The sequence below is a fragment of the Saimiri boliviensis genome, chromosome 5, assembly GCF_048565385.1.
Source record: "Saimiri boliviensis isolate mSaiBol1 chromosome 5, mSaiBol1.pri, whole genome shotgun sequence".
NCBI lineage: Eukaryota > Metazoa > Chordata > Mammalia > Primates > Cebidae > Saimiri > Saimiri boliviensis.
This window is the reverse complement of record NC_133453.1, coordinates 56,469,499-56,541,587: the sequence shown is the minus strand read 5'-3', so window position 1 is coordinate 56,541,587 and position 72,089 is coordinate 56,469,499.

Genomic DNA, 72,089 nt, shown 5'->3' with positions numbered 1-72,089 from the left:
GAACTCAGTTGGATAACAATTGGAATGCCTGATTAAGTTCCCCTTGGGAAAGTTCTAAAAACCAGTGTTGAAAGTTCTTCAACCCTAGTTTTCCTTGAAAAATATGGATAAGATTCCATTATTGAATTGCTCAAGTGAATTTTTTCTTCATAGTGAGATTACATGAAGCACTACAACCTCATAGCTATTTTGTGCATATTTTCAGAATGTATCGAAGTCATATTCCATTCTGAAGAACTTGTAAGAACTTGTAATGTTACTGCTTCAAGGAGACTCTGAAGTCGCAGGCTTATTTTCCTTTTGTGTGTGGTCATGTGCCTTTAAATAAAATTTCAATAGGTTTTTGGGAACAGGTGGTTTTTGGTTACATGGATAAGTTCTTTAGTTATGGTTTCTCAGATTTTGGTGCACCTATCACCCGACCAGTGTACACAGTATGCAATATGTAGTCTTTTATCCCTCACCTCCCTCCCAGCCTTCCCACTGGGTCCCCAAAGTCCATTATATAATTCTTATGACTTTGCATCTTCATAGCTTAGCTCTCACTTATAAGTGAGAACATACGATACTTGATTTTCCGTTCCTGGGTTACTTCTCAGAATAATGGTCTCCAGCTCCACTCGAGTTGCTGCAAATAATGGCATTTGTCCCATTTTATGGCTGAATAGTATTCCATGGTGTATATATGCCATATTTTCTTAATGGAGATTCAGATTGGCTCCATATTCTTGCACTTGTGAATTGTGCTGCTTTAAACACATGTGCGCATGTGTCTTTCTTATATAATGACTTCTTTTTCTTTGGGTAGATAGGAGTGGGATTGCTGGATCAAACGGTAGATCTACTTTTAATTTTTTAAGTACTCTCCATGGTGTTTTCCATAGTGTTTGTACTATTTACATTCCCATCAGCAGTGTAAAAGTATTCCCTTTTTACCACATCCACACCAACATCTACTCTTTTTTGACTTTTTAGTTATGGCCATTCTTGAAGGAATAAGGTGGTATTTCATTGTGATTTTAATTTGTGTTTCCCTGATGATTAGTGACATTGAGCATTTTTTCATGTTTGTTGGATGTTTGTATATTTTCTTTGGAGAATTGTCTATTCATATTCTTTGCCCATTTTTGATGGGATTATTTGTTTTCTTGCTGATTTCAGTTCCTTGTAGATTCTGTGTATTAGTCTTCACTGGATGCATAGTTTTTGAATATTTTCTCTCTGCGACTTGTCTATTTACTCTGCTGATTACTACTTTTGCTGTGCAGAAGCTATTTAGTTTAATTAGGTCCCATTCATCTATTTTTGTTTTTGTGGCATTTGCTTTTGAGTGCTAGGTCATGAATTATTTGCCTGTCAATGCCTAGAAGAGTTTTTCTGATGTTATCTTCTAGAATTTTTATGGACTTAGATCTTTCATTTAAGTATTTGATCCATCTCGAGTTGATTTTTGTATGAGGTAGGAGAGGAGGATCCAGTTTGATTCTTCTATGTGTGGCTTGCCTATTATAATAGCACCATTTTTTGAATAGTGTGTCTTTCCCCCGCTTCATGTTTTTGTTGACTTTGTCAAAGATGAGTTGGCAAAGTGGAGAAAAAGGTTATTTATTTATTTATTTATTTGGGTTCTCTATTATGTTCCATTGGTCTATGTGCCCGTTTTCATACCAGTACTACGGTGTTTTCGTAACTATAGCCTTGTAGTAGAGTTGGAAGTTGGATATTGAGATACCTCAATTTGTTCTTTTTGCTTAGTCTGGCTTTGGGTAAGTGGGCTATTTTTGGGTTCCACATGAATTTTGGGATTTTTTGTAGTTCTGTGAAGAATGATGATTGTGTTTTGATGAGAACTGCACTGAATCTGTAGATTGCTTTTGACAGTATGGTCGTTTTCATAAAATTGATTCTACTCATCCATGACCTTGGGATGCGTTTCCATTTGTGTCATCTATGATTTCTTTCAGAAGTGCTTTTTAGTTTTCCTTGTAGATATCTTTCACTTACTTGGTTAAGTATACTCCTAAATACTTTATTTTTTCAGTTGCTGTGAAAGGGATTGAGTTCTTGATTTGATTCTTAACTTGTTCATTGTTGGTGCATAGCAGTGCTACTGATTTGTGTATATTAATTTTGTATCCTGAAAACTTACTGAATTCATTTGTCAGATCTAGGAGCTTTTTGAATGAGTCTTTAGGGTTTTCCAGGTGTATTATATCATTGGTGAAAGTGAAAGTTTGACTTTCTCTTTACCAATTTGGATGACCTTTCCTTCTCTTTTCTGATTGCTCTGGCTGTGACTTCAGTACTATGTTAAATAGAAGTGGTGAAAGTGGGCATCCTTGTCTTGTTCTAGTTCTCAGGGGAATGGTTTCAACATTTCCTAGTTTAGTATGGTATTGGCTGTGGGTTTGTCATAGATGGCACTTATTGCCTTGACGTATGTCCCCTTTATGCCGATTCTGCTGAGAGTTTTAATCATAAAGGGATGCTGGATTTTATCAAATGCTTTTTATGCATTTACTGAGATGGTCTTGTTTTTGTTTTTCATTCTGTTTATGTGGTGTATCACATTTATTGACTTGTCATGTTAAACCATCTCTGCATCCTTGGTATGAAACTTACTTGATCATGATGTATTATCTTTTTGATAATGCTGTTGGTTTTGGTTAGCTAGTATTTTGTTAAGGATTTGTGTGTGTGTGTTCATCTGGGATATTTGTAGGTGTGTGTGTGTGTGTGTGTGTGTGTCCTTTTCACAGGCCCATTTTTGATGCAAATTTAGTCTCTTGCTACCTCTGTGTTTCGGCAAATTAAGTTTCAGTTGTCTTCAAGGATAATAATGTTAATTTCCTAGTAACTTTGGAGGAATTAAATAAAAGTAATGTCAAAAACCACAGTTACTTTTGCATCAACCTAATATTAATATATGCAAAATACTTAGCAGTTATTTGGCTGAATGTAAGCACTCGAATTATGGTCTTACACTACGTAGAAATTATTTAGCAAATATTTTTCATGCTTCTCAGAATCATGAAACAAAGGAATTTCTTTCCTCTTTTTTTTTTTTTTTTTTTTTTTGGGAAAAGTAGCTACTTAAGAGGACTACACCAAGTTTCCTTTCCTCATGTGGGGCTTTCTTTGACCAGTACAGGGTCATTCTTATCAGAATAGTCATGTAGGTAGAAAAAAGATGTTATCTTCTTGGAAAAAAACAAAGGGTACCAGGGATAAAATGAAGGGAGATGAAAACGTTTAACCTTGATCCAAGTCTACTGAAGACTCCTTTCTCCTTCCATTAGCTAGCTAACTTTTATTGAGTACTTCCCATTCACTAGCAGTCTTCTAAGTGCTTAACCTGGCTTATTTCAGCTAATTTTTGTAACAATACTATGAGGTAACTTTTAATATAATCCTCACTTTTAGAGCTAAGAAAATTAAGGCATAGAAAGATTAAGTTGTCTGGAGTTACACATCTAAGAGGTAGTAAAGCAAGGATAAAAACTCAAGGGGTTTGATCACAGAGCCAAAACTATTTAATACCATACTCTGTTGTCTCTGATATTTGAGATCTTTCTTTACCTTGAAAGAAGAATAAGAGGAGATAGAAAGACTCAAGGAGCTTAGAAATATGGACAGAAATAATAACACCCTATCACAAATGTTCCAGGAATGATATTTCTACATAGTGTAGTAAATCACTGTTCTTGGCTGGCATGGTGGCTCACATCGCTCACACCTGAAATTCTAGTACTTTGGGAAGCTGAAGTGGGAGAATTGCTTGAGGTCAGGAGTTCAATACCAGCCTGGACAACATGAAAGACTCCCATCTCTGCATAAAATTAAATTAGCTGGGCATGGTGGTGTGTTCCTATAGTCCTAGAAACTTAGAAGACTAAGGCAGAAGGATTGCTTGAGCCCAGGAGTTCAAGGTTACAGTGAGCTATGATTATGCCACTGTGCCCTAGCCTGTGTTACAGAGCCTTTCTCTAAAAAAATACATCGTTCTCTATAGTAATATTGAATGTCTATTATGATCTTATGCTGGGCAGTTTATATTTTCACTTTCTTGACTTTGGACTTCACCATATGACTTGCTTTAGCCAATCTGATGTTAGTAGAGTAGATGTGGTACGACTCAAGACTTGAAATGTGTCTGTGTGTTGGGCTTGTTCTCTTGAATCCCTTTCGTAAGCAGAAGATGCCTTGAGTAGCCACTGTTGGAGCATACTGGTCACACCTTGATGTAGACCCAATCCGAGTTCATCCCAGCCTAATCCTAGCCTAATTCCAGTTGATACATATTTATGAAACTAATTTTCATTATTGTTGTATGCCTTTGAAATTTGGTGGGGTTTCAAAAACAGTATTATTTTCTTTTAAATTGTAATTTAGGTTCTGGAGTACATCTGCAGATCATGTAAGATTGTTGCATAGGTACATACATGGCAATATGGATTGCTGCCTCCATCCCCCATCACCTGGCATTTCTCCCCATGTTATCCCTCTCCGACCTCCCCATCCCCTCTGACTGTCCTTCCCTTAACCCCCAACAACAGACCTCAGTGTTTGATGCTCCCCTCCCTGCGTCCCTGTGTTGCCCTCCCTGCGTCCCTGTGTTGCCCTCCCTGCGTCCCTGTGTTGCCCTCCCTGCGTCCCTGTGTTGCCCTCCCTGCGTCCCTGTGTTCCCCTCCCTGCGTCCCTGTGTTGCCCTCCCTGCGTCCCTGTGTTGCCCTCCCTGCGTCCCTGTGTTGCCCTCCCTGCGTCCCTGTGTTCCCCTCCCTGCGTCCCTGTGTTGCCCTCCCTGCGTCCCTGTGTTCCCCTCCCTGCGTCCCTGTGTTCCCCTCCCTGCGTCCCTGTGTTCCCCTCCCTGCGTCCCAGTGTTCCCCTCCCTGCGTCCCTGTGTTTTCCTCCCTGCGTCCCTGTGTTCCCCTCCCTGCGTCTCTGTGTTTTCATTGTTCAACACCCGCCTATGAGTGTTTGATTTTCTGTTCTTGTGTCAGTTTGTTGAGAATGATGGTTTCCAGATTCATCCATGTCCCCACAAAGGACATGAACTCATCATTTTTTTATGGCTGCATAGTATTCCATGATGTATATGTGCCACATTTTCCTTGCCCAGTCTATTGTTGATGGGTATTTGGGTCGGTTTCGGGTCTTTGCTATTCTAAACAATGCCGCTATGAACATACGTGTGCATGTGTCTTTATAATCCTTTGGGTATATACCCAGTAATGGGATTGCTGGGTTAAATGGTATTTCTATTTCTAGGTCCTTGAGGAAGCACCACACTCTCTCTTCCACAATGGTTGAATTAACTTACACTCCTACCAAGAGTGTAAAAGTGTTCCTGTTTCTCCATATCCTCTTCAGCATCTGTTGTCTCCAGATGTTTTAATGATTGCCATTCTAACTGGCATGAGGTAGTATCTCAATGTGGTTTTGATTTGCATTTCTCTAATAATCAGTGATGATGAGCATTTTTTCATGTTAGCCTCATATATGTCTTCTTTTGAAAAGTATCTGTTCCTATTCTTCTCCCACTTTTGGATGGGTTGTTTTTTTCTTGTAAATCTGAAAAACAGTATTATTAATAGTTAAATATAATTTATAGCTATTAGTGTGATCTCATTCAGCAACAATGTTTCTCCTCAAAATTCAACATAAAAATTCATAACTTTATTGTCCCAAAGCTTCATAATAGAGCACTTATTAAGTTTAAAAACAATTATTTGTGTATATAATTGAGAAGTTCAGAATTAGTGGGAAATAGACATAATAAAAAATGGGTAATTTATGATGCTGGAGAAGGCTTAACAACTGTATAAACAATATTAAAACCACAAATGAAAATTAATGAGAACAAACAGTATGGTAGAGATAATTAAGAGGCTCAAATTGAATGGTCCAAAAATAGAAAATTGGAAATGAAGAACTTCTTAGCAGGTATTTTATTTCCTTCACTGACCATTATTCTAACTTTTGCTTCAGGAAAGTCTGCTTACTGGGGAATCTGAGTTTGTATGTCCTTTGACTTTATATAAGCAAGTGTTTATAAAGGTTTGTTTAAGGTTTCTACTGAAATTTACTTTGAGAGTTCAATTTAGAATAGTCTCATTACCATCTTGCATAATTCATTCATGAAGCAGTTATTTATGAACCTGTTTAGAAAAAAATGTCACTTAAAGTTCAAGTTGATTTTAACTTCTCTGCCTCCTTCAGGCTAGGTGTGTGTGTAGGGCAGGTAATCAGGATTTTATGGGATCCTTTATGACTTTTAATGGTGTTCCTTTAGAGACTGGTAGGGAGAAAGAAAAAAATGTAACTCAAAGATTTTGGGTGTTTATTCTGCCAAGATGGCCGAATAGGAACAGCTCTGGAGCGCAGTTCTCAGCGAGAGCCACACAGAATTCAAGTGATCTCTGCATTTCCATCCGAGGTGCCAGGTTCATCTCAATGGGACTGGTTGGACAGTGGGTTTAGCCCAAGGAGGGCAAACTGAGGCAGGGTGGGGTGCTGCCTCACCGGGAAGTGAAAGGGGCTGGAGGACCCCCCTCCTACCTAAGGGAGGCCGTCGGGGACTTTTCTGGACATTCTGGCACTCTGAATCAGATACTGCACTTTTTTCCATAGTCTTTACAGCCCACAGACCAAGAGATTCCCACTGGTGCCAACAACATCAGTGCCGGGGGTTTCCAGCACAAAACTGAACAGCTATTTTAGCTGGTGCCTGGAATGACTGAGAGACAGAACTGCCCATTCCCCTGAAATAAAAAGGGGCTGAAGGCAGGGAGCAAAGTAATCTGGCTTGGCAGGTATCACCCCCACAAAGACCAGCAAACTGAAACCCACTGGTTTGAGATTTTTGCAGCCAGCACAGCCATATGAGCTCAACCTGGGATGGTCAGGCTCAGTGTGGGGAGGGGTGTCTGCCATTACTGAGGCAGTTCTAACCTTGCCTGTGTAAATAAAATTGCAAGGAAGTTTACACATCAGCTGGGCAAAGCCTGGGGCAGCTCAGCAATGCTGCTGCTGGCAGACTAGACTCCTTCCTTGCTGGGCAGGGCATCTCTGAAAAAAGGCAGCAGCCCATCAGGGACTTATACATAAAGCCCCACCTTCCTGGGATGGAGCACCTGGGAAAAGGGGTTGTTGTGAGTTCCACTGAAGCAGACTTAAAAGTCCCTGCCCAGCAGCTCTGAAGGGAGCAATGGAGCTCCCAGCGCAGCACTTGAGCTCTGATAACGGACAGACTGCCACCTCAAGTGACTCCCTGACCCCTGTATATCCAAAGAGATGTCTCACACAGAAGAGCTCTGGCAGACATTTAGTGGGCACATTCTGGGACAAAACTACCAGAGGAAGGAACAGGAAGCAATCCTTGCTGTTCTGCAGCCCCCGTGGGTGATTCCCAGGCAGCAGGGTCTGGAGTGGACCTCCAGCAGTCCTGCAGTATAGCTAGGAATACAACTAACAAGGGATGTGAAGGACCTCTTCAAGGAGAACTACAAACCACTGCTCAAGGAAATAAGAGAGGACACTAACAGATGGAAAAACATTCCATGCTCATGGTTAGGAAGAATCAGTGTCATGATAATGGCCATACAATGGGATAACATTGAATCCAAAGTAATTTACAGATTCATTGCTATCCCCATTAAGCTACCAATGACCATCTTCACAGAACTGGAGATAAACCACCTTAAACTTCATATGGAACCAAAAAAGAGCCCACATAGCCAAGACAATCCTAAGCAAAAAGAATAAAGCTGGAGGCATCATGCTACCTGATTTCAAACTGTACAAGCCTACAGTAATCAAAACAGCATGGTACTGGTACCAAAACAGAGATATAGACCAATAGAAGAGAACAGAGGCCTCAGAAATAATGCTACACATCTACAACCATCTGATCTTTGACAAACCTGACAAAAACGAGCAATGGGGAAAGGAGTCACTCTTTAATAAGTGGTGCTGGGAAAACTGGCTAGCCATGTGCAGAAAGCTGAGACGACCCCTTTCTTATACCTTATAAAAAATTAACTCCAGATGGATTAAAGATTTAAATATAAGACCTAACACCATAAAAACTCTAGAAGAAAACCTAGGCAATACAATTCAGGATATAGGCATGGGCAAAGACTTCATGGCTAAAACACCAAAAGCAACGGCAACAAAAACCAAAATAGACAAATGGGATCTAATCTAAAGAGCTTCTACACAGCAAGAAAAACAATCATTAGAGTGAACTGGCAACCAACAGAATGGGAAAAAATTTTTTGCAAGCTACCCATCCAATAAAGGGCAAATATCCAGAATCTACAAAGAACTAAAACAAATTTATAAGAAAATAACCCCATCAAAAAGTGGGTGAATAATATGAACAGATACTTTTAAAAAGAAGACATATATGTGGCCAACAAACATATGAAAAAATGTTCATTATCACTGGTCATTAGAGAAATGCAAATCAAAACCACATTGAGATTCCATCTCATGCCAGTTAGAATGGTGATCATTAAAAAATCTGGAGACAACAGATGCTGGAGAGGATGTGGAGAAATAGGAAAGCTTTTACACTCTTGGTGGGAGTATAAGTTAGTTGAACCATTGTAAAAGTCAGTGTGGCAACTCCTCAAGGATCTAGAAATAGAAATACCATTTGACTAGGCAATCCCATTACTGGGCATATACCCAAAGGACAATAAATCATTCTTTTGTAAAGACACATGCACACATATGTTTACTGCGGTACTGTTCACAATAGCAAAGACGCGGAACCAACCCAAATCCTCTTCCATGATAGACTGGGCAGGGAAAAGTGGCACATACACACCATGGAATACTATGCAGCCTAAAAAATGAGTTCATTTCCTTTGCAGGGACATTGATGCATCTGGAAACCATCATTCTCAGCAAACTGACACAAGAACAGGAAACCAACCACCACATATTCTCATAAGTGGGTGGTGAACAATGAGAACACATGGACACAGGGAGTGGAACACCACACACTGGGGCCTTTTGTGGGTAAGGGGTGCCTAGGGGAGGGATAGAAGGGGGTGGGGATTTGGGGAGGGATAACATTAGGAGAAATACCTCATGTAGGTGATGGGGGGATGGAGGCAGCAAACCAACATGGCATGTGTATAACTATGTAACAATCCTGCATGGTCTACTCATGTACTCCAGAACTTAAAGTATAATAATCATAAAAAAAAAAGAAATAGATTTGGGGATATGTAATGTTTGCCAGTATGGAGGAGGGCTAAGTTTCCCTTTATAAAAATGTGAGTGGATCTGATAGGTAAAGGTAGCTTTAGTTAGCAATTAAAACAGGCAGATGGTAAGGTAGCCAAAAAGTTCGAGGCAGATGATGTCTAATAATAGCAGGTTTTCTTTTCTTAAATGTAAATTGCCTCCCTTGTCCGAAACGTTTAGTAAAGTCTGCAGCTCATGGAAATACCGTGTGTGTGTGTGTGTGTGTGTGTGTGTGTGTGTGTGTGTGTGTGTGGTGGGGAGTGAGGAAGGAAGTGAGAATAAAGAAAATAGGATCTGTATCTGTCAGAGAGTAGAAAGAAAATATCTGTGAGTGGTGATATGAGTGATGTTAAAAGTTCAGTGGAATCACTGCCTCCCTCAGTGGTTTTCAGTTCTGCTTGGATTCATCTGGGGAAGATTTTAAGAAAGACTGTTGCCTTGGTCTCACTCCCAGGTATGCTGATATAGTTAGTCTGGGCTGTGGGAATTGTTGAAAAACAAATTCCCCAGGTGATTTTTATTTGCAGCTAACTTTGAGTATCACTCCCTCAACATCTATAGCAAAGTTTTTCACCTTGCACTACACACTGGGGTCCGTTGGGGGGAAATGGGGGAGGGACGGGGGGTGGCGAGGTGGGAAGAGATAGTATGGGGAGAAATGACAGTTACAGGTGAGGGGACGGAAGGCAGCAAACCACACTGCCATGTGTGTACCTATGCAACAATCTTGCATGTTCTTCACATGTACCCCAAAACATAAAATGCAATAAAAAACAACAAAAAAAGTTTTTCACCTGGTGGCACATTAAAATCACCTGGGAGTAACAAATGTCAACTGTGCTTTACCCCTAGAGATTCCAACTTAATTGCTTTGGGATGGAGGCAAGACAGCATATATTTTCTAAGTTTCCCGGATGATTCTCTTGTAGAACAGGGTCAGATGAAGTCCCCAGAACATTGATATGGCTCTATCTGCTAATATTCAGAATGTCCCAAAGAGTACAGGGTGCTAGAGTGATAGAAGGTAGGGAGATAGATATGGAGCCCTTTTCGGGAAGATAAAACCTGTACACTGTTCTAGCTAGAGGATTAGAACTCAGTTTACACATCCACAAATTCATGAATGCTTATAAAGCAATGAAGAAGCGGAAACAGTCCTGATGAACTTGTCCAAATTCATGGGTGCTGTGATCTTGGAATTTCATGAAAAGAGTTTAGGATTACATTCATTTTCACATGGAGCAACTGAATATACTAATAGTAAGGGAGAGATTATGCATAAGCAATAAACCTCAAGTGTCTTGACCTACAATTTAACTTAAATTTCCGTTTGGAAGTTTCCCTGTTTCATGTCACAGTGTCAACACGAGAGGACCAAACACAAACACATGTTGAAAATAATTGTGAATTAATCTCATTTCATTTTTCAAATCAATGATTGTCTTTTCCCTGAATACACATTTCTTTAAGTTGTAGAAAAAGTCTTTGGTATTTTTAAAAAGATAGAATACAACCCTTATTCTTAGCTCAATTTAATAATAGTTAAGCTTTTATTGCTTTTTAATATTTTAATAAGACTTATCATCTCAATTGTGTGGAAATCCATAGCTTAAATAAAGGCATGCAATTAGTGAACATAACAGATACTCTTTAAATAGAGAAGGTTAACATGTTGACGATTTAGTCCTGAATGTTCAACAACAACAACAACAACCCCCCCCCCCAAAACTACTGCAAAATTAGTACTTCACAATTCTTACAAGAATTACAAAATTTTAAGAGAAAATTTTAAATTCAAACATTTAGCCTCCTATGTAATGGTGACACTGAAATGATTCACTTTAGAACGTGAGATTAGTATAGACAAAAGATTAATATATGACAATATTCATTAATGATACTGAAGACTACATGATGAGAAAACATTACTTAATCCATAGGAAGTCATTTAGCTTTTTGATATCTTCACACAGGTATGCTTTTTATTTAGACATTTCAATAGTTCAGTTGAAAATATGAATGCCAAAAAAAGAAAGCCTTGGAAAAAATATGGATGGAGTATTTAGAAAACTGGGTAAGAAATGGAAGGCCTCAGGGACACAGGTGGTGGTTTAATTTCTTCTAATTGAAGGTCATAACTTTGGAAGATAAAGAAGGAACTGAGAAGTGAGCAGCTGGCTTTGTATATGTGTCAAAGAACAGAATTTAGTTTTCTGGACCACGATGCATGATACTAAACTAATGCTCCTGGCAAAAGAAAGAGTACATCTAATGAAGAGTGGGAAGAACATACTTGGCAGATTTGCTGACCAGAACAAGAAGACATTGATATATTAGTGGGGTAGAGAGAAAGAACCAAACAAGCTGTTAAATTATACCCTATGGAAGAAAACAAGCTGACTTAGGAAGAGTAAAAATAGTGGAGAGGTGACTAGTAAATCAAGAGAAGCTAGCAGGAAGATGATAAACAATATTTGTGGCTTCATGGATTTATATACATATTTCTACAGTATAGATAATGGTAACATTTCAAATAAAAAGTTAAGTGATATTTGAATAATTTTACTTTGATTGATGTGGGTGGGAACCTTGATTAGGTCATGTGACAGGAAAGTTATTTGACCCTGAAATCCAGTTTGTTTCTGCCATTAGTAAATATGCTGTATAATATAGGGATCATGGGGGTGGGACCTAAGAGGTTGGCCAGTGAATTCACTATAAGACACTCAACGAAGGACTAGAAGTGATTTTTTATCAAACAATTAAAAGTACTATAGGAAGAAGCCAAGAGTGGTGGCCCACACTTGTAATCCCAGCACTTTGGAAGGCTGAGGTGGGAGAATTGCTTGAGTCTAGGAGTTCGAGACTAGCCTGGGCAACCTATTGAGATGCCATCTCCATTTTTTTGTATTAAAAAATGTACTATGGGAAGTGAAAACTGGGATTTTTGAAAGGACATATACTTTGATTTCTCTTTTTTTCTTCCGCTTAGACTGGGATTTGTCAACAAATTTCAAAACACTTGGGAAGTACAGAAGACAGTTCAAGGATTTTGGATCCCTGTGATATAATCCCTGTAAATTTTGGATCTCTGTATGTAGCAGAGAAAGGATTGATGATCATGTCCCAAGCTAATTGCCATGGGGGGGGGGTGGTGGAAATGAACAGACTTAGAATTAAGTAGAATCTGATGTTTCAGTGTCTACATGATTCTAAATGTTGTGGGCTTAATATTTATGTGAAAATCTTGCTTGGCACATTTTTAAGGTTATTTTCCTGTAGCTGAAATTAATTTCTATTCTGAATCTTCATTTTTTCCTTCCCAAAAGCAGAAAAATTAGTCTGGTCTCTTCTGGGTAAGAACAGTCATGTTATATTAATGAGTTTTCAGTCTTTATGAGTATAAATAAAGTCAGTCACTGCTCAGTCATTTCAAGTTTATAACTGAAGCACATGCAAGATTTCTGCAACCCTTGCCAACCTAGGGGTTAATTTGCAGGGAGCTATTTGCAGGGAACTGGTTCTGCAATGTCAGTGGGGAGGAGGCATCCATTTCTTCCTTTCCTGCTTCTTTCTGACACACATAATTGACCAGTCATGACCTTTACTTACTAGAATATATATCTACCTTTGCTTGTATATCTATGCTCTTATTGTTCTATCCTATTGTCCACTGTAGTTGCAATTCACAATGCCCCTTCTGCTTGCCTCCTTTCTCTCTGTGAATATTTTCACCCTGCTTCAAAGTATAGGTCAAGTTAAGCTAGTTCTCTGTACCTTTTCTGGGTCTGTGCTGTGGGCCTGCAGTTGTCAGTACTTTTTTGTTACTAACACTGATTTCAGTCATACCTGCTTCTTGTGTTGTTGTGGTCAAGGGAATGTGAATGGGCTTTCTCTTGCAGAACGATGACCAAATTACCTGCCAAAGGTTGCACCTTATAATACTGTCACCTTGGCACTTAGGATTTCGTTGTATGAATATTGAGAGGGGAGATACAAATCATCAGTCTGCAGGAGTTGCTTATCAAAAAATTTTTCCTAAATGTCTGTCTTAAAATTAGATTTTTTGTTTAAAGCATTAAAATGAAGAAATGGAGTAGTTTTTCTTCTCCTTCTAGCCTTGATATCCTCCCTTTTTTTGAGGCAGTGCTGAATGGATACCTTAAAGCTTTTAAGGTACATGCACGGAAAAAACAGGCAGTGTTTTACATATCATACTATAACGGATGTATTTTAATTTGTTATATTTATATTCTGAAAATTTTGTATTAAGGTTATGGACAAAAGTCTTTATAAGCATGCCTGACTATAACTTAAATATTTCCAGAAGGGCATATTTATTAGGAAAACCAGCAACCTATTAAATTCTCTAGAAGTTTTTTTCACTAACAGTGGAGTTGTGCTGAGAAAATTAATCTCTCTTGTCCCTCTTTCTTCGTCTGTAAAACAAATAGTAAATGGTATCTATTTTCTTTCATGAAGTTTTTCCAATGATTGGATATTTGCAAAAATATCTAACCTAGTATCTGAAAAGTGGCAAGTCCTCAACATTTGTGAGCAGCTACTTTTGTACCATGATAGAAATCTTGGGATCTTGGATAGATGAAGAATAAAATTAAGAGAAAAATAAAGGTGAATAGTTGGGGGAGTATTTTATAGACTACTTAGAAAAATAGCCTTTTCTTCACTGATGTCCACTAACCATCTGGAAGAATGACACATGGTAGGTGTTCAATAGATATCTGAATGAATGTGTAAATATTTCCTGTTTGGTTTTATATTTTTTAATTGGTTACCTTTCTTTCCATGTCTAAGAAGAATAATATGAGAAACGAAAGGGGCATAAAAGAGAAGTTGTGGAGGAAGAACAGTTTTAGGAAAGAAGTCTCAAGAAAATGTTAAGTTGAAGGGTGGTTGGCATTTGGAATTTTATTGTGATACAATGATCTGTGTTATACTTAAGGCACAGTAATAGGTTAAGGAAGAATAAATTTGGTGGAACTTAATATGGATGTGGAATAGCGTTTTGCTTACATGTAAAATGAATGAGATACTAAGACAATCTCTCAGCAGCAACATTCTGATTACAACCTGGGGCCTTGGTGACCTAGAGGTGTTGCTTAAGTTGCAGAGTTTCTGTGGGAAATAGAGGTGGGTATAGCAGCAAAGTCCTTCAGAGTAGAATACCATAGCTAATTATTTCTCTCCTCTGGGAACTTGAGCTGGGTTAAGACAGGCAGGAAGAATGGCAATAGAATTAAATCTCTCCAAGCAAAACCTTTGAAAACAATTGTCATTATCATTTTTGATTGGGGCATCTCATCAGAATCTGAGGAGAGATGAGAGGAATTACAGATTTCTTCTTCTTCTTCTTCTTTTTTTTTTTTTTTAAACCATCATGGTACTCTGAAGACAAAGTGTAGTAGGTTTCCAGGTGCAGGCAACAGAAACTCAGCAGGGCTAAAGAAGAATTTGATAAAGGATATTGGGGAGATCATGTCAAGTCTGAGGATATGGGAGAAGGAGGTTTGAAACAGGCAGGAACTAATGCAGCAATAGCCAGGACCATAACCAGAGACTGCTACTGGAACTATCCAGCTCCCCAACAAAGATGCTACAGCTGACGGAGGGTTACATATTGGAACTGAGACATAAAATGAAATCATAAGACAACTTATGAGATTTTTGTTGCTTAAAGTATTTGAGCCATAATCATATTAATAGATTATATAACATTAGATTTCCTCATTTAAAAGTAATTAAATAGCGGTGGTTTAAAAAATAAAAGCAATATGTACAACTAGTGCAATATAGAAGTATGTAAATGGGAAAAAAATTTACAGTGAAATTGAAGGTGGGAAACAGATAACCTCTATTAAAACTTTGAACTGTATTTTCCAGACTGTACAATATAACATATGTAGGACTGTAATATACAAGCTGCTCTGTAACTTGCTTCTTTTACTCAGCAATAGATGTGTATTTTGGTTGATGTCAATGCATATAGTTATAGCTTAGCCTCTTAAAAGCTTCATAGCATTTAATTGTTTAAACACAATTTATTCAATCCACAACTGCTGTTAAATTAGATTTTTACAATTATAATTTTCTTTCATATGTTTTAGGTACTTGTATGCATCTCTATAGGCTAAATTCCTAGGAGGATAATTATTGGGCCAAAGGGGAAGGCATATATATAAATTTGACAGCTGTCATTACTTGCTGTTGTAGAGGGTTAGGTCATTTTACATTCATACCTACAGCATAAGAGAGCCAAATTTCTAATTACTTGAATATATTTGGTCTTATGTAGCAATAACGTTCAGAAGAATTTTGCTTTTCAGAGATACATAAGTAGATTTAACAAAGTGTTCTGATCCACTGTCCCAAATATCTGAAAGCAGAAGAACAATCTAATAACATGTTCCATATTTTAGATATTTTCTAAAGCTTTTGTTAATGTAATTTATTAACAGAAGTAAAGTATGGCACTAAAATGTAGGTAAAAGGCCAACATTTCAAAAATACTGGAGACTGAATAATTTGCTAATCATTGTTATTAACTCAGACAAATGTTTTCTTAAGGATGACTTAGTGTTTAAATTTCAGGATAGATTTCCTTTTTCAGTGAATTTAAAAGAACATGACAAGAAAATGTTATTTTCTTCTCTAAAAGGACAAAAAACCTTTTAAGAAACTTAATAGTTTTCTACACAAGCCTAATGATTTTCTTTGCAAATACTATGTTGGGTTGAAACTTTCCTATCTAATGAAAAAGTAAATGTAAACTTAAATGATATAAAGTAGTTTTTATAAGAATTTAAAAAGTTGTGAAGAGTAGTTGTATATTACATATAAATAGTCCAGCCATTTCTCTACATGAAGCATTTTTTAATTCCAATGGGTAAACTTGTTTATATTGACATTGTTTTATATAAATGCAGTAATTCTGTAACTATAACTTTCTTGACTTAGTGTTGATGAAATTTTCATTGATGTACTCAATTATACATCACACACAGGGCAATGCATCTGGCATTTTAACTTTATTTTTTAGCAACAAAAATGAGAACTAAACCACCCCATCCCCAAACAAACCACAAGTGGTTTTCTTGATTTTAGAGTTTCTTTTTTATTACTTTAAAAATAAACATTAGCAAAGTGACAGGTTATTGGGCTGGACATCTCAGAAAAACTTGTTGCATAGTTTGGTATATCTCTAAGGTACAATCCATAAAAGGATAAAAATGAAACATTTGAAAAGAAGCTATTTTCAGACTCACTTATCTGTTATAACTCTGTTGTAGACAAGAGAGGAAAGCAAGTTAAGATTTGTTTTAAATATAGTATGTTGAAAATGACAGTGGTCATATTGATCTCTTTTCCATCATTTTTCATAAGACCATATCCACATGTGGTTGAATATCCTGGAAAAAATATGGAGTTTGGCTCCTTATAAACCTATCTGTGTTATAATTCTGATTCTTTTACCACCCACCAGCTAAGTGACTTTAGTCAGTTAATTTACCTCATTGAACTAAAATGTTTCCTTGTTTCTAAAGTGGAGTTAATAATACTTACTGCAAAGGGTTGACATGTTAAAGAAAAAATATAAACATGAAGCACTTTAGAACTTTTGAATACAGTAGATTTTCAATAAATGCTACTCTCCTCCTCTCCTGACATTTCCCACTCTAATCTTTATTTTACAAGATGGTGTATCCCAATACTACCTTGAGCCACATGAGTCTTACTATTCTACCCCAAACAGAGGCCCTCACAGGATAGTTACCGTATCCTCTGTAAGCCTTAAAAGAAAAATTTAATAAAGCTTCAGGAATTCTTTCATGATTGTTTCTTTGCTTCTCCATCTGTCATGCTCTATTTAAATAATCATAATATTCTTAGTACAGATATCATACTTTTTGTTATTTAAATAAAGAACCCCTTCACTTAAAACTCCATAACATTTTTATGTTCTTCATACACCAAAGTTATTTTAGGAGAAACGATCTTCAATTTTTTCATTTATTCGTGAACATTAATAATATAGTATATCATTAAGGTAGTTTTAACATTTCCCTTGCAACTATTACAGACTATTCAAACTCTTGATTTTATGTTGTTTTTGTCTTGTGATTGTTCAACTCCTGAAGAAGGCCATTGCCCTACTTACCTGCTGGGTATCAGTTGAGTGTTTCTTGGAGAAGTACTAACTGTGCACCGTGAGTTCCTACAGACTGGTTCTTTGTTACAGATTGTCACTTCTCTATTGTGATGCTGTTGAATCTTTATAGTACTACTCCACAAAGGCTGTTGAAAATCTTTATTCTTAAGAAATTAGCTTCGTCTTTGACCTCTTTGCTCTTGAAAGACCATCTCTTTGTGATGAGATTCAATCTACCTCTGTCCTTCCAACTTATCCTATGCTTTGGTTCACACATTTTGTGCCCAATGAATGTTTGCTGTTTCTGAGTAAAGCAAAATTTCCCAAAATATACTTTCAATAATATCATAATTCAATTAAAAGTCTTTGCTGGTTTCGTGTATTAAACCAACTAAAGTTACAACTCCTTGGCCTTGTGTTCAAGACCCCATTCAAACACCTTCCTTCACTTATTTAGTGAAATGTAAAGCAGAACTTGATGCAGAAATATTCTGAATTGGTGTTCAAACTATTCAAACTTATAAAATTTTAATTTGTGTCCTCCAAAGAATTATAATATGATCCACATCTATCCCTACCCAACTCTAGCTCTGAAGTTGACAGAGGAAATAATTACCAGAAATCTGAGACTTCTTTTCCATAGTATTCTGACTGGATTAGATATTTTGTTTTATGCTTAGGTAACTTAATATTCTAGTCTTCATTATATTAACTTTTAAATATTCAGTCTGCATTTATTTTAGCATTGAGGCCAAACTTCATTTTTTTTTTTTTTTAAGACAGAAAAGAGACTAAGACATTTTTTTGGTCGTGAAAGAATTTAAAGAACGTGGTACAAGACATATAACATGTTAGTTTGTATTATGTGTCAGATATTCTTTTTCAGAAGAATTAGTTAATTGTCCTAATAATACAGCAAATCAGTGTTATCATTCTCCTATTATAAATAGGCAATGGATTCCTTAGAATCTTAAGTGACTTGGCCGTCGGCACATAGCCAATAAGTGGCAGAAGTATAATTCCAACCCAGATCCACTTGCCACCAAGTAGGAAATTATCTACTCATGCTGCAAAATAAAAAATTCTTAAAATACTGACTTTCATCGATAGCTTAATAGATTACTGGCCTAGGAATGTAGTGAGAATGGAAAATGGCAGCATCACACTTCAAGCCCTTTTGATACCTTTAACAATCTTTTCTCCCCCTCCTTCTATGGTGCATACTTCTCAGGGAACTATGATACTTGAGCCACATTTCCTCTTAATCTAATTCTTCCTGGAAATTGTTGTCCATCCTACTTCTTATCACTTCTCCATTACCCTCTGCTTCTCTTTGCCTTCCTCCTGACCAGTGTTCCCATCTCCAGTTACTTCTTTAATAGACTACCCTTTGAAGTTTTCAAAACTTAATAATGGATCAAATGTAAATGTATCTTAATGATCTTATTCTATTCCACAGTGATCCTCTGCTCAAATCCTTTTCCTTGACTTTCAGTCCTTTCATGCTGTGTCTCAAATGTTCAATTATCCCAAGGGAAAAAATGACTGCAGAAGGCCAGCTTGCTTGTTTAACATTCCTTGGATTACTTTAAAAGTACAGCTTAATTTGTGACTGTGATTGATAGACTTTGTAAATGCTATTAGAGGCTAAATGATTAAAGTTTAGAAAAACAGCATCTCCCATTTGCACACAAAGTTGTGGTTTATTTCGGAGCAAATGGTCATCTTCTCAAGTGATGACTTGGCACCTGCTGAAATCCCAGTAGGGGAGGTCTCTGTACTTGGAAGGTCAATGGATGGAGAAGGAGAGGCATCTGGTCTTCTGAGAAGAACTGTTGAATAACAATGTAATTAGGCAGGTTTAGAGCTGACACTTTCATTGGCTATCGAGACTAGCCAAGTAAAGCATGGCTTATTACTTCTGGGAGCTAAAGACCCATGAGACAGTACAATTCCAGCTATGGAAAAGCTTCAGATTGGGGAGCCAGAAGTCATTATGGGTCTGTGATGTATGAGACTGGATCATTCATGCATTTGGGCATTCCATAAACATCTAAATTCCCACAGGTCAGATGTTTTGCTCTGTCCTAAGAATACAAAGGCCAATACAACATTTCCTGCCCACCACCCCCCACCCACAAGAGAAAGGGAGCTTAGAGAAATTAATATCATCTGGGAACCAACACAATGGACAGAACATGCTTTCTGGAAATTATGCACTTCTTACTTTATTCTCTAAACAACTCTAAGAAGGTGTGTATTTACTAACTTGATTCTATGAATAAAAACCCAGAGACTTAAAGTAGTGGGCTGGGATTTCAGCCAAGATCTCTGTAATTCCAACACCAAAAGTTTCCCAGAGAGGTGTATACAAAGATATATTTGAAAATTATATGGCTAAAACTCAAAATTCAGAATAAAGTATAGTGGGAGCTACTAGGAGAACTGATTTTATGGAATTGGTGTTATTTTAGCTGTGTTTTAAAGGCTGAGAGTAGTGAGAAAGCGGGGGTAGAGGATATACTGTGATAAAGCAGAGCTTGGTATAAGCATCTTTTTTAACAGCCTCTTAGTAGAGGGAACAACCGTGTGGTGGAATCTAGGAGTGACCTTGTCTTGGCTGCTTCTGCCTCTGCCTCTTATTTAAACTGACCCTATTATGCCAAAAGTTTTCTTTAGTCTGTCTGTTTATACTTCATATCCTTAGGATTGACCACATAATTTGTGGGGGCTTCTTGTTCAAAAATTAAGAATTTCAAAACAGGCCGGGCGCGGTGGCTCAAGCCTGTAATCCCAGCACTTTGGGAGGCCGAGGCGGGTGGATCACGAGGTCGAGAGATCGAGACCATCCTGGTCAACATAGCGAAACCCCGTCTCTACTAAAAATACAAAAAACTAGCTGGGCGTGGTGGCGCGTGCCTGTAATCCCAGCTACTTAGGAGGCTGAGGCAGGAGAATTGCCTGAGCCCAGGAGGCAGAGGTTGCGGTGAGCCGAGATCTCGCCATTGCACTCCAGCCTGGGTAACCAGAGCGAAACTCCGTCTCAAAAAAAAAAAAAAACAAAACAAAAAACAAACAAACAAAAAAAAATTTCAAAACAGCAGAACATTAAACCAAACACGGGGCCCTTCTTAGTGCCCATTAAATGGCCCTGATAGTAGAACTAAGAACCCTGTCAAAGATATAGGAAAATGTTCTACTTACCTTTACACCCTTTTAAGTAGCTTGTATAAATTATAGCCTTAAGTTAGCTAGTAAATGAATACAAATGGCGAAATTTATGCATGTGGAGTTCATTTCAGATTCATATGTGACCAGTTGAAAGTATGTTTTTATTTTTAAATATTTTAGGAAAAATTTTATGGAGCAGATGGGAGTTTAATTATTTTTCTTTTTTTCTATCATGAAATACTTGATCCATGTAAGTATCAAAAAAGAACATAATGAACACCCAATGAATATACAACTTAGCTTAAGAATTATAAGTCTAAAATACAATTGAAACAACTTATGATATATTCCTGGATTATATTTTCCATTCCAACTCCATCTTGAGGGTACTATTAATAAGTTGGCATTTTGATATTCCTTTTATTTTCACTATACTTGTATATATCCCTCAAACACATGGAACAAATTTTTTATTCATTCATTTAACAAATACTTAGTGCACACTTATAATACATGTCCATATGTTCTGGAGAACCTGTCAGTGAGCAAAACTTACATAGAGAGGAAGAATCTTTCATATAAAATGGGGGATAGAACCTATTTATAATAGCCGCAGAAATAGTGAAACACATAGATTTTTTTTGTTTTTTTTAGTTTGTTCTTGTCTTTGTGACACAAAAATAAACCACAAAGTGGAACAATGTACCATGTTTGTAGATATGGAGATGGTTTAATATGTCAGTTCTCCCTAAATTTACCTATAAATTTAATGAGATTTCAGAGAAAAATGCCGACCCTTCATTTCTTCCCCCCTTTGCTGAAATATTTTTTTTTTCACTTTTTCTTTTTCTTTTTTTAAAACGAGACAGGGTCTCCTTCTGTCATCCAGGCTGGAGTGCAATGGCATGATCATAGCTTACCGTGGCCTCAAACCCCTGTGCTCAAGCCATTCTCCCACCTCAGCCTCCTGAGTAGTTTGGACTTCAGGTACATGCTACTATGTCTGACTAATTTTAATTTTTTTATTTGTCTTTCTTTCTCCTTCCCTTTCTTTTCTTTTCTTTCTTTGTTTCTTTCTTTAAATAGAAATGAGATCTTGCTTTGTTGCTCAGGCTGGTCTCAAACTCCTGGGCTTAAGTGATCTCCCACCTTCTTTCTAAAATGCTGGGATTACAGGCATGAGACACTATATCTGGCCACATAAAGTAACTTTAAATGCATCTAAACTAGGAGGAACAATCATGAAAACAATGACATAAACATGTGTGAGGTTAAGTTCTATTGGATATTAAGATATGCAGTGAAACCTTAAATGGTAATAGCAGATTAATAAATGGAAATATACACATGAACATTTAGTATATGATAAAAGTAGTATCTCAAATCTGAAAAGCAAAGAGGGAACTTTTCTTAAATGATGCAGAGATACGTGGATAACTACTTGGAAAATGATGAGATTGGACTGATACCTAACTTCATACATCAAGAGTAGTTAAAACTGACCAAAAATCTAAACAACAAAGCCAAGCCTCGTGTGGTGGCTCATACCTCTAATCCTAGCACTTTGGGAGGTCAAAGCAGGAGGATTGATTGTGCTGAGGAGTTTGAGACCAGCTTTTTGTTCACAAAGGGTGACTTCATCTCTATAAAAAAAAATACAAAAGGTCTTCTGGGCATGGTAGCACATGCCTGTGTTCACAGCTACTCAGGAGGCTGAGGCAGGAGGATTGCTTGAACTCAGGATGTTGAGGCTGTAGTGAGCTGTGATCATACAACTACACTCCAGTCTGAGCAGCAGAGTGAGACATTCTCAAAAATAAATAAAACCAAATCTTGCAATGAAGACCAATATATCCAAAATCCAGTATATATAAAATACTGATAATTTTATACAGTCATATTTTTCATGGTAAAAATAAAGATAAAGACAACATCAAATAATAGGTTGTGAATCTTTTTCCAAGTCATGTTATGAAGGGGTAATTATATACATAATTATATGTGTATAAGCTTCAATTTCTAGGAGTTTAAAATATATTATGACTATATTATATTTAACATATACATTATATATGTCACATGTATTCATACAAATGTATTAAACATATATATATAACAAATACGTAATTGTATTTTGTATAATATATATTTGAAATATGTACATACATTATATATCTACATATAATACATATTTGTAACTCTTAGAAATTGAGAAGAGAAAGAGCAAACTAACAGAAATGAACAAAAGTCATAAAAGACAAATCACAGAAAAAGAATGAATAGCTTTAAGTATTTGAAAAGAGACTCAACCTTTCTCAATAAAATGAATAGAAATTAATAGATATTTTTCTAACCATTATATTGAGGAAAATACAGAAGTTTGAAATAATTCTATTGGAGAGACACTTGTAGTTTCTGGAAGCAGTGTAAAATGGTACAATACCTATGAAGGAAAATTTGGCTCTAAGAGCATTACAAATTCTTTACTCCTTAAACCTAATAATCACATTTCTATAAATGTACTCTACAAATATACCTGAATAAGATATTTCGTATTTATCAGGTTATTCTTTGTGGTATCACTAGATAGCTGAGGGCTGAGCAAAACACTTAATTAAGTAAACTGTGGTACATCCATGCAGTGGAATATAATAGTTAAAAAAGGAATGAGGCACAGCCATATGAAAGAATAAAATTCTATCTTTTGCAGTAACACGAATGCAACCATAGGTCATCATCCTAAGTGAATTAACGCAGGAACAGAAAAAGTGCCATGTGTTCTCAGTTATAAGTGGGAGCTAAATGTTGGTTACACATGGACATAAAAAGGAGAACAATAGACACTGGAAAATACAGAAGGGGAAAGGGAGGTGAAGAGCAAAGGTTTAAAAAACTATTGGATAATAAACTATGAACCCGTGTGATGGGATCAATGGTACCCAAACCTCAGCATCACTTAATATCCTCAGGTAACAAACCCATACATATACCTCCTAAATATGAAATAAAAGTTAAAAAAAAAAACAGAATGATGCTATCTTCTATGTATTATGATAGAGAATATATTGTTATTCCAAGATATACTGGGGGAAAATATGAATTATAGTATTACATGTTGATTTCTTTAGTAAGATAAGGCAATTATTTGTATGCTAAACAAACACTTAAAGTGTTAGTTTGTAAAATAAAAATACTTACCTACAGGGGGTTGAGTGGGTAAATAAAGGAGGAGGCAATAAGGGGAACGAGCCTTTCTAGGTGTCTCTTTGTATTATTGTTTAACTCTTGGATCGTGTCAACACACTACCTATTGAGAAAACAGCTCAATTTAGTAAGAGATCCCTAACACTGAAAGCAAATGGAAACAAATGAGCAAATAAATCTGACTGGATATTGCATTGGTAATATAAACTCACAGAAGAGTAATTTCAAGTGGCTATGGAGTATATACTTTTTGACTTAGATGCTTAGTGTGGTGGATTCTAAGAATAAAAAAACTGTAAAGATAAAACTTTATTTGGTTTAGTCTACTTAAATTTTTTATTTTGTGATAATTATAGATTCACTTACAGTTTCTAAGAAATACAGAGATTCTTCCTTTACATAGTTCCCCTCCACGGTAATGTTTTGCCTATCTGCAGAACAATGTCACAAGCAGGGAGTTGATTTTGACACAATCTATTGACTTTGCTTAGATTTCATCAGTTTTACGTGTGTGTGTGTGTGTGTGTGTGTGTGTGTGTGTGTTTGCTTCTATGTAATTTTATCACGGGTATATTATGTGACCACAATCAAGATAGAGAAGAGTTTCATCATAAGGTTCGATTATTCTACTCCCTTATAGTCAAAGGTATTTGGCTACCTGATCTGACATTGACTCTGTCCTGATTTTCTCTGATTTTGTCCTTTTAAAAATGTTATGTAAAATGATTTCATAATAAGAAACTTTTGAAATACTTTAAGACTTAACATAATTCCTTTGAACTTTGTCTAAATTGTTTCATCTTATGAATAGTTCCTTTTTATTGCTGAGTAATATTTTGAAGCATGGATGTCTCACAGTTTAACTTTTTACCTGTTTAAGGATATCTAAATGGTTTCTGTTTTATAGATTCACAAACAAAGCTGGTATAATATTCATGTGCAGGTTTTTGGGTGGATGTGTATTTTTATTTTTCTGGAATAAATTTCAGGAATACAACTAGGAATACAACTAGGAAATATGTTCAGTTTTATAAGAAACTGCCATACTCATTTCCAGAGTGGCTATATCATTTTATATTCCTATTAATGTATGATTGACCTAGTTGCTCACATTTTTTCTAGCATTGGATATTAATCACTATTTTATTTAAATTTTAAGCATTGCATTAGGTGTGTAGTGATAACTTGTTGTGGTTTTATGTGCATTTCCCTAATGGTTAATGATATTGAACTTCTTGTAGTTATTTGCCATCTATATGTCTTCTTAAGTAAATGTCTCTTTGTCTTTTGCCCATTTTATAACTCAACTATTTTCTTTAGCTACAAGTTCTTTGTTGAATATATGGTTTATAAATATTTTCTGTTTGTAACTAATCTTTTTATTCTTTTACAGAATCTTTTGGAAAGCAAATGTTTTAAATTTTGATGTGATATATTTTTTCTTTTATGAATTGTAATTTATTGTCAAATGTAAGAACTCTTCACTTAGCCCTAGGGACTAAAGATTTTATTTCATTTTCTAAAGTTTTATAGTTTTATACTTTAAATTTAAACCTGGAATTCATTTTGAGTTTATTTTTCTATAAGGTTAGAGGTTTATGTCTACATTCTTTGTGCTTTTTTATTTTAAATTATGAATGTCCAATTGCTCCTGTACCATTGTTGAAGAGACTACCCTTTCTCTATTGAATTACTTTTGCACCTTTGTCAAAAATCAGTTGGATATATTTGTGTTGGTCTATTTTTGGGTTCTCTATTCTGTTTCATTGATCTATGTGTTTATTTCTTTGCCAATACCATGCTGTCTTGATTACTATAGCTATACAGTAAGCCTTAGTTTTGAGTAGAGTGTTTCTTCCCACTTTATGCTTAATTTTCAAAATTATTCAAGCTAGTGTAGGTCCTGTGTATTTCTATAATAAATTTTAGAGTAAGTTTGGCTATGTCTACAAAAAAAACCTTATTGGACAGTAGTTTAACATTTAAAAGGTAATATTGCTATTGTTATATTGATACTTTTTATACTATTGAATAATACAAAAATGTTAATATAACAGCATAAAGTATTTTAGTGCAAGTTAGAATATATACAAGAATAAAAGGAAGGAAACATAATATTGAAATTGTATTGTATATCAAATACAAAGTCATTAATTAAAAAAATATGTATATATCTGCCCACTGAAATTGCTTAGAAGAAATTTCACACTAATAATGGTGACTATCCATGGTATTAGAGTTGTGTCCTCTAATACTATCTCCTCCCTTGGAGAAATGGCTGATTTGAAATGTGGGTCAAGGAAAGTACAAGGCAGTCCTAGGACATCTAATTATACTATAAATTAAAGAGGCTTCAACGATTGATAGTGTCATGTCAAAGAACATAGGAGTCAGCTTGAAGGAACTCCCAATGGCCAAAACTGTGACAATATGAATAAGAGGATGAGTATTACAATTGTTGAAATTACATTTATTCAGCAAAAATCATTGAGGCTGAATGATAATGAGAAGGAAAACCACAGAAATTTATTTTTTGAGCCTTCAAATCTGTTTAAATTTTTACTTAAAAAAATGGAAAGCAGAAGAAAATATCTAAGTATATTTTTTTCTGCCTTTGCTATGGTACTTGAATTTTAGATTTAAGAAATAGCCTCACTTTAAAAAATTAGTTTGCAATCTTTGTTAGAATTATTGACTTGGACAAGGATGAACAGTAGCGTTAAAATTATTGGTTGAAAGGCTGATGGAGAAGTGAACATTTGTGTGGTGTCTATGGAGGCAGTGTAATGCCTTCCCTCCCATCCAAAAAATGTTCACATCCTATCTCTGATGTCTGTTGAAATAATGCATTTAAAGTATGAAAGCTGTCTTTCATTGTCGGAGAGAAGTTGCAGACTTAATCAAGTTAAGGGGACTTAGAAGAAGAAGTTTGGGTGAGTTGGAGTAAAAGGTGTGACACAAGCAGAAGTCAGTGATGTAGGTTCATGAGCCAAGGATGGTGGGCAGCTTCTAGAAGCTGCAAAAACAAAGGATATATTTTCTGCTAGACACTTAGCCCTGCTGATTCATCTTGGATTTCTCATCTCCAATCTATATGATAATCATTGTCATTTTAAACCACTAAGTTTGTGATAATTTGTTGCAGCAGCAATAGAAATCTAATACACCAGCTAGTTCACTTTCTTCAGTTTGGCAATAACTGAAGGAAGGGATCACGATGTCATAACTTTAACTCAGTGTTCAGTTTTAACCACAACTTGGATTTGACCAGGTTCTTAGACTTAAAACTTACTAGAAATATAAGGGCAAGAGAAACAGGCTAAACAGCACTGACAAATTCAGGAAGTGTAAGACAGTTGGTTCAATTTCAAGTGGGACATAAAGAAAATAAAGTTGTCATAACTGCAGTGGGGAAGACAAAGGACAGAGCCAGTTTGGAAAGTCAGCAAGGAAGAAATTGTAGAGATGTTAAGTTTTTGACGTACTTAATAATATATCCAAATGGATATTGCAGTACATAGTTGTGTGTGTGAATTGGAAATCCAGAGAAAAGGCCTAGGGCCATCTAGGAATCATCAGTGCATAGATAGTATTTAAAACAATGAAAAGAGCTGTGATCAAGAAGAAAAAGTGGAAATTCGTAAGAGAAAATGTCTAAGGGCAGATTCTTGTGATCTTCCAACATTAACAAATCCTGAAAGAAGATGAAAACAGAAAGGAGACTGAAAATTTGCCAGTAATGTAGCAGGACATCTAAGAGATTGTGATTTTCAGAAAACCAAATATAAGAAATGTTAAGGAGGGAGTGATAAAACATGAAATTTGTAACAAAACGGAGCACGTACATGTATCTTTGCTATTTTACTTATATCTTTGTGAGATTCATTCAGAATGATACATTAATTCTAGTCTACTTTCAGTGTTTTAAAATCCTTTGAGTGTTTCTCAACTTAAGTATCCATTTTCATTTATGACTATTTCCTATTTTTAGAAGGTTCTACTAACATTCTTGTAACATGTCTCATTTTGTGCATGTATGTTTCATGTGTGAAACTTTCCAGACCATACATAGGGGAAGGAATTACAGGATCATGGGGTACAACATTCAACCTAAGTATATATTGAAAATTGCTTTTCACAGTTACAATGTGAATTTACATTCCCACAGCAGTATATGAGAGTATTTGTCCTTCACTGATTTTGTCAGACTTTAAAATATTTGCCAAGTTGAGAGATGTGCAAAGGAATTTGATATTTTCAATTTACACACACACACACACACACACACACACACTCCTTGGAGTCTCAAGTGCACATATCTCCTCCTTAGAGTCTCAACTACAGCTACTCTTTTGCTTTTTACAGGGTCATATTATAAACAAAAAATTTAAAATTTGTGTAGTTGAAATATTCATTATTCTATTTCTGTTTCTGCACTTAGAAAATGTGACTAGTAATTATGTCTACTTTATAATGTTGTGATGATTCAATGAGTTTGGAGTTTGAACATTCTTTTAATATTTGGATTTCCTCTGCTATGTTCTGTTAATCTATTTGGCTCATGTTTCTATTTGGCTGTGTCTTAAAAACTGCCTTGTAGACTGGGCGTGGTGGCTCAAGCCTGTAATCCCAGCACTTTTGGAGGCTAAGACAGGTGGATCATGTGGTCTGGAGTTGGAGACCAGCCTAGCCAACATGGTGAAAACCTGTCTCTACAAAAAATACAAAAATTAGCCTGGTGTGTTGGCACATGCCTGTAATCCTAGCTACTCAGGAGGCTGAGGCAGGAGAATTGTTTGAACCTGGGAGGTGGAGGTTGCAGTGAGCTGAGATTGCGCTACTGAATTCTAGCCTGGGCAACAGAGCGAGACTCTGTCTCAGGAAAAAAAGCAAACAAAAAACAAAAAACAACAACAAAAAAATCCTGCCTTGTAGGAGGTATTTATATATTCTTGATATTAATCACTTGTTAAATGTATGCATTGCAAATATCTCCTCCTTAGAGTCTCAACTATAGCTACTCATTTTGCTTTTTATAGGGTCATATTATAAACAAATTTAAAATTTCCATGTTGAAATATTCTATTTCTGTTTCTGCACTTAAAACATGTTACTAGTAATTATGGCTACCTTATAATGTTGTGATGATTCAATGAAATACTGCATGCAAAGTACTTAGCCATAACTGCTGAGTATTTGGCTCAAGTCACTGCACTCTAGCCTGGGAGACAGGGTGAGATTCCATCTCCAAAAAACAACAACAAAAAAGATAAGGCCTCAATAACTATTTGGTGTTACTGTTATATCCTTATTATGCAAAACACTATTGAGTGAAAGAAAAAATCATTTTATGTCTGGGACATGAGAATGAAATGACTGATTGTACAATTCTACATCATATATCAATCTCCAGATATGTGGGTCTATTTCTGAACTTTTTATTGTATTCTTACCTTACCCTGGTTTGATGATTAACTTAAGGAATGTAGTATGATAAATCTGGATATTTGATAGAGGAAATTGTCTCACCTTGATAATTTTTTTTCCAACTTTTTCCCCCATCAACATTGTCTTTGAAATGTGTGTCCTTCTGTCTTTCCATATAAACTTTAAATATATATTCATTTCTGTGGGGAGAACCCATTAGAGAACAAAATGGTTCATATGCTAAAGATGGAAAGCCATTGATTCATTCTAATAAGCAAATAAATCAATACCCACTACTGCAATTTTAGTTATGGATTAGGTGGAAATGATGAACATTAAGGACAATCATGTTAAAGGGAAAAAGTTTAAATTTCTCTGAAGTGATTAACTTGCTATAATGCAATTAGCTTTTGTTGTTGTTGCTGTTAATCCAGGTATAGTTAGATAAACCTCAAAAGATCAAGCATACAGTAGTCACATCATTCAAAAGATCTTGCAAAACTAATGTTCGATTTTTATGTTAGGCAAGTGACTTATTTAGGCAAACTTATTTTTAAGCTATTTTGTAATTACTAAATCATTAACATTATATAAAAGATGTTATTTTAGTGCAATATAGTCAATTTAGTTTTATGTATAAGCAATACATCTTTTGTGACCCTAACATTAAGAAAGAAAAACTAAAGCCTCAATACTGAACTTTGATAACCCTTCAGGATTTTGTGAAGGAAATTATGATTCATTCTTTTCATGCATATCATTTAGAAGGTTAGAACATTGAATAAAATTTTGAAATATAATTAATGAAACATTAGTCTGTCAGCTAATGGGTGATCATTTTTACCTTGTTTTTGTGACACTTTACAAAGAGTATTAAATATGTTAAAATACTTTGCAAATTTTAAATCTTACCATATTATAGAATACAAGCTGATTCTTAAATGGAAACAGACTCAATTTTTTGTTCAGCATTTGTATTTCTGCATCCATTTTTATTTTGAATGTAAATCCACTACTAGGCTTAGTTTTTAAAAAACAACTCTACTGAGGTACAGTTTGCATATAATGAACAATATATACCGAAAGTATACAATTCAGTAAGTTCTGACACATGTATACATGTGTCACCACCAGTATAACCATGATACTGTACATTTCCATCACTTTCGTAAGTTTTTTTTTTTGTGTGTGTGTGCCCTTTTGCAATCCTCTTGTCTCTCCATCTCTGTACCCAGACAACCATTGATTTGAGATGCACCCCAGCATCATTGTGAAGCTTATTTGTGGCAGTCCACTCCAGGCTGGGGCTGATGGTTGGAAATGCTGTAATAAAATGGGCTATCTTGTGACAATAGGAATAATAGAATCCCAAAATAACATAGACATGATGGCAGCACTTAACTATCTAAAGCATGCTGGGTACACTTATAATGAGTAGCAAAGTCAAAAATTGCAGCCCGAGGGGGCCTGGCCTGAAAAGAACTGTGGAGATAAACAAATAAGATTTGACGAGATATGAAGCTTTTGGGGTGTAATCTATTTTAGATAGAGATGGTGAAGTAGACATCTCTGAAACTGCCCCAAACAGCCAAGACAGTATCTCATTCGAGAGGCAGAGAAGTATGGGAGAACAGAGACATGGCAGAGATTAGTGCAAGCACCTTACATACTAAAAGAATGCAGGGTCATAGTTCCCATCATAGATCTTTGAATTCACCTGTCTTGCCCAAGCAAAACCCAAACAGATCCTGTAAATGACAATGGAGCCCCAAAACTCGAGCAAGCAGTATCTCCAATGGCTGCTGTTTTGTCAGATGTGGTTTTGTGTTTGCAGTAGGCATGCAGTATGTAGCTGTTCATCTACTAAATACGTTCTTTCTCATGCTTATCGAGGAAAAAGACAGAAGCAGTTTTCATCTGAGATTTGGCCTGCCTGAATGTTCTGCAGAATGCCACTTTAGTTTATTGTATCAATGACATTGGGTTAATTGAATCGGATGAATAAGAAATCGCAAGTATGTTGGAAGTCTTTTTAATCCATATATTTTTCAGAGGGTAGGAGATAAGCCCTGCAGAGATTCGAATTCCTGCCACATCAGTGAAGTTGTTAGGGATCCAGTAGGCACGTCATGCTGGATCATGCTGGGATTTTTCTTCAAAAGAAAAGGACAAGTTATTGCATTTTTAACTGGTAGGCACATGGGACTATTTCTTTGACTCATTTATCACATGACATTGAGAGCTCTCTACTTTGATTTGTCCTTGAGGAGGAAAGAACTTGCATCAGGTCTGGTCTGTGATGCTCACAGTCACGTCACGGGGCTGTGCAACCCAGTGAACACTAGGGTATTACAGTTTTCTTTGGTGTGAAAAGACACCATGTAGAGTTTATGCCAAGCTTCAATAGCAGAATCAAAATATAGATATTGAAGATTTTGAAGAAGACCATGCCATTTGCAGCAGAGAATTGTACAGCTGGCCCTAGGAACTTCCTTCATCCCCATGTAGACAGAGATGTGGGAAGAGTGACAGGTGCTGGTAGGAGCAATTATCTATGTCATTTTCCAACTCTCTTCAGGAAAATGACATTGGGAGCTTCATATCAACTGTGGTCAGAATATTTACATTAGAGAAATGAATTAGTGCGTTCTTTTATCTGGATGGCCAGTTTTAAAATATTACCCACATACCACTGGATATAGAAGTGTGAGCCACCTGCCTGTACTTTCTGACCCTTCGCATGCCCCATCAGTCCTTCCATTACATGATGGGTTACTGCTGGGCCTACTGACCTTGTGACTTGGTGAGTCTAATAGAACCAGGTCATGGTAGGCAGCTCAGGCTACACAGTCCTTGATGTCCTGTGATCAGGTACTTTTTCTCTATCAGGCCCATTCACTAGCGGTACATAGAGGACTGAGCATAAATAGAGCCAGACAGAACTTTACAGAAAAAGAGATACAGCAATGGGACTTGAATTATGAATATATTGGTTCTATCACATATCATACTACCTAGAAGCTGCTATCCTGACACAATGAAACATCTGTTTGAAGTTGCATCCAAGTAGTCAGATTGAGATGAAGCCTTGCACATTTAGGCACTGTGAAAGAAAAATTAATCTCAGGACCTCAAACTCACTAAGCTAACGGGAAAAGTCAGGCTGAGAAATGGGTCACACAAACCTGCCTCCATTTGGTTCCAAAAAAGATAGCTATGTAGAAAAAATTAGCTATTTAAAAAAGAAAAAGTACAGACCTTCCTCATAATTTGTCTATGAAAAAATTTCTTCTGGGCCCCAGGATCTTTACCCTAAAACAATTCTACTGAGTCTCACCCTGACAATGTAAATTGTCAGAACTTGTTTTGACAGGTGTGGGACCAAGGACAGAACTAAAAAGTCATCCTTCTGCTCACCAGAGACAAATGCATATCTGACTGCTTTCTCCTCCCTATTTTTAGGAAAATCTTACGTAAAAATGAAGATTCACTGAGCAGGAGATGAAAGCATTAATGACAATTCCTCTACCCCTACTTACGTGTAAAATGTGTATTTAGTGAACACTAATCAAAGACTTAAAATAATGCAACTGCTTGCTGCTTTTTTTTTTTTTTTTTTTTTTTTAATTTTTGAGACAGAGTTTTGCTCTGTTGCCTAGGTTGGATTGCAGTGGCACTATATTGGCCCACTGCAACTTCCACCTCCTCGGTTCAAGTGATTCTCCTGCCTCAGACTCCCGAGTGGATGGGATTACTGGCACCCACCACCACACCCAGCTAAGTTCTGTATTTTTAGTAGAGACAGGATTTCACTATGTTGGCCAGGCTGGTTTTGAACTTGTGAACTTAGATGATTCACCCACCTTGGCCCCCCAAAGTGCTGGGATTACAGGAGTGAGCCACCTCACCTGGCCTGCTTGCTGCTTTTATCTACCCTCCCTTTAAAATTTTGTTCGTTCTTCCTCTTTCCCTCAATACCTGTTCTTTTCTTTTTAAATATTTTCTTTCCTCTTCAGGAAAGAAAAAAAAAAGTGAGGACCATAGATTTTTCCAGTGGTTCTATGTTCTTTTTCCTGAGTATATTTTTAACCTTGGCAAATGAACCTCTCAAAATGATTGACTCACCTTGATCATTTCTTTGACTTACAGTGCCATGCTCTAGGATGCAAATCCAGACTGCAGTATATGCCCACTTTTTAGGACCATTTTTTAGGGCTGTGTCCAATAGCTACTATACAAGGGTTCTAAAGGGGTGAAAGTAGGAGTGGTTCACATTCCATCATTATCTGTGACTCACTGGAAGAATTTGTGCTTTGCATCCTTGTGACATTTGCTTCTGTGGATCCAGAGGTTCTGCTTTGTTGAGAAGGAATGCCTCTATCAGGGAACACACCCTAAGAGCCTTTTAATTTTTATGTTCTCACTGTTCTATGGTAAATTTGGACTCCTTGGGCCAGGAGGACAGGAACAAAAAAATGAATTATCATCCTGTTAGGAGTAAATAACCCCAATTGTTAGGATATAGAGCTTGCCTCCTTCTAATACTTAATACTGTGATACTGGGGATTAGGTTTCAATGTATGAATTTTGGTGGGCACACAAACATTTAGACCATAGCATCAGCTTGGACCAAACGTTTTCTGTTAGATTAATTTATGTTGTTGAATGTAGCAGTAGTTTGTTATTAACGCATTACATTCAATGGTATAAATACACTGCAATTTATTCATCCATTCCACTATAGATGGACATTTGGATTGTTTCTAATTTTTGGCTATAATTAATAAAGCTATGAGCATCCTTGAATGTGTCTTTAGGTACACATAGTGTTTCTTTCTGTTGAGTAGCCAGGAGTGAAACTACTTCTACAAAAGTTATAGCTGAGAAAATTACAGTGGTGAGGGAGATCTCATCTAGCTAACCTCCTTCTTGTCGTTACCCTTCAAGTTGCCTTTATTCCTGAAGTTAAGCCAAACTAAGTTTGGGAGACATTTAGTTTATACTTAAATTAAAATAGTCCTCCTCCAAAACTCAATCGCCTTTGCTAAGCTAATCGGAGATCACCGGGCTAGGCAGATAGAGGAGCCTAAGGCAGTAGTCCCCAACATTTTTGGTACCAGGAACAGGTTTTGTGGAAGACAGCTTTTTCACAGATGGGGGCCTGTGGGAGTGGTGGTAGTTTTGAGATGATTGAAGTGCACTACACTCTTGGTGCATTTTCTTTCTATTTTATTTTTTTTTTTTTTTATTGCATTTTAGGTTTTGGGGTACATGTGATGAACATGCAAGATTGTTGCATAGGTACACACATGGCAGTGTGCTTTGCTGCCTTCCGTCCCCTCACCTGTATCTGTCATTTCTCCCCATGCTATCTCTTCCCACCTCCCCACCCCCCGCCCCTCCCCCATTTCCCCCCAACAGACCCCAGTGTGTAGTGCTCCCCTCCCTGTGTCCATGTGTTCTCATTGTTCAACACCCGCCTATGAGCGAGAATATATGGTGTTTGATTTTCTGCTCTTGTGTCAGTTTGCTGAGAATGATGGTTTCCAGGTTCATCCATGTCCCTATAAAGGACGTGAACTCATCGTTTTTGATGGCTGCATAATATTCCATGGTGTATATGTACCACATTTTCCCTATCCAGTCTATCATCGTTGGGCATTTGGGTTGGTTCCAGGTCTTTGCTATTGTAAACAGTGCTGCAATGAACATTCGTGTGCACGTGTCCTTGTAGTAGAATGATTTAGAATCCTTTGGATATATACCCAGTAATGGGATTGCTGGGTCAAATGGGATTTCTATTTTTAGGTCCTTGAGGAATCGCCACACTGTCTTCCACAATGGTTGAATTAATTTACATTCCCACCAACAGTGTAAAAGTGTTCCTATTTCTCCACATCCTCTCCAGCATCTGTTGTTTCCCGATTTTTTAATGATCGCCATTCTAACTGGTGTGAGATGGTATCTCAATGTGGTTTTGATTTGCATTTCTCTGATGACCAGTGATGATGAGCATTTTTTCATATGTTTGTTGGCCTCCTGTATGTCTTCTTTTGTAAAGTATCTGTTCATATCCTTTGCCCATTTTTGAATGGGCTTGTTTGTTTTTTTCTTGTAGATCTGCTTTAGTTCTTTGTAAATTCTGGATATCAGCCCCTTGTCAGATGGGTAGACTGCAAAAATTTTTTCCCATTCTGTTGGTTGCCGATTCACTCTACTGACTGTTTCTTTTGCCGTGCAGAAGCTGTGGAGTTTGATTAGGTCCCATTTGTCTATTTTGGCTTTTGTTGCCATTGCTTTTGGCGTTTTGGTCATGAAGTCCTTGCCTACACCTATGTCCTGAATGGTTTTGCCTAGATTTTCTTCTAAGGTTTTTATGGTATTAGGTCTGATGTTTAAGTCTTTAATCCATCTGGAGTTAATTTTGGTGTAAGGTGTCAGGAAGGGGTCCTGTTTCTGCTTTCTGCACATGGCTAGCCAGTTTTCCCAACACCATTTATTAAACAGGGAGTCCTTTCCCCATTGCTTGTTTTTGTCAGGTTTGTCGAAGATCAGATGGTTGTGGGTATGTTGTATTTCCTGTGAGGCCTCTGTTCTGTTCCATTGGTCTATATCTCTGTTTTGGTACCAGTACCATGCTGTTTTGATTACTGTAGCCTTGTAGTATAGTTTGAAGTCCGGTAGTGTGATGCCTCCCGCTTTGTTCTTTTTGCTTAGAATTGACTTGGCTATGCGGGCTCTCTTTTGGTTCCATATGAAGTTTAAGGTGTTTTTTTCCAGTTCTGTGAAGAAGGTCATTGGTAGCTTGCTGGGAATAGCATTGAATCTGTAAATTACTTTGGGCAGTATGGCCATTTTCACGATGTTGATTCTTCCTAACCATGAACATGGAATGTTTCTCCATCTGTTTGTATCCTCTCTTATTTCGTTGAGCAATGGCTTGTAGTTCTCCTTGAAGAGGTCCTTTACGTTCCTTGTTAGTTGTATTCCTAGGTACTTTATTCTCTTTGTAGCAATTGTGAATGGCAGTTCGTTCTTGATTTGGCTCTCTTGAAGTCTATTACTGGTGTATAGGAATGCTTGTGATTTTTGCACGTTGATTTTGTATCCTGAGACTTTGCTGAAGTTGTTTATCAGTTTCAGGAGATTTTGGGCTGAGATGATGGGGTCTTCCAGATATACAATCATGTCATCTGCAAATAGAGACAATTTGATTTCCTCCTTTCCAATTTGGATACCCTTTATTTCTTTTTCTTGCCTGATTGCTCTGGCTAGAACTTCCAGTACTATATTGAATAGGAGTGGTGAGAGAGGGCATCCTTGTCTAGTGCCAGATTTCAAAGGGAATGCTTCCAGTTTTTGCCCATTCAGTATGATATTGGCTGTTGGTTTGTCGTAAATAGCTTTTATTGTTTTGAGATACGTTCCGTCAATACCTAGTTTATTGAGGGTTTTTAGCATAAAGGGTTGTTGAATTTTGTCAAAAGCCTTCTCTGCATCAATCGAGATAATCATGTGGTTTTTGTCTTTGGTTCTGTTTATGTGGTGAATTACGTTTATGGACTTGCGTATGTTGAACCAGCCTTGCATCCCCGGGATGAATCCTACTTGATCATGGTGGATGAGCTTTTTGATATGCTGTTGCAATCGGTTTGCCAGTATTTTATTGAAGATTTTTGCATCTATGTTCATCATGGATATTGGCCTGAAATTTTCTTTTCTTGTTGAGTCTCTGCCGGGTTTTGGTATCAGGATGATGTTTGTCTCGTAAAATGATTTGGGAAGGATTCCCTCTTTTTGGATTGTCTGGAATAGTTTCAGAAGGAATGGTATCAGCTCCTCCTTGTATGTCTGGTAGAATTCAGCTGTGAACCCATCTGGACCTGGGCTTTTTTTGGGTGGTAGGCTCTTTATTGCTGCCTCGACTTCAGACCATGTTATTGGTCTATTCAGGGTTTCGGCTTCTTCCAGGTTTAGGCTTGGGAGGTTGCAGGTGTCCAGGAATTTATCCATTTCTTCCAGGTTTACTAGTTTATGTGCATAGAGTTGTTTGTAATAATCTCTGATGATGGTTTGGATTTCTGTGGAATCTGTGGTGATATCCCCTTTATCGTTTTTTATTGCATCAATTTGGTTATTCTCTCTTTTCTTTTTTATTAATCTGGCTAGTGGTCTGTCTATTTTGTTGATCTTTTCAAAAAACCAGCTCCTGGATTTATTGATTTTTTGAAGAGTTTTTTGTGTCTCTATTTCCTTCAGTTCTGCTCTGATCTTAGTTATTTCCTGTCTTCTGCTAGGTTTTGAGTTTTTTTGATCTTGCTCCTCTAGCTCTTTCAATTTTGATGATAGGGTGTCAATTTTAGATCTCTCCTGTCTTCTCATGTGGGCACTCATTGCTATATATTTTCCTCTAGAGACTGCTTTAAATGTGTCCCAGAGATTCTGGTATGTTGTGTCTTCGTTCTCATTGGTTTCGAAGAACATCTTTATTTCTGCCTTCATTTCATTGTTTATCCAGTCAACATTCAAGAGCAAGTTGTTCAGTTTCCATGAAGCTGTGCGGTTCTGAGTTAGTTTCTGCATTCTGAGTTCTAACTCGATTGCACTGTGGTCTGAGAGACTGTTTGTTATGATTTCTGTTCTTTTGCATTTGCTGAGGAGTGATTTATTGCCAATTATGTGGTCAATTTTAGAGTAGGTGTGATGTGGTGCTGAGAAGAATGTATATTCTGTGGATTTGGGGTGGAGAGTTCTGTAAATGTCTATTAGGTTTGCTCGTTCCAGGTCTGTGTTCAGGTCCTGGATATCCTTGTTGATTTTCTGTCTGGTTGATCTGTCTAATATTGACAATGGGGTGTTAAAGTCTCCCACTATTATTGTGTGGGAGTCTAAGTCTCTTTGTAAGTCATTAAGAACTTGCCTTATGTATCTGGGTGCTCCTGTATTGGGTGCATATATATTTAGGATCGTTAGCTCTTCTTGTTGCAGTGATCCTTTTACCATTATGTAATGTCCTTCTTTGTCTCTTTTGATCTTTGTTGCTTTAAAGTCTATTTTATCAGAGATGAGAATTGCAACTCCTGCCTTTTTTTGCTCTCCATTTGCTTGGTAGATCTTCCTCCATCCCTTTATTTTGAGCCTTTGTGTATCCTTGCATGTAAGATGGGTTTCCTAGATACAGCACACTGATGGGTTTTGGCTTTTTATCCAATTTGCCAGTCTGTGTCTTTTGATTGGGCCATTTAGTCCATTGACATTTAGGGATAGTATTGTTATGTGTGAATTTGATGCTGTCATTTTGATGCTACCTGGCTGTTTTGTTGGTTAGTTGATGCAGATTCTTGATTGTGTTGCTGCTCTTTTACCATTTGGTGTGTTTTTGGAGTGGCTGGTACTGGTTGTTCCTTTATATGTGTAGAGCCTCTTTCAGGAGTTCTTGTAGAGCAGGTTTGGTGGTGATGAAATCTCTGAGTGCTTGCTTGTTCACAAAGGATTTTATTTTTCCTTCACTTATGAAGCTGAGTTTGGCTGGATAGGAGATTCTGGGTTGAAAGTTCTTTTCTTTAAGGATGTTGAATATTGGCCCCCAGTCTCTTCTGGCTTGTAGGGTTTCTGCTGAGAGATCTGCTGTGAGTCTAATGGGCTTCCCTTTGTGGGTAACCCGACCTTTCTCTCTGGCTGCCCTTAGCATTTTCTCTTTCATTTCAACCCTGGTGAATCTGACGATTATGTGCCTTGGGGTTGCTCTTCTTGAGGAATATCTCTGTGGTGTTCTCTGTATTTCCTGGATTTGAATATTGGTCTGCCTTGCTAGGTTGGGGAAGTTTTCCTGGATAATATCCTGAAGAGTATTTTCCAGCTTGGATTCATTCTCTTCATCACATTCAGGTACACCTATCAGACGTAGATTAGGTCTTTTCACATAGTCCCACATTTCTTGAAGATTTTGTTCATTCCTTTTTGCGCTTTTTTCTCTGTTCTTGCCTTCTCTTTTTATTTCATTGAGTTGATCTTCGACCTCTGATATCCTTTCTTCTGCTTGGTCAATTCGGCTGTTGAAGCTTGTGCATGCTTCACGAAGTTCTCGTGTTGCGTTTTTCAGCTCCATCAATTCACTTATTCTCCTCTCTATGCTGTCCATTCTCGTCAGCAGTTCGTCCAATCTTTTTTCAAGGTTCCTATTTTCTTTGCGATGGGTTAGAACATGTTCTTTTAGCTCATTGTAGTTTCTTACTACCCACCTTCTGAAGTCTGATTCTGTCATTTCATCACCCTCCTTCTCCATCCGGTCTGGTTCCCTTGCTGGTGAGGAGTTGTGATCCCTTTTAGGAGGAGAGGTGTTCTGGTTTCGGGAGTTTTCATCCTTTTTACGCTGGTTTCTACCCATTTTTGTGGGTTTATCCACCTGTTGTCTGTCTCTGTCCCAGGGAGTTGGAGCTTTATGAGTTTCCGTTGCACTACTGCCTTTTTTGATTTTTTTTTTTTTTTCAGGTCGGACCCGCCCAGCTAGCAGCATGCCTAGCCTCTGCCTGCCCGCAGGGGCTTTGCTGAGCTGCTGTGGGCTCCGCCCAGCTGCCCTGAGCTCTTCCCTGTAGTCCTTTTTATATGGGCGTAGTTAGAACTGTCTGGGCAATGGTGGCCCCGCCTCTGTTATGGCGGACTCTCTCTGTTGTGGCAGGTTGCCTCGGCAACGGCGGGTTGCCTCGGCAACGGCAGCCTGCCTCCGTAGTGGTGGAGAGTCTCAGTAATGGCGGAAGCCCCTCCCCCACGGAGCCGGACCGTCCCGGTTCAGCTGTGCTTGGTTTGGAGGGCTCAACCCAGAGGGTTTCCAATTACTGTTTTTGTTTTCGTTGTTGTTGGGGGTGGAGGGGTGGGACCAACCGAGCCTGATCACCTGGCTCCCTGACTCAGAGTCTTTTCTTTTAAGTTGAACGACCCCGCGTTCCGGTCGCTTGTTGAAAAGGCGCCGGGATCTCCCGTGCTGCGACTCACGGAGTCGGCTCGAACCGTGGCGCCGGCTCCTGGCGGATTTTTTGCCTAGGAATCTCCTGGCCTGTCTGGCTATTTCAGGTGAATGGGCTATTCTGCTGTCTCAAGGCTCTGCTCGCCAGCTAAGAGGGCTCCCAGACCAGTGGCTTTTGAACCGCAGCAACAGGGAGTGGTCACAGCAGCCGCGCGGGCGGAATCAGCCCCGCGGGGGCCAAAACAGCCGCACCGGCTGGGACTGCGACGCTGGCGACCCCTCTGCCTGGGTATCTCCTGGTCTGTGGGCAATAAGAGTTCGTCTGGAAATGCGGCGTCCACTCACCCTCTGCACTTTCACTGGGAGCTGAAGTCCTGAGCTGTTCTTAGGCGGCCATCTTGAAAGTCGGTCCCCATTTTCTTTCTATTATCATTACATTGTAATATATAACGAAATAATTTTACAACTCACCGTGACGTAGAATCAGTGTGAGCCTTGAGCTTGTTTTCCTGCAACTAGATGATCCCATCCAGGATTGATGGGAGATAGTGATAGATTATAAAGCATTAGATTCTCATAAGAAGTGGGCAACCAGATCCTTTACACATGCAGTGCACAATAGGGTTCATGCTTCTATGAGAATCTAATGCTGCTGCTGATCTGAAAGGAGGCAGAGCTCTGGCAGTAATATGATGATGGGGAACCACTTGCTTGCCTGTTGCTCAACTCCTGCTGTGCAGATCAGTATTTAACAGACCATGGACTGGTATCAGTCTGTGGCACAGGAGTTGGGGACACTTGTGCTTAGGTGTAGACGTAAAAGGATTGCCAGCCATTATTCCAGAGGGCACAAGATATCAACTTTCTCAATTAATCCTGCAGTTAATATCACTATTGTGACACCAAAGACTGGCCTTTGGAGATCTTTTCATGTTTTTCTTTGCATGTCTGATGACCAATAGCTTTACCTGGACCCATCAACCACTCCTGTGGACCCAACCAGAAGTGACTCAGGCAGGAGGATAGCTTTGCTTTCTATGATTAAAAAAAAATACTTTTATTTTTATAGGTTATTGGGGAACAATTGGTGTAAGTTCTTTAGTTGTGATCAGTGGGATTTTGGTGCATTCATCACCTGAGTGGTATGATTTCATCTCTGACCCAACCAATCGGCACTTCCCATACCCTAGCCCCCTGCCCAGCGAACTGTCTTGGAAGAACCCGTAACCTCGAGGCCTTTGACATTGATTTGCATAATGACTCCATCTCTCACATGGCGTGGCTTGCCTCAGGTCAGTTAAGCTCTTTACTGCAATGCCATGGTCTCTGTGAATTAATTGCGTTTGTGTGGCAGGCAAGAAGAACTCATCAGGCAACTACAGGAGTGGAAATGCTGTTTAGCTTTAGTAGATATGGACAAATAGTTTTTCACAGTAATTTCCAACCCCACCAACATGTCAAAGAGTTACTTGTGCTCCTTGCTCACCTAAATATAGGAATGTCAGTCTTTATATAGATACTTAGCACACCTCAAATGACGAAAACTTAAAAGTTTAAATGGATTTAAACTTTACAACAGCTTAAATTCATTTTCCTTCTATCACATGTCCTGTTTTCCTATAACTAGTATGTATATTATAAACCCCAAGAGACATTACTTTTCATTTTTAAACAGTAAATACTCATTTGTATTTTACTCACATAACCATTCTTTGCAATCTTTGCATCCTTCCTAGTAATTGCCTGTTTCTACCTATGATGATTCACCTTTAGCTTAAAGAACTCTCTTTAGTATTTCTTGCAGAACAAGTCTGCTGGTGAAAAATTCACTCAAATTTTGTTTTTGTAAAGTAATTCTTATTTTTTCTTCATTTTAGGCATATATGTATCTGTTTAATATGGATAGCATTTAAATATATAACTCATATGCTATAAAATTTATTCTTTTAAAATGTACAATTGAATGCGTTTTCGTATTTTCACAAGATTGTGCAACCACTACCACTAATTTCAGAACACTTTCTTCACTCCAGATGAAACTCTGTACCCATTAGCAGTAACCGCCCATTCCCCCAACCTTCTGCCCTGGCAACCACTAATCTCTGTCACTTGAATTTATCAACTCTGGACATTTCATATGAATGGAATCATATTACGTGGCCATTTGTGTCTGACTTCTTTCACTTAGCATAATGTTATCATACTACAGTCTGCATTTCTAATGTGGACATTGAAGTCTCTGGTTGGTTAGCTAGGTGGTCAACTAATGACTGAACAGATGATTCCTTAAATACAGAGGTAAATCCAATATTTCTGTTTTTACTGAAAAGCTGTCTTTGTGGGTGGGCACGTTTTCAACAGTCAGATAGTGTTCAACTCTGCCTTTGCCTTTGCTTTCTGATTCCACAGAGCTTCCGGATCTGCCATGAGTAGGGGCATAGGACTTGCTGAGATGTTTCCTGAACATGTACAAAGCCCTGAATATGTAGATAGCTCTACATGTGTGTGTCCTTCTAGAGTTCCAGGTTTATGTCTGGGACCCTAGATGCCCCTGTATAGACATCTCTTTACTCAGCTTTTCCTTTTAAGCTTTTTCATTAGTGTGTAGTTTGCCTCAACTATACTCAACACCTTAGGAAATGACAAGACAGTTCAAATAATGACAATTTGTCTTGTAAAGCAAATTGGTGAAAACTTTCTTTTGGTGAAGTCCTATTAATCATTTTTTCTTTCATGGTTCCCAGGATTTTTTTTTTTTCAATTCCAACTTATGAAGATGCTCTGCTATGCCTTTCTTTTACTATGTAATTAACAGTTTCGACTTTTGTATTTAGTTCTATGATCCATTTTGATTTAGTATTTTTAAATGAAATAAGGCAGAGTTTTGAGACTAATTTTCTTTTTATAAAAATGTGCTTGTTCCAGAACCATTTATTTATCATACTATTCTTCCCCCATGGAAATGCTTTGGCACTTTATGAAATATCAACTAAATTTTTATGTTAGTGGTTCTAGTTCCAAACTTCTATTCTGATGTAAGTCTATAAGTCTAACCTTCAGTGTGAATATGAGACTTTGTTGCAGTCTTAGAGAAAGTCTTGAAATTAGAAAGTGTGCACACTCCAACTTTGTCCTTTTTTTAAAAAAAGCTAGACAATTCTAAGTCCTTTTCATTTCCATATTTGACACGAACATCAATTTCTTACAAAAATACCTATTGAAATTTTGATAGAGATGATATTGAATCTTTAAATCAATTTGACTGGAATTTTTATCATAGCAATATAGTTTTCTAATCCTTGAACCTCCATTTATTTAGGCCTTTAATATTTCTCAGCAGTGCTTTATAGATTTCAGTAAAGAGCTCTTGTATTTGATTAAATTTGTTTTTAAATAGGTTTTTTGTTGTTGCAAATTTTTTTAAAAATTTCAATTTGCAAATGTTATTGCTAGTATATGCAGCCATAGTGAATTTTACAATACTGACCTTTGTATCTTACAGACTTTCTTTATTAGTGCCAGTGATTTTCTACATAGTTTATCATATTTCTGATGAATTAAGATAATTTTAATCTTCCTTTCCTATTTTTGCTGTGTTGCACTAACTGTGGCTTTGAGTATAAGGTTGAATGGAAGTGGTGAGAGCAAATTTGAACTTGGGGGAGCAATCTTGTCTCAGTTTTAGAGGAAAACATTCAGTATTTCTCTCTGAAGTATGATATTAGGCATAAACCTTTTGTGGATGCTTTTTACAAAATCAAATTGAGAAAGTTCCTTTTATTCTTAGATACTGAGTATTTTTATGAGGATAAACCTACCTACCTGCATACACATGTATTTCATAACATAGAGCTCTTTTATATTGTAGTATTGATGGTCTTGAAGGATACAACAAACATACTAGTGTGGAAAACTTTAAAATATTTATTCTTGCTTACAAAGTAATACAAATTGATACAAACTCCAGAAGATACAGAAATGAAGCAAAAAGTGAAAGTTTCCCATAATTTAGATACACTTAGTTATGAAGGAATTGTGTGAGTTATCTGCTGGACACATAACTTTTCATTTTTATTGTGTCATTTAAACATAGCTTAAAAGTGATTGTATCAAAACAGCTATATCAATGTAGTTGCATTAGAATATCCTTTTTTATTTTTATGAGATACTCATTTCTGGTTGATTGATAACATATTTTTACATGTGAAGGGCTCTGAAAAATCTTGTAGCAGATAAATCTATTTTTCTTTAACTCAATGATTCCCCAAATGAATTGTTGCCCTAAGATTTTTTTTTTACCTAGTTTTTGTAGTGTCTTCATGGAATTAGTATTTTATAAGATAGCCTTTAATATAGACCAAATGAATGGCTGTCCAAAGATTTTTTTTAAACTAAGTTTAGAATATGAAAAAAAACTTTGGACAGCTATTCATTTGGTCTATATTAAAGACTATCTTATAGAATCTTATAAAATGTCTTATAAAATACTACAAAAGTTAGATGAAAAAATCTTTGGACAGCTATTCATTTGGGGAATAGAATTAGTATTCTATAAGACAGTCTTTGGACTGGATGCAGTGGCTCATGCCTGTAATCACAGCACTTTGGGAGGCCAAGTAGGGTAGATCACTTGAGGTCAGGGGTTTGAGACCAGCCTGGCCAACATGGCAAAACTCTATCTCTACTAAAAATACAAAATTTAGCTGGGCCTGGTGGTGCACGGCTGTAATTCCAGCTACTTGGGAGGCTGAGGCAGGAGAATCACTTGAACCTCCAGGTGGCAGAGGTTGCAGTGAGCCGAGATAATGTCACTGCACTCCACACTCCAGCCTGGGTGACAGTGAGACTGTCTCTAAAAAAAAAAAAAAAAAAAAAATTATATACACCTATATACACCAAATGAATTGCTGGCCAAGTATTTTTTTTACCTAATTTTTATAATATTATATGGAATTAATATTCTCTAAGACAGTCTTTTATATACACCAAATTAATTGCTGTCCATACATTTTCTTCATCTAGTTTTTGTAATTGGAATTAGTATTCTATAAAGCAGTCTGATATACATTGATATTTACCTTTGATTTTCATATGTATCCTGTTAACATTATTATTAAATGGAACAGTGCCTTAGTCCATTTTTTGCTGCTGTAAGAGAATAACACAGACTGGGTAATTTTGTAAGGAAGCGATTTATTCAGTTCATTGTTCTGGAGGCTAGGAAGACTAAGAGCATGGCACTGGCATCTGGCGAAGGCCTTCATGCTGAATTATGATATGGCAAAAGGGCAAGTGTGTAAGACTGAGTGAAAAGCATCAGGGCCAGGATTCATCTTTTGATAATCTACTCTCAAGATAATTAATGTGCTCCTGCAATATGACATTCATCTGTCCATGAGGGCTCCACCTTCATGATCCAGTCACCTCTTCTTAACATTTACCTCACAACACTGTTGCACTGGGAATTAAATTTCTAACACATGAACTTTTGGAGGACACATTCAAACCACAGCAACTAGTTAAACTAACCTGAGATTTACTGGCTAGGGTAGTCAGCAAGTAAAATGAATTGCAAACAGGATGGCTGTACTTTTACTTAAAATTCAATGCTGTGTTAAGTTTGCTATGTCTGCCATAACAAAGTACCACACACAATGGCTTCAATAACAGAAATTTATTGTTTCACAGTTCCGGAAATTAGAAGTATAAAATCTAGGTGTTCACAGTGCTGATTTCTTTTGAAGCTGGGGGTAAAATCTGTTCTAGATTCGGCTCCTTGCTTCTGGTAGTTGCTGGCCGTCATTGTCATTCCTTGTCTTGTGGAAGCATCACCCCAGTCTCTGCTTTCATCTTTACATGGCTTCTCCCTATATTCATGTGTTTGTTTCAAAACTTTCCCTTTTTCTAAAGGCACCAGTTACGGTGGATTAGGACTCATCCCTGATGACTACAGCTTGTTTAACTCTTTCTATCTGCAGTGACTTCATTTCCAAATAAGTCACATTCTGAGGTACCAGAGGTCAGGACCTCAATACATGAAATTTTGGGGGACAAAACTTAGAACAATTACTTCTCTGAGAGGAGACATGACTATTATATAAATTCCTCTAAGTTAGTCTTCCACTTGTAGGCTTATGGTCAGGAAAAAGGCAAATTGAAAGTAAAAGAATAGAACCTTGTGTACTGTTGAAAGCAGAGGGTCTGCTTACTCAAAGATAAAAAACAAGGCTGTATACTGGGAACAAATGTACAGGAAAGTTATACAAACTGTGAGGAAAAAGTATATTTTCCAAGGGAAAAACCCATGTATTGAAAACTTTAGGCAGTTAGTTGATCTTCTCACTACATTGTACTTATGTATCAATAAAGAATTAAATAGTTTAATAACTTTGATAAGCTGTATTATGGGATGTTAGTCTCTATATTACAAAATATAATTTCTTTAAATTTTATCCCAAATTTAGTAGACATCCTATCTATAAATTATTTCTTTGTAGCATTTTAGGATTTGTACAATCTGGAATAACCTCAGAGCATATGGAGCCTGTCTATTTAGTAATGTAGAACACCTGGCACAAAAAAGTGTGGAACACTGCCTTAATAACTATACTATGCAGATCTTCTAAGTAAAACCTTTGTTACCTGCTAAACAGGAAGCATCTGTTATCTTATGGAAGTAACTCATAATTAGGCAACCTACAAGGCAGTCCCTATGGCAAAAAGACTGTAGAATTATTTACTAAGCACTTGAGAAAAAGGCTTTCATTCATTTTTATTTCCCCCAAATTACTGGCATACAGAATTGTGAATGGTGAGTGTCCAATAAATGTTTATGAATTATTTAGATTGAATAAAAATAAATTATGATGTGAGAAAAAAAGATGCTCATTTGTAACTACTTTTATTATCAATTCTCTTGTATTTACCAAAGTTAGGCTTTACTGTCAGAATGTTCTGGTATCAAGTTTCAACTCTGGCACCTATTAGCTGTGATATTTGTAAGTTAACAAAACACTTTGAGCCTCACATTTTTATCTGTCAAATGTGGTGGTAATTCCTATATTAGAAAGTAAGAGTGAGAAATAAACCTACTACTTCTTTAGTACTGATCATTATTATCATATTTTACCTGGATGGAAACTAGAGCTTCATACCTGGTCTACATAAATTAATCATGCCCTCCTCTGATTCTTTCTCTACCCTGCAGCCAGTGTAATCTCTCTAAAATGAATATCTGATCATGTACTTCTGTTACTTAAAATCTTCCAGCATCTCCCTGTTGCACTAAGACTAAAGTTTGAATTCCTTGGAGCTAGATAGATCATAATCTGACTACCTCTATTTTTGTCCTCTCTAATAATTCATACCCTCATTGTATTAAACAATTTGCTTTGAGATACAAGCTTATGCTTTCTTTTTTTTTTTTCTTTTTCTTTTTCTACAAATTGCAAGTGTACATGATGTAGCATCTGACTATAGTAGTCACACTTTTGGAACATCATCTTCTGTAGTAACTCCTCTACTTTTTCCTTTTCTCTCTAACTCATTTGATTAAATCTGAGTTTTCTTTCAAGTTGCCTTTGGAAAAATTTATGAGTTCCTCGTAACTGGGCCATGTATTCCTCCTATAGATCCTCTGGCACTCTGGGCTTCATTTGATTGTAGCATTGATCATATGGTTTTCAAGTCTCACCTTTGCTTCTCTAAGCCTCTTGAAACTCTACTATATGCTTATATCCCTAGTGCAGTCCCTGGTATGTGGATTGTGACGAATAGTTATTTGTCGACTAAACAAATGAATGATGATAAGATGGTGTTTGTGAAATTCAGGTACAGTCATTTGTGTTTAACAGGCATTAAGGATAAATACAGCTCCATTTGAAATTTAGGTTTATAAACAATTAGAAGTACTTTTGTAGAAACCACTGTAGAAGGGAGATGATAGGCACTGCTTTATTAAATTCTGAGTATTACCTTTTTATAGCACGTGAGGCTATAGGAATCTAGTTAACGACAAGGAAAGAATAAATAAAAGTACATTTGAACTTCAGTATAGCTAAAGTGATTAGCTATAAGCTAAAATTATAAACTGTAATTTTCAGCACTAATTAAATCATTATTTTCAATTATGTCAAACATGTTTTACAAAATTTGATATGTGTTCCAATATTAAAATGTAGTTTCAGATGCATAAAGACAGGATCTCATAATAAATCTGTTAGAGAGTTGCAGTACTTTACCCTGAAGGGCAGCAAACCGCAGCAGGGAAAACTGTCACTTCTGAGATAGACACACAGAAGAGTCCAGTTTAATCTTGCTTGACACTTGTTTTGCCTTAGTTAGTTGTCTTTTTAAATAGCTTATTGGATGAATTTTGTTTCACTAGCACAGAAGAGAAGGAAATTATAATTCACTGTCTGAAAAAATAAAATTCCTCTAGGTACAAATGATGTGCATTTTACCTATTCCTTTAATTGTAGAAGATTCCCTTTCAACAGAAAGATCCCTGTTTCTGATGTCATACTTCCCTTTTTCAAATATGGGGCTTATAATGCTCGGTGTCTCAGTACAAAACACACATTTTCTTTTTTCTTTTGGTCTATGGGGATTGTATAATCCTCAGATGCTTAATGCTTAGTTTTTTCTAAAATGTTACTTTTATCACCAGAAAATTGTTCTAGCTCTTTAACCAAAGGCATCATGTCTCAAACAGATAGTAATAATTCTTAGCTCTATTTCAGAAAAGTGTTGTTCAGTCTTGGCTACACATTAAAATAACTTGGAGAGTTTTTTTTTTTTTTTTTTTTTTTTTTTTTTTTTTTTTTTTTTTAAAGGAGACAAATATTTGGGCCACATACCAAACCAATTAAATTGCAATCCCAGCGGGTGGGACCAAAGCAAGGGTATTTCTTTTAATCTCCCTCAGGTGATTATAGAGTGCAGCCAAGAATGAACACCAGTGTCTTGGAGCCTATATCTAGTTAAAAATCAAAATTACTTGTCTAAGTTTTTATTCCATCCACCAGTGTCCCAGACAGTTCTTCTGCTACTGAGTTTTCTTATATATATATTTTTATCTTAAAATTATCTCCTGATTTTAACAAAAGAGAAAGCAATATAGAAAAGTACAAGGAAGAAATTAAAAGGCATCTATGATTGTATTACCTAGGGAAAAGGGATCATGGAGACTATTGTTAAAATTTTATACATTCACACACACACACACACACACACACACACACACACACAAATTAAAATTTCTCAGTAAGCAAGACTACTGTATACTGTTGTATGAATACAAGTCTTTGATCATTGCTATTTTAGGAATAAACCAAGCTGGAGGAGATATCAAGTTTGTGGTTTCAACTCTTCCTTTATTAAAGTATGGTTCTTTCAAAAAGTCCAGAATAACTAAGAAATAGGTAAAAAAAAAAAATCCTCAGACTCACAGCAAGCGAATCACAATGAAGCAGATTCCTCATCTTCTCCTTGCTGCAGTTTATATCGCAGGGCCTTGTCTTTTGAATTACTACCAGTTTTTTTTTTTTTTTTTTTTTGTCCTTTGAAACAATCTCAAATTCATACTTTCTTCTTACTATATGCTAATATGATTATTAAAAAATATCTGCTGTAAAACCAATTTTGTCTGTCTAAACTTGTGCCATTCATGTTAGCACTGCTCTTTGCTGATTCCTATTGAAATGAGACTACTGACATCCTGTGACCTTCAGTCCTGTTTTCAGTCTTTCTATGTCTGCTGACCCATAGTAATAAGACAGTCACTCATGTCTTCTGAATGTGGCAAACTGATATGACTAACCCTGGGTCCTGAATCAGAGCAGTGCCTGCTCATCAGCCATCCTAGAAATATGATGAAAATTGCCTCCCACCCTATTAGCAAGCACATTGTTTAATAAAAAATTGGGCCATTGTGTCAAGTAAGTGATGGCTTGCAGTGAATGACATGAAGAATTCAGAAGTTCATTCATATCCATCTTAATTATAATTGTGTAATAGGTCATATTCTTTTCCTACAAAATAGATGATTCCTTATTTATTATGGTAGAGTTCTAAAAGTTAAAATTTAAATAAGACTGGCTCCCAGTGTTGTAGTGACCCTAAATTATGTTAATTAAGACTAAATTTTGAGTAAATTATTTCCAAACTGGCTTAAAAGTTAATGAGATAATAATCACCCAGGAGAGAACAGCATGATAGCAATAGTGTAAAACAGCAGCAGCCTGGCGAGATTGTGTACTTCCCTCTTATTCCAGAGCTCTTGCATGCTTAATTGACTTAAAACATTATGGTTCAAATGGACTCAAGGTTACTAAATATGCCTATAATGTGGATAGGATTGAATTACATTTGAAGTGTTTTAGTCACAAATGTGTAAACATAATTGAAATAATGTGGAAAATAATGCTAATTTTTCATATTACACAGTTGGACATGAATATTGATTCCGTTACCCTAATAGAATGTCATGAAACTTGGAAAGTTTGTTTATTCAAGCTGAAAGCATAATCATTGACAACTATATCGTTGATAGAGCTTTTATTAACATGCAAATGATTACCATCCCACTAAAACCTGGGGAAGATGGTATTACTTTTTAAATAATGACTTTCTGATAATAAAGTAACAAAAATTGATAATAGAAAATGTGGGAAACACACAAGTTAGATAGTAAAAATCAACTATGTTAGACTATAACAAAGCAATGATCATTAACACTTTGGGTTTTTAGTCTTTTCTCCCTATACCTTAAAATTGATTTTATATCAGATAGACTCTTTTTAAATATTTTCTGACTTACTATGATAGGAAAAATGTTCTAAACATTTTTAACTGCTTTCATGGTTCTTTAACTGGTCTCATAGCTTTTATTCTCCATACAAAGGCGCAAGCCAAAAAGAGTGAAAACTTTATCTAACATTATGGATTTTGTATCACATCTCACATATTATAAAGATAAAGTGTGAAAAGAGAATTTGTAGGATGTATAATAAGTATAGGGTATCATGTTCCAAATATTAGAAAACCTCTATTACCAGAAGAAGAATTGTGAGACTTGTAGAAAGATAACTCACAAGAGAAATAATACACATAGTTAAGTATATTAAAAAGTTTGACTATGTTGGTAATTTAAAAGATAAAAATGTAAATAAAATTGTTTTTACTTGTTAAATCTGTAAACAAAATTAAATTAATATAATATTGATTGAAAAGTAAAGTGGAGCCGGGCGTGGTGGCTCACGCCTGTAATCCCAGCACTTTGGGAGGCCAAGGTGGGTGGATCATGAGGTCAAGAGATCGAGACCATCCTGGTCAACATGGTGAAACCCCGTCTCTACTAAAAATACAAAACATTAGCTGGGCATGGTGACACGTGCCTGTAATCCCAGTCACTGAGGAGGTTGAGGCAGGAGAATTGCCTGAACCCAGGAGGCGGAGGTTGCGGTGAGCCGAGATCACGCCATTGCACTCCAGCCTGGGTAACAAGAGCGAAACTCCGTCTCAAAAAAAAAAAAAAAAAAGTAAAGTGGAATAAGCTTTGTGGAAGATAAGTTTTCTGTATGTAACAAGAGCTCCAAAAATGTGTGTACAGTTTGATCTAGAAATTAAACTTCTAGGAATTTGCCTTGATTAAATATAGATGTGTAAGGAGAGATAATCTTTTCTTTTTTAGTATATGTTTTTATCCTGCTCTAACTAGCTATAGAGTTCAAATTGAATGACCATATGTAAAAAATCTCAACCCTTTAATTGTTGTTAATGTATAAAATTTAACTCCAAACAGATGATATAATCCAATTTAAGAGCTAAAATAATAAAAACTTAGAAGAAAATATAGGTGATATCAGGTTTAGTAAAAATTTCTTAAAAATAAAATACAAAAGAAAAATCTCAATTGGAGTTGAAAAAACATTTTGTAATTTGTAAGACACTGTTATGAAAATGAAAAGCCACAAATAAGGAGAAACTATTTATAAAACATACACCCAACAGAGGACTTGTGTACAGAATATATAAAAAATTACCACACCTTAATAAGGAGACAAATGATTCAACTAAAAATGGATAAAAGATTTGAACAGGTACTTCAATACACAGATGACAAATAGCATGTGAAAAGATGTTCAACATACCACTACAGATAATCATTAAATAACCCAAACATGGCTAAAACTAAGGAGGCTTACCATATCCCTGCTGATGAGAATGTAGAATGGTACAAATATAATGAAAAAGAGATTTGCAGTTTATTAAAGCTACACAAAATAATTTTTGTGATAATTACCAAATATGTATGACTGAAGCATGCAGAAACATTGGACAAAACCAAATTGAAGGATATTCTATGAAACAACTCTTCATCAGTTTTCAACAGTATCAAAGTCATGAAAGAAAGACAAAAGATCTGTTTCAGACTGGTGAAGTGTAAAGAGAAATGACAACTAAATGCAATATGCGATCCTCAAACTCCTGCGACAGTAAAAGTTATTAATAAACTGGTTAAATTCAAATGAGATCTCAGTTATTATATTGTACCAACATTAATTTCCCCCTCGTGATAATTGCACTAAGCTTATACAAGATGTTAACATCAAGGAAATTAGATGAGTGATATAAGGAAACTCTTTGTAACATTTTTATAACTTTTCTGTAAGTCTAAAAGTTCAAAATAAAAAGTTAAAGTTACAATAGAGGCTGAGTATAGTGTCTCATGCCTGTAATCCCAGCACTTTGGGAGGCCAAGGCAGGCAGATCACGACGTCAGGAAATTGAGACTAGCCTGACCAACATGGTGAAGCCCTGTCTCTACTAAAAGTACAAAAATTAGCCGGGTGTGGTGATGTGCAACTGTAATCCCACCTACCCAGGAGGCTGAGACAGAATTGCTTGTGCTCAGGAGGTGGAGGTTGCAGTAAGCCAAGATCAAGACACTGCACTCCAGCCTGAGTGACAAAGCAAGACTCTGTCTCAAAAAAAAAAAAAAAAAAAAAAAAAGTTACAATAGAAAAGTTAAACATAGACTTAACATATAACCCAGTCATTTCACTTTTAGGTATTTCCTCAAGAGAAATAAATGCAGACTTGCATACAAAGATTTGTCTACTAATGATTATAACAGCTTTATTTGCAATAGTCAAGAACCAGACATATGTACAAAACCAAAATAAAATATGTACAATTTAAAGTGTATTAACTACACTTCAACAATGATGTTTTACAATATAAATGTTATTTTTCCCCCTACCATCTTAACTAGAAAATCCTGGGAGAAGTAAATAAACTGGATTCCCAGATCAGGCTGCTGGTAATTTACATCTGAGATCTCCAATGCCAAGTTCTAGTTTTCTGAATATGCTTATATGTTATATACCATAAAAATCTGTGGTGATTTTTTCGTGAATCTGTTCGTGAATTTTTCATGAACAAACAAGCACTCAGATTTCATCACCACCAGGCCTGCTTTACAAGACCTTCTGAAAGAAGCACTACAAACAGAAAGGAACAACCAGTATCAGTCATCCCCAAAATTTAGCAAAATGTAAAGAGTATCTCCATAACGAAGAATTTACATCAACTAATGGGCAAAATAGCCAGCTAGCATTAAATTATAATATTGAACTCACAAATATTTATATTAATCCTAATTTAAATGGATTAAATGCCCCAATTAAAGACACAGACAGGCAAATGGAATAAAAAGTTAAAATCTATTGGTACGTTGTATCCAGATCTAACTCACAACGACACACAAAGACTCAAAATAAAGGGATGGAGGAAGATTTACCAATTAAATGGAGGGCAAAAAATAAAAATAAAAAAAAAACAAACAAACAGGAGCTGTAACTTTTGTCTCCGACAAAATAGACTTTAACAGTAACAAAGACCAAAAGAAACAAATAAGGACATATAATGGTAAAAGGATCATGCAACAACAGGAGTTAATGATCATAAATATATACGTACCCAATATAGGAGTACCCCGATACATAAGACAAGTTCTTATTGACTTATAAAGAGATATGGACTCCCACACAATAATAGCGGGAGATTTTGATGTCGCATCGTTAATATTTGATGGATCAATCAGATAGAAAATTAATAGAGACATCTATGGTTTGAATTTAGACCTGGAATAAGTAAACTCAGGGAGTATTTATAGAATTCCCCAGGTCTACAGAACATACATTTTTCTCATTATCATATTGCACCTATTCTGAAAGTGTCTATATAATTGGAATTAAATTACTCTTCAGTATTTGCATAGCATCTCACAGACTTAAATGAAATATTGGTTGGCTGTTATTTTCTTCCCTTATTCCTTTCTGTCTCTGTTGTTAAGTACAATTATTGGCATCAAAGAGGTTTTTAATACCTTTTTAAGATTGCACTCCAGCCTGGGCAATAGAGGAAGACTCCTGTTCTCTCTCCCCCTTTTTCTTTTTCCTTTCTTTCAACAAAAAAAAAACAAAAACAAAATCTGTGGTGAGTTTTTGCTTCCTGGTGGTAGGTTTTCAAACAAGTTTATAATGTTTGATTATTTGAAGGATGTAGCGTTTGTCGTTTTAGAAACTATGGGCCAGGCACGGTGGCTCACTCCTGTAATTCCAGCACTTCGGGAGGTTGAGGTGGGCAGGTCACTTGAGATCAGAAGTTCTAGACCCATCTGACCAACATGGTGAAGCCCTGTCTCTACTACAAATACAAAAATTAGCTGGGCACAGTGGCAGGTGTTTTTAGTTCCAGCTGCTGAGGAGGCTGAGGCAGGGGAACCTCTTGAACCTGGGGGGTGGAGGTTGCAGTGAGCCGAGATTGTGCCACTGCGCTCTCCAGCCATGACAGAGTGAGATTCTATCTAAAACAAAACAAACCCCCAAAATCCTCAGCTATGTTCAAGTCAGTATTTAGCACAAAACAAACCCCCAAAATCCTCAGCTATGTTCAAGTCAGTATTTAGCACAATTAGTTTTATTTTTTTGTTTTATCATAAATTATTTATGAAAACTAATTGAATAGGAAAGCAGAAAATAAGAAAATCCAACTTTAGAAGTTTTACATTGACATTTACTTATTTTTGTCTCAAATGGTAATCTTATTCTGTTAAATTTATCGTATTTATGTTCTGATTTAATTTCAATAAAAACTAAACATATGAGTTAAAGATATGTGTATCCCATTTACGGCCTGTGAATTTAGTAAGACAATTATAAAATGACATTTAAAGTTTATAAAGAATATGTAAGTAGAGGAGGCAGAGAAAGATGGTGGAATAGAAATTCCACTCATCACCCTTTCTGCAAGGACACCAAGTTAACAACTATCTACACAGAAAAAAAAAAACACCACTTAAGAGCCAAAAATCAGGTGAGCACTTCTAGTATATGGTTTTAACGTCATATCACTGAAAGAGGCACTGCAGAAATTAAAAAAAAAAAAGTCCTGAATTATGGATACTACCCCTCTCCCATTCCAGACAGCACACTGCAGAGAGCATCTCTGGGTGCTTGGGGTGGGAGAACACAGCAATTGTGAGGCATTGAATTCAGTGCTGCCTGTTAGAGCAGAAGGGAACACCAGACCAAACTCAGCAGATGCCCAACCACAGAGGGATCATTTAAGCCAGCTGTAGCCAGAAGGGAATTACCAATCCCAGTGATCTGAACTTGAGTGCCTGTCAACCTCATCACTGAGGGCTACAGCACTCTGTGTCTCCAAGTAAATTTGAAAGACACATAAGGACTGCTCGTTGTAGCTGAACTAGGCCCAGAGAGTGTGGACTTGGGGGTCTTCGACTTGCTGAGATACCAACTGGGGCAGCCAAGGGAGTATTGACATTATCCCTCTCCTAACCCCAGGTGGCATAGCTTTAGGCTCCAAAAGAGACCCCTTCCTTTCTTTGAGGAGAGGAGATAGAATAGTGGGGAAGACGTGTTTAGACACAACTGGAGAAGGTACTGGTCAGAGTCATGAGGCCCTAGGTCCCAGAAAACATTTCTAGACACAACCTGGGCCAGAAGGGAACCTGCTGCCTTGAAGGAAAGGACCCAGTCTTGGCAGCATTCATCATCTGATATCGAAGAGCCATGGACGCCTGAATGATCAGCAGCAATACTGAGGTACAATATAGAGGACCCTGGGTGAGCATCTAAGACTTCCTGGCTTCAGGTGAGTATGAGCATATTATCAGCTGTGGTGGCTATGGGACAAAACTCCTTCTGCTTGACAAAAGCCCAGGGAAAAGTAAAGGAGACTTGTGTTGAATCCTAGGTACCAGCACAGCCAGAAGGACAGAGTACCAAGTGGGCTACTGAGGTCCCTGATTTCAGGACTTGACCCTTAGCATTTCTGATGCAGGCAAGAGGGGAGTCCACTGCCCTGAAGGGTGAGTCCCTGCCCAGGCACCATTCAAGACAAGTTGACTTGAGAGACCTTGGGCCTTAATGGCACATTGGTGGTAGATTGGCAGTGCTGCCTATGGCCAGGAGTGGCAGTGGCTATGGGAAGAGGATCCTCTGCTTTGGAAAGGGAAGGAAAGAGTGGAAAGGGCTGCATCTTGCGATTTGAGTGCCAGCTCAGCCACAATATGGTAGAACACCAGGTAGACTTCTAAGCTTTTGATGCCAGTCCCTGACTCCTGGATAGCACTTCTGGACCCACTTGGGGTCTGTGGAACTTTGCCACCCTAAAGGGAAAGACACAGGCCTGGCTGGTTTTGCCACCTGCTAACTGTGGGGCCCCAGGCCCTTTAGTGAACATAGGCAGTAGCCAAGGTGCTGTTACAGCAGACCTTGGGTGAGACCCTATACTGTAGTGGCTACGGGTCTGACCCAGCATAGTCATAGTAGTAATGGCCACAGGGATGCTTGTGCCACTCCACCCACAGCTTTAAGTGGCTCAGACAGAGAGAGGGAGGCTCTATATGTTTTAGAGAAAGTAAGGGAAAAGAACAAGAGTCTTTGTCGAGTAATCCACAGAATTCTCCCAGATCTTGTCCAAAGCCATCAAGGCCTCTGTGAGTTTGCAAGAACCAGTGTTACTGGACTTGAGGTGCCTCCTAAAGCAGATACATATTAGATCACAATGCCCAAGTTCTTTCAAATATTTGGAAAGCCTTTCCAAATAAGACAGCTACAAATAAGCCCAGAGAGTAAAGACTACAATAAATAGCTAACTCTTCAATGCCCAGACATCAAAGAACATCTAGTAGGACCAACAGCACCCAAGAAAACATGACCTCATCAAATGAACTAAGTCACGTACCGGGGAACAATCATGGAGAAGCACAGATGAGATCTTTCAGACAGAGAAGAATAGCTGTGTTGAGGAAACTCAAAGAAATTCAAGATAACACAGATAAGGAACTCGGATTTTTAAAAGAAAAAGTTATCAGAGATTGAAATCATTAGAATCAAGCAGAAATTGTAGAGCTGAAAAATGCTGAAAAAAGGCACACTGAAGAATGAATGCATCACAGTCTTAGAATAAATCAAGCAGAAGAAAGAATTAGTGCACTTAAATACAGCCTATTTGAAAACAGGAGAAAAAACAAACAAGGAAGCATGCCTACAGGATCTAGAAAATAGCCTGAAAAGAGCAAATATAAGAGTTATTGGTCTCAGAGGAGGTAGGCAAAGAGGGGTAGACAGTTTATTCAAAGGGAAAATAATAGAACTTTCCAGACCTAGAGAAGGACATAATTATTCAAGTACAAAAAGTTTATAGAACACTAAACAGATTTAACTCATAAAAGACTAATTATCTCAAGGTGTTTAATAATAAAACTCCCAAAGTAAAGGGTAAAGAAAGGATCCTAAAAACAGCAGGATAAAAGAAACCACAAGGAAGCTCAAATATGCCTGGCAGTAGACTCTTCAGTGAAAACATTACGGGCCAGGAGAGACTGGCATGGCATATTTAAATTGCTGAGGGAAAATAACTTACTCTAATGTATTTGGTGAATATATCTTTCATACATAAAAAGACTTTACTAGACCAACAAAAGCTGAGAGATTTCATCAATATCTGAATTGTCTTATAAAAAAATGCTAAAGAGAGTACTTCAATCAGAAGAAAAAGGATATTAATGAGTAATAATCACCTGAAGGTATAAAATTTACTGGTAACAGTATACAGAAAAATACAGCATATTATAACACTGTAACTGTGATGTGTAAACTACTCTTATCCTAAGTGGAAAGACTAAATGATGAACTTGGGGTAAAAAAAAAGGACTACAACAACTTTTCAAAACACAGTACAATAACATACAAATAGAAACACCAGAAAGGTATTTTTGTGATGAAGTTAAGGAGTAAAGAGTTATTTTTACTTGCTTGGTTGTTTATACAAATAGTGTTAACTTGTTATCAGGTTACATTAATGGGTTATAAGATAGTATTTGCAAACCTAATTATATTATGTCTATCTTCATGCTGCCGATAAAGACATGCCCAAGACTGGGTAATTTATAAAGAAAAAGAGGTTTAATGGTCTCACAATTGTGGCAGAATGTGAAAGGCACTTCTCACGTGGCAGTGGCAAGATAGAATGAGAGAACCAAGTGAAAGGGGTCTCCCCTTATAAAACTATCAGATCTTGTGAGATTTATTTCCTACCACAAGAACAGTATGGGGGAAACCGCCCCCATGATTCAACTATTTCCCACTGGGTCCCTCCCACCACATAGAGGAATTATGGGAGCTATAATTCAAGATGAGATTTGGATGGGGACACAGCCGAACCATATCACTTATGGTGACCTCAGACCAGAGATCATGCAATGGATACACAAATAAAAAGCAAAAAACTAAATCATATCACCAGAGGAAAATCGCCTTCTCTAGAGGAAGACAGGAAGGAAAGAAGAGAGATTAGGAAACCAGAAAACAATTTTTTTAATTTGAGAAAATTAAAAAATTAAAAAAGTTAAATTCAAACATTTAAAAAATTAAAAGGGATATGGGAGTACTTTGATTCTAAAGATAAATGGAATTTGTCTGGGTACTACATTTACACAAGTTATTATGCCATGGTACTCTGTGATCCCTACAATTCCCTTAGGCAACTCTGATGACATATTTGAGTTAAGATCTAGTTTTCAGTATGCATGGTTTTCACTTCAAATTAAGCACTGGACTATAACTTTATAAAGTCTAAGATTCTCCCCCAAATTTATTTTATCTTCCTATCAATGTGTGACTTCAACTCACAGCTTGACAATTTTGGTAATTTATTATACTCTTCACTTAAATACATGTTACTCATATATTAAATACATCATTACTCATAACTCTAAATGTTACTCATATATTCACTTGGAACTCTAATGAGAAATTTATTTATCTAATTTTGACTTATCTTTATACTTCACTGAATATTTTGTGACCATCCTATGATACTTGATTTTAAAATTTGATTTTTACAAAGTAAAATAATTATTCAAATGAAGAATGTTTTTATTTAAAACTAATACCTTGGTTTTACATTTATTGCTTTACATTTATAGCTTTACATTTATTCCATTGTTGTTGCAATAATTCCAAGTATTTTCAAACTTTTGTTTTAAAATTTCCCATAAAACAAGGGTTTATTTAAAAATCTTAATTGTGCTTCATTCTTTGTTTTAAAATATTTAAGTTTAGAGTTGAAGAAATCTAATCGAAATAATTTTTATATAATAAAACCATATTTCATTTTAAAAAGTAAAATTATGAGATTGTCTTTTATTTAAGGTGTTTAAAATTATTATAAACGGGATTATTATAGAATAAATTATCTCTGGAAGCAATGTAAGTTTTGAAGAGAAAACTCTTAGAACAGGTTCTAGAATATTTTTACTTAAAAGAGTCTCATTATGTGATAACAGTTCAGATGAAATTGTGCTACAAGGAATCTAAAAAGGTCATGCATTTTGCAGGGCTTACCACCTAGGTGATGGGTTGATAGGTGCAGCAAATCACCATGGCACAGGTTTACCTATGTAACAAACCTGCACATCTTGCACATGTACCCTGGAAATTCTAATTAAAGAAAATAAAAAATAAAAAGGTAATGAATTTGTACAGACTTGTCTGAGGAATTTGGAGTACTTAGAATAAAATGTTCTGTAACACCAATCTATATTAAAATCTGTAATTCTATCTATGTAGTATAGATTATAAAAATAGATGTATATATGCACATATATACAAAACACATATAGATCCACACACCTATATAACATCTCCCCAATTCTCCCACGTTCATTCACACACCCACATACCTACACACACATATATGTATCAAATAGAACTATGACAGGACAAATGTAAAATGTCTGTATTTTTCCCATAAACATACCTCTTGGTATTTTTTCCCTCATAATTTTGTCTGGTTCCTATCTTGTTTAAATTTTCTTATGATTAGAGAGATTGGGATTTGAAAACTTGGTTTTACTGTTAGCTATGCTGTCTTCCCACATTATGTGAACTTTAAGTCTTAGATTTCCATTTTTAAATGGAAAATAAATATTTTCCTTATTTGAGGATTGTATAATAGAATATGTGTGAATTACCTAACAGAGTGCTGATTATAGAACAGACGTTCAATACATTTCTTCTCTCTATGCCCTATCACTTCTCTTTGACCCAAATCTAAGAAGAATGGTATTTGTATTTCTTAATTTTTAAAATGTTTATAGATTGAGGGGGTACAAGTGCAGTTTAGTTATGTGGATATATTGCATAGTGGTGAAACCTGGGCTTTTCCCATCACCTGAATAGTGTACCTTGTACTCAATAGACAATTTTTATTCTTCACCCTTCTTTTACCCTCCCACCTCTTGGAGTCTCCAGGGTCTTTTATTTCACTCTGTATGTCCACGCGACCCACTGTTTAGCTCCCACTTACCAGTTAAGAGCATGCAGCATTTAACTTTGTGTTTTTTTTTGTTTTTCTTTTGAGATGGAGTCTTGCTCTGTCTATTTCACTTTTTGATAATGGTCTCCAGTTCCATTCATGTTGGTGCAAAACACATAATTTTATCATTTTTTAAAAATGGCTAAATAGTATTTCATAATAAATACACACCACATTTTCATTTTGTTTTCAAATGTTACATTAGATTATGGGGGTACAAGTGGAGGTTTGTTACAAAAGTTTATTGAATGGTGCTAAATTGAACCCATTATCGAGGAAGTGAGAATAGTACTGGAAAGGTAGTGTTTCAACCCTTGCCCATGGCCGCCTTCTTCCTCCTTGTATTCTCTAATGACTATTGTTCTCAATTTTATGTTCATGTATACTCAATGTTTAGCTCCCACTTAGAAATAAGAGCACATATTATTTAGCTTTCTGTTCCTGCATTAATTTACTTAGGGTAATGTCTAGCTGCATCAATATTGCTACAAAGGACATCATTTCATTTTTTTATCCAATACACTATTGATGAGCACCTGTGTACCAGATATTTTTAATCCAGTCACCTATCAATTGACACTTTGGTTGATTCTATGTATTTTCTATTGTGAATAGTGCTGTGATAAACTTATGATCGCAGGTATTTTTCTGATATAATAATTTTGTTTTCTTTGGATAGATACCCAGTAGTGGGGTTGCTGGATCAAATAGTAGTTCTATTTTTAGTTCTTCAAGAAATCTTCGTACTGTTTTCCATCAGATCATACTAATTTACAGTCTCACCAACAGTGTGTTAATATTCCCTTTTATTTGACTCCTCATCAATATGTTAATTTTTGACCTTTTTTATAATAGCCATTCTGACTGATGTAAGATGGTATCTCATTGTGGTTTTAATTTGCATTTATTTGATTACTGATGTTGAACATTTTTCTTGTGTTTTCTACTTACATTTCTTTTGAAAAATACTCATTTTTTGTTCAGTTTCTAATGGTTGCACTGTTTTTGTTGTTGAATTGTTTAAATTATTTGTAGATTCTGAATATATTGGTCCTTCGTCAGATTTATAGTTTGTAAATACTTCTTTCCATTCCGTAGGTTGTCTATTTTGTAGATTTTTTTTTCTGTGCAGAAGCTCTTTAGTTCAATTATGTCTCATTCGACTATTTCTGGTTTTGTTGCATTTGCTTTTAAAGTCTTAGTTATAAATTATTTGCCTAGACCAATGTCCAGAAGAGTTTTTTCTATATTTTCCTCTGGATTGTTATGGTGAGGTCTTTCATTTAAATCTTTGTCTTGAGTTAGTTTTTGTGTGAGGTGATATATGGGCCCCATTTTATTCTTCTGCTTATGGCTATCTAGTTTTTCCAACACCATTTATTGATTTGGCTGTCCTAATTGTAGGTATGTGGCTTTACTGCTGGGTCCTCTGTTCTGTTCCATGATTTTTTGTGTATATCCTTTTACCAGTACAATTCCTTTTGGTTACTATTCCCCTGTAGTACAATTTGACATTGGATAATAGGATGCATCTCACTTTGGTTTTTTCCCTCAGAATTGCTTTGGCTTTTTGGAGTCTTTTTTTGATTTCATATGAATTTTAGAATTTTAAATTTAAAAAAAATTTTGTGAAAAATCACAGTAATTTGATAAAAATTGCATTGAATCTGTAGATTGCTTTGGACAAAGCAATCTACATTTGGTATGATTGTTTTAATAATGTTGGTTCTTCTGATCCATGAGCATAGAATATTTTCATTTGTGTTGTCTATGATTTCTTTCAACAGTTTTGTAGTTCTTCTTGTAGAGATCTTTTACTACTTTGCTTAGATGTATTCCTAGATGTTTTTTCTAATAGCTATTGTAAATGGGATTGAGTTCTGAATTTTGTTCTCAGCTTCAACGTTATTGGTGTATAGAAATGTTACTATTCTTTTAATGCTGATTCGGTATTCCAAAACTTCATTGAAGTTATTTGTCAAGTCTAGGAGTCCTTTGGAGAAGTCTTAAGGGTTTTCTAGGTATAAAATTATGTCATAAGTGAACAGAGATAATTTGACTTTCTCTCTTCCCATTTGGATGCTGTTATTTCTTTCTCTTGTTTAATTGCTTTGGCTAGGACTTCCTGTAATATGTTGAATAGGAATGGTAAAAGTAGATGGTGGTGTCTCATTTCAACTCCTAGGGAGAATGCTTTCCACTTTTATTCATTCAGGATGATGTTGGCTGTAAATCTGTCATATATGACTTCTATTTTGAGGATTTTTCCTTTAATTTTTAGTTTGTTGGGGGTTTTTACAATAAAGAGATGATAGATTTTATTGAATTCCTTTTCTCCATCGAGATCATATAGTTTTGTTTTTCAATTATTGTTTATGTAGTGGATCATATTTATTGATTGACATGTGATGAATCATTATTGCATTCCTGGAATAAAACCTACTTGATTATAGAATATTATCTTCTTGATAAGTTGTTGGATTTGGTTTTCTAGTATTTTGTTGAGAAATTTTGCATTTATGTTTACAGAGATATCGGCCTGTAATTATCTTTTCTTGTATTTAGATAGGATTTTTCCTGTTACTTACATCGGCTTTGTTTCTCAGAGCATTACCTTTCTTCTTTTTGTGGCCATTTTGGGTAAGTTTTACTCCTATAATGCCAAAAATTTTACTTGGCCTATGCCTGTTTTTTATTTTATACAAAACTGTACAAAGGGAAGAAGAAAATCAAGTAATTGTAATTTTATAAAAATATTTATAAAATCTTTTACAAAAAGAGTAATAGAACGAAAGTTTTCTAGTGGGGAATAACTTAATGGTAAATGGGGTTTATTAGGAGATCAAATAAACTAATATTAACATTTTCTTGTGCCAGTGTGACTCTCACAAAAGCTGTAGTTTGCGCATGTAATTTCTACTGTGTAATGCAGTGGTTTAATAGATCCCTTCAGACCTTCTGTGAAACCACAGGCATTCAACAAATGTAATTTATGGAAGATCGAGAATTAATTCTGAAGCCAAAATGAACTCTGCATAGTAACATCAGCTGTAAACTTTCTCAGATCTGTAGAATCAAAGGTATAACTAATAGTAAATGATAACGATGGCTGATGTACCGATCATGTACTGTAGGTTAATGAGCATGTTTTCTGACAATTGTCTGCTTGTCCCAACCTACAGTCCCACTTCATTAGTCTTTTGTACACAGCAATAAGCTCTTCCATATCTAAATATTAAAGCCATATCCATGTTAATTTACATAATAAAAATATAAATGCTTAGTAAATTTCTTCACTCTTACTTGCACTGGTGCTTTTATTCTATACAGGCTTGTTTTCCAATAAATTGCATTTTTCAATTAAGTTATACATTTTCAAATTAAGTTGTACTTTTCTAGATATATCATCATTTACAAATTAATAGCCTTTTGAGTTTTCACAAAAATTTTATCTCTAACTTAATGTTTTGTAACACTGTCTGGGGCCCTCATAGAAACACTTCTAAATCTGCGTGTGTGTGTGTGTGTGTGTGTGTGTGTGTGTGTGTGTGTGTCTAAAGAGACATAATTATTCATGTAGTAGAATCATGCTGGTAACAGAACTGAACTTCTGCTGAATTAGACCCCTCCTTCCTCAATATGTCTTTAACATTTATTTTATGGATAAAATTAATCTCTATGTTAGATTTTAAATATAATCACTGATACAAGTAGGTAAATTTCTTTGGAGGAATAATTAAAAGTGTTCTAAAGTCACAAGAATTATATATATGTGTGTGTATATATATACATGAACAACTGCATTTCACTTTTCATATACATTCACATATATATGTATATATACATATATACACATGTATACATATGTGTGTGTATATTTACATGAACAACTGCATTTCACGTTTCATATATACACATACATGTATATACATATATACACGTATACATATATGTATATATACATATATACACGTATACATATATGTATATATACATATATACACGTATACATATATGTATATATACATATATACACTTATACATATATGTATATATACATATGTGTATATAACATATGTGTTCATATATATACATATGTATATATATATGAAACGTGAAATGCAGAATGGGAGTTGTTTGTAAAGTGGATGCTTAGTACTTGGTTGTGATTGACCAGTGTGTGTCTCCCTTTTGTATAACAAGTCTTCAGATAAGACTCATATTAGATCTGAACAGCAATAAATTTTATATTAGGCATAAGTAGATGGAACTGAATTGTATAGTCATCTGTATTTAACAGCTCTATGTTTGCACATAAACACAGATACATTCATACTACATAATCTATCATCTGTATATACATTTTACATCTTGGACTTTTCATTTTATGTTATGCTGTAGGTTTTATATTCTGTATTTTTTGAAAAAATTAAATCATTATATACTATTCTATCATATATTCTATAAGTTTTGGGTAAGTTGTTTGGAATTCCTTCATATTTCTAATGGCTATTCTTATTTTCAGCATATAAAATATATATACACTAAAGAAATGATGAATCAATGTATGAATATTTTTAAAAAATTCTTTATACATAGATTGCATTCAGGAAAAGTTTATTTAATTTGCCTTTTTAATAGCAGTATATATTGTTATATAACAAAATATTTTCAAAGATTGAATATTGAAAAATTATAAATTTTCTGATTAAAAACTATTTTAATTTCAACTTTATTTCTAAATGTATTTATGTATTACATATTTTGTCTATAAATCACTTACAGTTCTCCATTTGAAAATGTGTCTTCATATCTCAGAAATAAAGTATTTTAATCTCTTTTTGATATGAACTTTTTGTTTTACATGGATATAAATTATTTTTAATATTATCTTCCAATTTAATCACTGATTGCATTAGTAGAATTTTTATTTTATGATATAATTCTACAATATATAATTACATTGTGTTGTAACAATCATAAATTATAATTTAATTATATAGATATGTATTTATTTAAAAATCCTATATAACATATTGGATTAAACTCTTATAAAAATTTAAAGTAATAAAGGTATAATTTTAAAAGGATAAAAATATTATTTTAATTACTGTTTACCAGTATTTGTATGCATTTGAGTCTTAGGACTCAAAAGCTTTTTTGCAGACTTTTCAATAAGATCTACTCTAGCCCTTCAGTAAATATTAGTCTGCTATCCCCATACCCATCTTGCCTTACTTTGTTCTATTTTTTATAAATTTCATGGCTCTTATCATATTTGAACATACAAAATTATTTACTTTTAAAATTTAAAATGTGTTATTTATACCCTTCTATCCCCCATTTCTCTTTAGAATGGAAGCTTCAGGACTACTACTATGTATTTATTTTAACATCTGTATTCCTAACACTTAGAGCCATCATTGAAACAGGTAGCTAAAAACTAACAAAAAAATAATAAAACTTTACTGACTCTTTGATCATCTTAACCGCATTTCAAAAGGATAGATTACTAAAAAATGTAAGAATATTTGAATGACTTACATATTTATTGGCCTACAAAATTCTGATGTAAGTCTAGCCACTCTTGTGAAATATCTTTTTCCATTTCTTCTCTTTCAGCCTATAAATGTTCTTAAAGCTAAAGTGAGTCTCCTGTAAATAGCATATGGTTGGATATAGTTTTTTTTTTTTTTTTCTTTTTATTGTACTTTAGGTTCTGGGGTACATGTGCAGATGATGCAGGATTGTTGCATGGGTACTTACATGGTAATGTGGTTTGCTGCCTCTATCCTCCCATCACCTATGCCTGGTATTTATCCCCATGCTATCCCTCCCCAATCTTCCTACCCCTAGCTGTCCCTCCCAGGGAGGTGTGATGCTCCCCTCCCTGTGTCCATGTGTTCTCATTGTTCAACACTCACCTATGAGTGCAAACATGGGGTGTTTGATTTTCTGATATTGTGTCAGTTTGCTGAGAATGATGGTTTCCTGATTCATCCATGTCCCTATAAAGGACACGAACTCATCGTTTTTTAAGGCTGCATAGTATTCCATGGTATATATGTGCCACATTTTCCTTGTCTATCATTGTTGGGCATTTGGGTTAGTTCACGTCTTCGCTATTGTAAACAGTGCCATAATGAACATACATGTGCATGTGTCTTTATAATAGAACAATTTATAATCCTTTGGATATATACCCAGTAATGGGATTGCTGAGTCAAATGGAATTTCTATTTCTAGGTCCTTAAGGAGTTGCCACACTGTCTTCCACAATGGTTGAACTAATTTACGCTCCCACCAGCTTCTCCACATCGTCTCCAGCATTTGTTGTCTCCAGATTTTTTAATGATCACCATAGTAACTGGCATGAGATGGTATCTCAATGTGGTTTTGATTTGAATTTCTCTAATGACCAGTGATGATGAGCATTTTTTCATGTTTTTTGGCCTCATAAATGTCTTCTTTTGAAAGTGTCTGTTCATGTCCTTGGCCCACTTCTGAATGGGTTTTTTTTTCTTGTATATCTGATTTAGTTATTTGTAGATTCTGGATATTAGCCCTTTGTCAGATGGGTAGATTGCAAAAATTTTTTCTCATTCTATTGGTTGCCAGTTTACTCTAATGATTGTTTCTTTGGCTGTACAGAAGCTCTGCAGTTTAATTAGGTCCCATTTGTCCATTTTGGTTTTTGTTGCCAATGCTTTTGGTGTTTTAGTCATGAAGTCCTTGCCTATGCCTGTGTCCTAAATGGTTTTCCTAGGTTTTCTTTTAGGGTTCTTATGGTGTTAGGTCTTATGTTTAAATCTTTAATCCATCTGTAGTTAATCTTAATGTAAGATGTAAGGAAGGAGTCCAGTTTCAGCTTTCTGCACATGCTAGCCAGTTTTCTCAACAACATTTATTAAACAGGGAATCCTTTCCCTATTGCTTGTTTTTGTCAGGTTTGTCAAATATCAGATGGTTGTAGATGTGTGTCATTGCCTCCAGGGCCTCTGTTCTGTTCCATTGGTCTATAGCTCTGTTTTGGTAGCAGTACCATGCTGTTTTGATTACTGTAGCCTTGTAGTATAGTTTGAAGTCAGGTCAGTGTGATGCCTCCAGCTTTGTTCTTTTTGCTTAGGATTGATTTGGCTATACATGCTTTCTTTTGGTTCCATATGAAGTTTAAGGTGTTTTTTTTTTTTTTTTTTTTTTTTTTTTTTTTTTTTTTTTTTTCCAGTACTGTGAAGAGGGTCATAGGTAGTTTGATGGGGATAGTGTTGAATCTGTAAATTACTTTGGGTGGTATGACCATTTTCACAATATTGATTCTTTCTAACAATGAGCATGGAATGTTTTTTCCATTTGTTTGTGTCCTCTCTTATTTCCTTGAGCAGTGGTTTGTAGTTCTTCCTGAAGAAGTTCTTTACATCCTTTGTTAGTTGTATTCCTAGGTATTTTATTCTCTGTAGCAATTGTGAATGGCAGTTTGCTCTTGATTTGGCTCTCTTTGAGTCTGTTATTGGTGTATAGGAATGCTTGTGACTCCTGTACATTGACTTTGTATCCTGAGACTTTGCCGAAGTTGCTTATCAGTTTCAGGAGATTTGGAGCTAAGATGATGGGGTTTTCTAAATATACAATCATGTCATCTATAAATAGAGATAATGTGACTTACTCCTTTCCTGATTGAATACCATTTATTTCTTTTTCTTGCCTGATTGCTCTGGCTAGAACTTCCAATATTATATTGAATAGGAGTGGTGAGAGAGGGCATCCTTGTCTAGTGCCAGATTTCAAAGAAAATGCTTCCATTTTTTTGCCCATTCGGTATGATATTAGCTGTGGGTTTGTCATAAATAGCTTTTATTATTTTGAGATACATTTCATCTATACCTAGTTTCTTGAGAGATTTTAGCATAAGGGGGTGTTGAATTTTGTCAAAGGCCTTCTCTGCATCTATTGAGATGATCATGTGGTTTTTGTCTTTAGTTCTGTTTACGTGGTGGATTATGTTTATAGACTTGTGTATGCTGAACCAGCCTTGCATCCCTGGGATAAAGCCTACTTCGTCATGGTGGATAAGCTTTTTGATGTGATGTTGCAGTCAGTTTGCCATTATTTTATTGAAGATTTTTGCATCATGTTCATCATGGATATTGGCTTGAAGTTTTCTTTGTTCATTGAGTTTCTGCCCAGTTTTGGTATCAGGATGATGTTGATATCATAAAATGGTTTGGGAAGGATTCCCTCTTTTTTGGGTTTGGAATAGTTTCTGAAGGAGTAGTACCAGCTCCTCTTTGTATGTCTGGTAGAATTCGGCTGTGAACCCACCTGGACTTGGGATTTGTTTTGGTTGGTAGGCTATTAATTTATTCCTCAAATTCAGTCCTTGTTATTGGTCTATTCAGGTTTTTGAATCCTCCTGGTTTAGTCTTTGGAGGGTACAGGTGTCCAGGAATTTATCCATTTCTCGCAGGTTTCCTGGTTTATGTGCAGAGTTCTTTGTAGTAATCTCTGATGGTAGTTTGTATTTCTGTGGAATTGGTGGTGATACCCTATTTATTGTTTTTTATTGCATCTATTTAATTCTTCTCTCTTTTCTTTTTTATTAGTCTGGCTAGTGGTCTATTTTGTTGATCTTTTCAGAAAACCAGTTCCTGGATTTATTGATTTTTTTATTTGAAGGGTTTTTTTGTGTCTATCTCCTTCAGTTTGGCTCTGATCTTAGTTATTTCTTGTCTTCTGCTTGCTTTTGAATTTTTTTGATCTTCCTCCTCTAGCTCTTTCAATTTTGATGATAGGGTGTCAATTTTAGATCTTTTCTTGTGGGCACTTATTGCTATAAATTTCCCTCTAGACACTGCTTTAAATATGTCCCAGAGATTCTGGTAGGTTTGTATCCATTCTCATTTGTTTCAAAGAACGTCTTTATTTCTGCCTTCATTTCATTGTTTATACAGTCAGCATTCAAGAGCCAGTTGTTTAGTTTCCATGAAGTTGTATGGTTCTGAGTTAGTTTCTTAATCCTGAATCCTAATTTGATTGCACTGTTGTCTGAGAGACTGTTTGTTATGATTTCCATTATTTTGCATTTGCTGAGGAGTGATTTATTTCCAATTATGTGTTCAATTTTAGAGTAGGTGTGATGTGGTGCTGAGAAGAATATATATTCTGTGGAATTGAAGTGGAGAGTTCTGTAGATGTCTATTAAGTTTTGTTGGTCCAGATCTGAGTTCAAGTCCTGGCTATCCTTTTTAATTTTCTGTCTCGTTGATCTGTCTAATATTGCCAGTGGAGTGTTAAAGTCTCCCACTATTTTTGTGTGGGAATCTAAGTCTCTTTGTAGGTCATTAAGAACTTGCTTGATGTATCTGGGTGCTCCTGTATTAGGTGCATATATATTTAGGGTAGTTAGCTCTTCTTGTTGCATTGATCCTTTTACCATTATGTAATGCCCTACTTTGTCTCTCTTGATCTTTCTTGGTCTAAAGTCTATTTTATCAGAGACTAGGATTGCAACTCCTGCTTTTTTTTTTTTTTTTTGCTGTCCATTTGCTTGGTAAATCTTCCTCCATCCCTTTATTTTGAGCCTATGTGTGTCCTTGCATAGGATGCACATGTGAGAGATGGGTTTCCTGGATACAGCACACCAATGGGTTTTGATTTTCTATCCAATTTTCCAGTCTGTGTCTTTTGATTGGGGCATTTAGCCCATTTACATTTAAGGCTAATATTATTATGTGTGAATTTGGTCCTGCCATTTTGATGCTAGCTGGTTGTTTGCCCGTTAGTTGACACAGTTTCTTCATTGTATCAGTGGTTTTTACCATTTGGTACGTGTTTCGAGTGGGTGGTACTGGTTGTTCCTTTCTGTGTTTAGTGCTTCTTTTAGGAGCTCTTGTGAGGCAGGCCTGGTGGTGACAAAATATCTCAGCAATTGCTTGTTCGTAAAGGATTTTATTTCTCCTTTGCTTGTGAAGCTTAGTTTGGCTGAATATGAAATTCTAGGTTGAAAGTCCTTTTCTTTAAGGATGTTGAATATTGGCCCCTACTCTCTTCTGGCTTGTAGGGTTTCTACTGAGAGATCTGCTGAGAGTCTGATGGGCTTCCCTTTGTGGGTAATCTGACCTTTTTCTCTGGGTACCATCAGTATTTTTTCCTTCATTTCAACTCTCGTGAATCTGATGATTATGTGTCTTGGGTTTGCTCTTCTTGAGGAATATCTTTGTGGTGTTCTCTGTATTTCCTGGTCTGTGGGCAGTAAAAACTCATTTGTAAGTATGGTGATCATTCACCCTCTGTGTTCTTCTCTCTGGGAACTGCACTCCAGAGCTGTTCCTATTCAGCCATCTTGGATCTCCCTGGGTATAATTTTTCAAAATCAGTTCAGCCACTCTCTATCTTTTGATTGTTGAACTAACCTATTATCATTTAAAGTAAGTATTATGAAGTAAAGATTTATTACTAATATTTTCTTCTTTGTTTTATGATTTTGTAGTTCTTCTGCCCCTTCCTTTCCTGTTGTCTTTTGTAGGTTTTTTTTTTTTTTGGTTACAATTTATATCTTTTATATAATGTATCCATTAACAAATTACTATAACTATAGTCAGTTTAAATTTTTGTTTTTTAACTTTTCTGCTAGAGTTAAAATTGATTACCCACCACTATAACATTGTTAGAATATTCTGAGTTTGGCTCTGTTCTTGCTTTTATAATGAATGCTATACTTCTATATATTTTCATATTGTTAGTTAACATCCTTTTGTTTCAACTTGAAGAATTCCTTTTAGACTTTCTTGTAAGGCAGGTACTACGGTAATAACTACCAAAACTTTTGTTCATCTAAAAACGTCTTTAACTATCCTTCATTTCTGAAGAATAGCTTTGCCGGGTGTAGTATTTTTGGTTGGTAGTTTTTCTCTTTTTCTTTGAGCACTTTTAATATAACATCTCATTCTTCTTCTTGGTCCACAAAGTTTCTGCTGAGAAATCTGCTGA